This window comes from Osmerus mordax, chromosome 19 (genome assembly GCF_038355195.1).
Source record: "Osmerus mordax isolate fOsmMor3 chromosome 19, fOsmMor3.pri, whole genome shotgun sequence".
Classification (NCBI taxonomy): domain Eukaryota; kingdom Metazoa; phylum Chordata; class Actinopteri; order Osmeriformes; family Osmeridae; genus Osmerus; species Osmerus mordax.
In genome coordinates this window covers 12,301,023-12,370,765 of record NC_090068.1, presented here as the reverse complement: position 1 = coordinate 12,370,765, position 69,743 = coordinate 12,301,023, and the positions used below count along the sequence as shown (strand labels likewise).

Sequence of the window (69,743 nt, the reverse complement as noted above, 5' to 3'; positions counted from 1 at the left end):
TATTCACTTAGGAAGCTGCAGGGGAAAAAGACGAGAGTGAGATCTTTACTCAGAGTGCGACGGACACAGTCGAAGAACGAAAGAATGAGAGACTTTTAATTAGACAAGATCGACGGAGAGAGTGAGAGAGACAAGTCTAATTAGATCTGATGGACACCAAGAAAGAGTTTCCTTCTGAGGGAGATCACTCGAATGAGAGGAGAGAGGAATAGAAAGAGAGTGAGACTTAATAGGAGCAGAAAGTTAGAGAGAGAGAGAGAGAGAGAGAGAGAGAGAGAGACGAGAGAGAGAGAGAGAGAGAGAGAGAGAGAGAGAGAGAGAGAGAGAGAATTGGTGAGGGCGATGTAAAGAGGGAGGGAGAGCGATAGAGAGGAGGAAGGAACAGAAAAATGAATAATTTTTTGTGGTATTAAAACAGAATTTTTGGCTGGTTTTTCAACAGTGACAGTTGACTTTCGGGGATAGACCTGTCATTATATGATAAGCTGATGGTCTTATGCCGTTTTTTAGAAGCATGCGTTGGGACTTGTTTTGCCAGAAATACCCAAAATGTGCATTTCTTCCATGACACAATTTTTCTGAAAGTCTGTATTATCTTGGAAAATCGGGTCACCGTTTCCGACTTCACCAGCCGTTTAACATGGGAGACATCACAGGGAATCACATAATCAAACGAGTCACAGAATCACAGGGAAATAAAAAATGGATAACCATACCTCACACACATCTACTGCATGAAGTTTGATATCAAGTTACTAGTCCTTAACGCTGGTCTTCTAAGTGGAGCGCAGAAAATCAAACACCCAGTATCGAATGGTACACGCAGACCTGTGGAGATCCAGTAGTTTCTCCTAAAAGTGCCTGACAGCTCAGGTGTGTAGTTAATCAGAAGTGTCTCCCCTTTAGATTTCAAATGAGACCAGAGAGAGCGAGTCCTGTGGGACCCTTCCTGTCAGCATTCATCTTCTAAAGGAGCAAGCCTCCCCCCACTCCATCATGGAAACTGTCTATCCTGCTACAGGAGATGCCAATTCTGCTTCTACAGTCACTTACAGCATCCTTAAACTTCGCACGCCTCTCTCCATCTGTATAGACCAGCAAACGTCTTCACAAGCCCATCAACTCGGCACAGCTTTGCCGTTTCAGATACCCAGCTGCCTTCACACACCTGGAGCTCACACGTCCTATTACATCTCGTCTCTACAAACACGGCAACAAACCGCACTTCTGTCTAACTGTTCCCCTATCCATTTTCTCGAGCCCTACACACACCACTTAGCTACTACCACACTCCTGTCTATCCTCACACCTATCAACAAACACTCTCTGCCATCCGCAAACTCAAAGTACTTCCTGTTATCTCCCCCTCCCCCCCCCCATCCACCTGTTACTGCTTTTACAAAACTATAAATCTGCTGATTCTCCCACACTCTTGCCCCTATTCCTTCAACCTGTTATCTGCCTCCAGTGGAAACAGACTGTGCATCACACCCAACTCCTCCAAAATGATTGGCCTCCCCACCTCTCACTACTCAGACCTCAACAGCAAAGCCATTACACGCGGTGCACGTTCCGTTGTACATGACCCCAGGCACCCCCCTTCTACCCACTCTTCACCCTGCTTCCATCAGGTCACGAAGACTGAACCCCGCCCTGGAAACAGCCACCCTATTCAGGAGTTTAGTTCCCCTTGGTGGAGCATAATTAAAGAAAACACTCCAGAAACGAGTTTATGGGAAGGTGCCACTGTGTGTGTCATGTTGTGTCGTGTGTATATTGTGTCTGACAGGCTGTTGTGACCCATTTCCTTGGAAAAAGACAATGTAGAAGTCATCATCTTTCCTGTCTTTACAGTAACACAATTCAACTACTCGTATTTAGAAATATTGTTGCAGAATGTAGAGCTGTGCTTGAGAATATCAATGATGGTAGAATGAAGGAGTTCTTGGCTATAGAGCAGGTCAATAAAGGTACTCAACATACATATTCAGAATACCTACTCAACTTATCTCTGCTCTATAGAACTCCCTCTCTCTCTCTCTCTCTCTCTCTCTCTCTCTCTCTCTCTCTCTCTCTCTCTCTCTCTCTCTCTCTCTCTCTCTCTCTCCCTCCCTCCCTCCCTCCTCTCCTCTCTCTCTCTCTCTCCCTCCCTCTCCCTCTCCCTCTCTTTCTCTCTCTCTCTCTCTCTCTCTCTCTCTCTCCCCTCCCCTTCCCTACCTCCCACCCTCTTCCACCTCTTCTCATGCGCCACGCTCTCTATTTCTCTCTCTCCATCCCTCCCTCCACCTGGACTCTCTCTCTCTCTTTCATGTGCTCTCTCTCTCTCTTTCTCTCATGTGCACACACACTCTCTCTCTCTTTCTCTCATGTGCACACACACTCTCTCTCTTTCTCTCATGTGCACTCTCTCGCTCTCTTTCTCTCGTGCACACACTCTCTCTTTCTCTCATGATGTGCACACACTCTCTCTCTCTTTCTCTCGTGGTGCACTCTCTCTCTCTCTCTCTCTCTGCAAGCACCTGTTTTCTCCTACATGTACTGCATGGCTGATGCTTTTCAGTGTCTCTGGGGAGCTGCCTCTCACAGATACACAGTTTCCACAGCATTAAATAAGTCCCCTGCCGATGAATAAAAGCATGCAGGAAAGGGTTGACAAAGACCGACTATGGGAAACCACAGGTAACACAGTGTAACAATTCAAGACAGCACCAAGGTCTACAACAACAGAAATATACAATATACATCACTGACCGCGGAACTGGAAATAAATGACTGACCATGAGACCAGAGATAAACGATTGACCATAGAACCGGAAACCAACAAGCGGCCATGAGACCAGAAATAAATGATTGGTCACAGAGCTGGAACTAACCCGTTGACCACAGGAGAGGAGATAGATGACTGATAATCAAGTGAGGAGAAGGCCCTGCTTGAAGGTCTGGACTGCCACGGGCCCTGCACGCTCTCCTTCATCCTGCTACAGCCTCCTCCACTCCCTCTCTCCCTGTCCCCCTCTCTCTCTTTCACAACCCCCTTCACACTCTCTCTCTCTCTATCCTCCCTTTCTGCCCCCTTCTTTCTGTCTCTCTCTTTCTCTGTCTCTCTCTTTCTCTGTCTCTCTCTTTCTCTGTCCTCTCTCTGTCTCTCTCTTTCTCTTTCTCTCTCTTTCTCTGTCCTCTCTTTCTCTGTCCTCTCCCTTTCTCAACCCCCTCTCTCCTTCTCACTGTCCTTCTCCTCCCCCTCCCCCTCTCCCTCCCTGACTCGTTCTGTCTCTCTCTCTCTTTGAGTGAGGACATGATTACTCTGAACTCCCTGTCCAAGCAGCCAGTCCCTGCGGATATGGGTCAGTCACTCCTAAAGGTTAGAGCCTGTCACTCTGAACGAGACAGGGCAGCTGCTCACTGTAGGCCAAGGTACACTGACTGACTGTGGAGACTCCCCAGCAGAGTGTGTGTGTGTGTGTGTGTGATACGAAAAGCTGCTCTAAGAGGAAACAGCCTTGGATGTATAAATCCATTATAGGAGCTGAGCACACTTGTTGAGGAGAAACTGCATCTCAATATGAGATGGTTGAGAGAGAAGGAATGCCCACAGACAGGCCCTTCCTCCTGTTCTGCGTCTGCAGGGGGAGGTAAGTCAGAGGAACAGGAAGTAAGAGGGTGTGGATGAATCCTGGGGGGAGCTTGTGAGACGAAAGACTATTTCAGCAGCCTTTGTGTGTTGTTGCATACGGTATTAAGACATTGTGAGTGCGCAGTCTAAGCCTCTAACGGCAGGGAGGGGGTAAGGTTGGACAGACACGCTAATACAGCTTGACGACAGCGTTGAAGACATGTAAGAAAAAGGCAAACGGTGTTAATTCCATTTGGACTTGTACAGTGGTTGTGGCTAATTAGATTACAGCTTAGGTGTCATGTTTCTTAGGTTGAGCGACGCAAATGGAGCTCTTTAAGAACAGTCCTCTTGGATAGGTGTAGGGAAGTGGTACAAGTGGCAAGCTATTCCAGGAAACTCTGGAGATCCTGTGGTGTTAAACACGTACGGCTGACTTAATCCCGCAGTGATAGATACAGGGAATCACGGGAGGCCTTGAGCATTACATTTACAAGTGTGAGCGTTGATCAGAAAAAACATAGACAGGGAAAACACATCTTAGAAGGAGTCGTTAGGGGGTTTGAAGCCCACCCATCAGTCTGAATCCTGAGTTACACTCAGACTTTCATTAAAATTATCCATCATCCATCTGACTTGGATAGGAAAAATGAAAAATAAAATCCATCAAATACCTGTACAGAAATACAATATACAGAGAAAAATGTCACAGACATTTGCACATTTGAATTGTGCTTATTGGAAGGTGATTTGTCAAAATTGTGATAAGGGGAGGTGGACAAATACTCATTTAAAACTTAGGCTACATAAATGATGGACTGCAGCTGTTCCATCGATATTCTCTGCACTACTTTCCAAACCCTGAAACGATTAAGCGGTCCAGACAGGGGTTCAACTGAGTGACTACGAAGCAGAACGGAGAGGAGTGAGGACGTCATCCTGCCAAAGGATTGAGTAGGAACCTTGAATTAACATGGAGGCTGAAATGCTCTCCATATCCACTGAAATTGCCTCTATAACACTTGGAGCCGCACTCAATAAGCAATAGGGCTGTACACGGTATGTAAACATAACCCAGTCACCACTGAAAATTGTCATGTGGAGAGATGAGGGTGCAGGATTCGTTGATTGCGAAGGCCTAAGCATCTTTTTACTGTCAATTTGTGGACAACGCCTCTGAGAAAGTGGATTGATTGGGTGATTGATTGATCCTAACGAGCTAGGCTTCAGTGAGTTTGTTTCTGTACCGTGGGGTTTAGTATCGGTTAAGCAGGGGCATAGGTAGCCCCTGGTTTTAGGTAAAATCTAGTTCTGTCAGCGTGTCCTGTGTCTGCGCAGGGCTCTGGCACTGCTATGGACGGCTCACATGTTTAGCTCTGGAATCAGAGATGATTGGAAGATTGAGATCAGGTGGGAAGTAATAGACTGTTAAATGAGGACGTGAGGTCCTGAAAGACAACAGTGGAGCGCTAGCACTTTCACAATCAACTGAGAACAGTCGCTTACTTTTTTAGCTTTAATGTGCGTGTGTGTGTGTGCATGTGTGTCCTGTGCGCGTGTTTCATTTTGAAATAATGAAGGTGGTTTATGTAGGACATACAGCAAGGAGTCTTCTCAAGTGTAGCTATCGACTTTACACCAAAACTCCTGTAATGATGATGCTCTTTAAATTGCTCCATTGATTTTAATGCAGCAATTACGTCTTCAGTGTATGAAAGTCAATACACAAGGCAGTAGTAGCCTACAAACGTCTGGGTAACTATGTACCAGAGACTTTCGTTGGTTCTTTAAAGCTTATGAGCTCCATGCTCCCCTTGCTCAGACACTGTTTGCTAAGCATCATGCCCAGTCGTCTGTGCTTTGATGGCTATGAATGGCTAGATCTGTTTAAAGCACTCTACTGTGTGAAAGCTCACTGGTCAGGATGGTGATGTGCATGCGGATCACCCATAAACATGTTTTCTTACGTAGGGCTAAATATAGATAGGCCTAGTGTGACATGGTGTTTGGGGACATTTCCTTGTCTAACAGAGCATTCAGTATAGGTTTTTGATGTTAACGTGCCTGAAATCAAATCTGATCTTATCTGTACAGCCACGTGTCTAGTAGGCCTATTCACCGTTATTTGTAAGAAGCATTGCTTTTAGAGGTATTTGTCTTGCAAAACAAGAGTAGTTCATGCTTTTTAAACGCACACTGGCTCTTAGGCGTAGGCTATGGTTTATTATATAGAGTGCCTATGTGGCTTGAAGAAACATTGCTATTTGACAGTGTTTAATTGGTGGCTGCGTTTTGAAGGCAGCCACCCTTGCTACTGGATTCATTTCTAATTGCCAGCAGCAGATCGCTTAACGAAGCGAGCGGTGGAGAGCGTGGGTGATAGAGAAGGGAGAGAGAGCGGCCAGGTTTCCAAGGCAACAGCAGATCAACAGCGGCAATAGCCGAGGGGTAGTTTCATCTTGAGGAAACGGGTAAAGCAACGTAGAGCCTTCCTGCACAGGCTATACCGCCACACTCTAATGAATGCTCCGACGCCAAAGGCCGGTGTTGCATCACAAATAATCGTCTCATTGAATAGCCCTGCACTTTTATTTGTATATGGCCTGTGCGGAAGACGAATGTGAAGAAGTAAAGGAAAAATCGATGCAATATGCTGCAGTATGAAAGAGACAGTGGCTGGACTTCTTTACATGAACCTTTGTTGACTGTGTCATCCGTGTGTAGGCGGGAGGTGCTGTTAAGTACTTGTGAAACCAGCCTGTTAATTTTAACATCGGGCAAACACGTCTGAATGTGTTGAAAGGTTTTATCGGTTTATTTTATTCAGACTTGATCAAATTCAAAGTTTGGAACCGGAGTCTCTATGCATGCCGTCACTTTTTTTTTTTTATTCTTTTTTTTTCCTTCAGTGTAGTACCTGCAGCCTCCAGGAGGGGTCAGTTTGGTATTCCTCAACGGCTCAAGTTTTGGGTTTGCATTTGGTCATTTCCGCCAGTCAATAGCATACCTGTACAAAATAAACGGTCTTTAGTATTTAGTTCTAAACACATTCGATATACACACATTTCTTTAATCTTATCATCGGAATGCTCAGTAGGCCAGCCTACACACATAAATCTATCATGAATTGCAAACCATCAAACTAACTGGCTACACATGTCATATGGATTGCATATTGGCTAAACAGCCGTCTTTGCCGTTCTGGCTTTATTGTACTGTGTAATGTCGATTATCTACAGGTCTCTTCTGCAATAAACGCCAAGTGAATTTTCCGAATATCGATACAGACAGTTGCATGAGTCAACAACGAGGTATCCCTCAATACTGAGCCAGCACAAACGTCTAGTGTAGGGCTGTCCTTTGTATCCGTAGAGTGCACACGTATTAATAATTGATTGATAGACAGTCAGCACTAAAGCGTAAGTCTGAAAAGCTACGGGCTCAGTGATACATACGAGCTGGATTGTGGTTGGGCCGGATGTGACGGTTGAGTTTTATTCCACCGCCGAGCTGAGATGCAGAGACCATTAAGTCATCCAGAGATAACAGCCTAGAAGCCAATTAAATTTCACAATATTCAAAGCATACAATAGAGGCTGCTGTACCGTATGAATATGTAATACCAGCAAATTTGGGTATCTAAATGATCTCGTCCAATACATGAGACAATAGAAAACATGTGAATGAATAAAAAATTAAGAAAACCCCAAAGCTTTTTCTTTTCCTTTTTTTTTTCCGAAGTAATTTTATTACAAAGTTTTTAAGGACTTATTACAAGGGAACTTGTCAACATGCGAAAACAGAACAGAAACGAAACACATGGGCATTAAACAAACCGGTAGGATCAGACAATCCACTGTTCACAATAAACACAAATTCAGATAAAGCCCTGGTGATGGGTGAAAGACTAGGGTACAGGCATAGAGCGGCCACATTCACACTGACTCAGCAAAGATCAATCCAACCAAGGCAAGATGTGCACATCTCAATAAAACACATTACAATTTTTATATGCCATCGGCTTTTGTCATAACTTTTAGAAAGCTTCACTTGCATGTACATAAAACTGTACAAAGACATGGCATCACAAGCATTTTGTCCTATATAAATATAACCAACAATTAGGATAACAACTTGGTCCTCTCCTGCTGAAAGATATACTTTCAAGGCAGCTGTCTTGATTTTAGGTGAAATGTGCAGTGAATAATCAGTTCATTAAGGAGAGGGTTCTTGAACAGGAACCAGCACTAACATCTCAAAAAACAGTAAACAATTTCTACCAATTATCTTTGGAATTCATGCTAAACTCATAGCCTGCTTGACAGCACACATGGGTTTGTGGAGGTCTATGTACAGTATACCTTCTGGAGACGTTATTCACAACGAGAGTCGAAGTCTCCAAAGAAAAAGATTATTTGCCAATTCATCGCAATCTGGTCTATCTGTTCACAGCATCAATCACCTTACATGTACAGAGAGGCCAGGATTCTGAGGTGATCTCAACATGATACAGACACCAAAACACAAACAAAACATGATTGGACATTGTGTGTGTGTATCAAGGTGGCTCATGTTATTCTCTGTCCTGGAGAGAAGTCGACGAACAATTCAGCATGAGTTCAAAAGAGAGGCTAGACCCTGTGATTCGGAATTCAAAGAGAGTCTTACTGAGCGATTCAGGCTGGAGTATGATAGAGAGTCCGACACAGTCATTCACTCTGGGAATAGGAACGTTGATTCAAGAGCGCGGCTGGTGTCTGTGAGGATTTCAGTCCGGCCGTTGCTGTTCCATCTGGAGTGGAATCAAAACGAGAGGTTTGGGCACGCTGGATGAGAGTTCCACCTTGTCGTTTAAAGTGTGGTTAGCAAACGGGCAAACCTGGCAACCCTTACCAGATCCACTGAGGATAGGAGCTGTCACACGGACCCAGTTGAGTGGTCAAAGCCAGTGATTGGGACTGCAGTCAGTACCGGAGAGTGAGGGTGTGGAGTCAGAGAGGATACTGAACCAGTGGTTGGGAGCTGTGTGGCCGAGGTTTTATCACTCATTGCTATCTTTCACACTTAGCATTAATTCCAGGTCAGTGAACCCACTCGCTACTATGCCGCTGCAAAGCCGCTTTCAGCAGCATGGAGATGGGGGCCAGGAGGAGGGGGGCCATGAGGGGGCGGAGGGTAGGGCCGGCCAGTCTGGGGGGATGGGGAGGAGGGTGTTGCAGAGGGGGCAGGAGTAGAGCGGGGCTGGAGGTCCGGAGGGGGGGGGGTATAATCACAGTGTATCATGACTCGCTGGATTTTTATTCCACTTGCTAAATGGCTTTAAAAACAGAATAACTAGATTTTCCCCTACCTCAGGGCTGGATAATAACCTTCCTTATTTAATCACCGGCATGTCCAGTCATTTTCAAATGTTTGGACTTTAATTATTCGACACGTGCTGCTGGCGACTGGGCTGCGAGCTGCGTTCAGATAAAAATACACCCTTTTTAAATGATTGTAGTTTTGCGGATGGGTCTAGATCATGCGGCTGTCCTTGGGGTGTGTTCAGTAACTCCACAGCTCACCACTCATTACTCCCCCTAATTGGGGAAATATCCATCATTGGGCCTTCCATATTTCCTCTGACCCACTACAGATCCACTCTACAGACACGCGCAGAGGAGGAGGAGAAGCAGGAGGAGGAGAAGGAGGTGAAGCAGGAGGAGAAGCAGGAGGAGGAGAAGCAGGAGGAGGAGAAGCAGGAGGAGGAGAAGGAGGAGGCCAGAAAAGGGGTGAAGGTAGCAACAAATCGGATCAGATTGGTGTACAAATCAACAGGCCGTGAGTTATGTTACAGTGCTGCAAGGCAGGCTGGTCGCTTCACCGTCATCCAATTACCGGCTAATAGTCAGTGTCCTTCAGACAGCTGCTTCAGAATTACTTTGAAAATAAATCTTTGTCGTTGTCAAGATAGATAAAGCCCACAATGCCCTTGATTTTTCTGTGTGTTCCGAGGGAAGAGAGAGCAACAACAGCTTAATGAAGTAAACTTATGACGCCCTCAACACAAGGACAATAACAGCGTCTAGGAGTACAGGGCTTATCTACCATTTCCATTGTCTGACTGTGTTCAGAGGGATCCAGATTAACATACGTGTTTATGCTAACCATGCATTTAACGCTAGTGAAACAATAATTCCCAAACAAAACAGTGACCATAGGTTTCCTAAGGCATCGCCATCGATCGGGATGATCTGCCCGTTTGGCTCTCTCTAACAGAATGAATGCCATGCCCTTGTGAGCGGAGAGAAGACCAACAGCTGGGAACCTGATTTGAGAGGAATCAGCCGGTGAATGCGAAAACACTCGTCCAGACGAGGTCTGTGAGCGAGCGAGAGAGAGCTTCAGTCACCTCGTTTCCTGTCACTCCAGGAACACTCGGCTCTGAAGGGTCTGAAGCAGGAGCCGGCGTGAATACCTCCTTATGAATTCATCACAACTAGAGGAACTCAGACGCAGATCGTGAGGAGAAGCCCCAACGAGGCCGGGGAAGGGGGTTCACCTCGACGCTGACCTCGTCGAGGAGGGCAACGGAGTCGCTTTGCTTTGTTCGGTCTCGAGAGAGGGGGGGGGGGGGGAGGGAGGGAGGGAGGGGGAGGAATGGGGTAAGTAGGGTGGAAGGTTGTTTTTTCAAGTTAAACAGTGGGTGTAGTCATATCAATAGCGAAGGAGGGGGAAGAGGAGGGGGCTCAAAGCCAAGAGGATTCTAGAAGGCCCTTCTAGAGGGTTCTAGAGGGGTCCGGAAGCTCTAGAAGGGGGCCTGTTTCCATGACGAGGAGAGTTGGGTCACAGTGCTGAGTCTTCCGGAACACGCATGCTCCGTTAGAACGCTGTTGTCTCCCACGACTCCCTCTGTCTGTCGCTGGCGGCACAGCGGAGGGCACAGGTGTTGGTGTGAGGCTGAGGGGATGGGATTCTGAGTTCCACACACCTTCTAAGTACTGGCTTCTACAAACGGTTGGATCAAGTTTAAACAGCAGCAGCAAAGAAAAGCTTGATTGCTAAAATTCTGAGGCTAGTTTATCGGCTTGAGCCAGACAGAAATATATACAGTTTATACCGTTGCAATGTATTTACATCACTGTACATTTAGAAATGCCATTCCACTGATTGCGAATGAAAAGCTGAAAGCTTTCCTTCAGGGCCGTAGTGCTTATATGTTGACCATTATCTGGTTATGGTACTAAAGTACTTGCCATACCTTTGAAGTTCCACAGAACATTTCACTGACTTAAGTAATATGTTTCTGAAGAGAAATTGTGTGTTTTTCTATGATCTGTTCAGCCAATGCTCTCAAAGAGAATGTATGACTATAATGAAAATATTAAAAAAGTGGACTAACTGTTCAATAAATAAGTTAATAAATAAACAAAATAAATAAATAAATACATGAAAAGAAAGAAATGCTATTGCACATACCACTGATGAATAATTTTCTACAAAATGGGCATTTGTGTCAGTATATATATATATTTATAGTTTCTGATCCACTAAAGGATGTTTTACCTAAGTGGGTGTCTCTGTGGCTGGTCCCACCTTCTTGCACCAATCAGAAGTGAGAGATTTCTCACAGGTAGATTTCTCGCTTGGGGGTGTGGCTAGGAGGGGAAGTGGGCGGGAACTCGGAGGCCACGCTCAGGGGAACCTCCTCCATTGGGCAGTCCTGGCTGGGGGCGTGGCCGGCGTTGGAGTAGGCACTGCGTGAGGGCGGTAGGCGGGCCCTGTGCTCCTCACTACCCAACCTGGCGTTCCCATTGGCCAGGCGACCCAGGCTCCCTCTCTCCTGATAAGGCACGAACGTGGAGAGCTTGGGGGGGTTCCTGGCCTTACGGACCGGGGAGGGTTGACCGGGCATCCAGCAGGCGTCCGAGTGGCCCAGCTCGCTGCATTCCTGGGTGCAGTTCCCCGTCATCGCCACGTCCGGGATGGAGCGCATGTCTGTGGACGAGAGGTGGGGGTGGGGGTGGGGGGGGGTGACAGAAAAGACTTTAGCGCGTCAAACGAAGCGGGTTTCCAGCCTGAGCCTTTCAAGCGCCGCGGATAAGACCACCGGCTCGTGTGTGGCACATCCGCAACACCCTTCCTCCTAAGTTCCTCTTCCCTTTCGGCTGTTGCTAAGCACTGCGCAGCCGTTGCTATGTGCCGGTTGCTATGCGCCGTGTGTGGAGCTCCGCGGCGTGAGTCGCCCAGCGGTTTTGTGTGTGAGGCGCAGGGCTGTGCTGTGCAATCAGCAGTTGCATTCCGCAATCATTGCTAAGTACTCTGAAATAATTGCAGCGGCCCGGTGCTGCATGTCACGTCAAAGCTGAGCCCTTTGACCGTGGATCTGTGTGTTGTTGCTCTGCGCAGTCTAGCGATTTCTTTGTGCAGTAAGTAGGTTAGGGTACCACTGTGTTGGGTGCGAACTGTAACACAAATGGGTGTGTAGTAAAATAGGGGGGGGAACCACGACAAGAAAGAAAGTAAAATGTACAGACACACACGCATGACCACTCCAACACACACACACACACACACAGTACTACAGCACATTTTGCACCATGGGGACCCACATCACTCCAGGGTAAACCCATTGTTGTATGGCTTATTGATTGACAGGTCTGAAATTAGTCCATGCCCCTGATCTTCCATTCTACCGTTCCTAATTAATTAAATAGGTCCGCAACCCACTGCCCTCATTCTGGTGAGCCTGTATCCAAAGTCAATAACTGAATATAGACTCATGCCTGTTTTTCGGATCATCCCAATCACAAGGTGAGTTTGTTATCGCCTCGGGGTACTCCCTTTCTGCAGCAGTGACTCAGCCCCTCGAGTTAAAGAAGCACAGACAAACTTACTGTGTTTAAGACCTTTTTTTTTTCACCCAGAAAGAAAAGCACAGTGTTTGCCTCAACTGTGCAGCGGGCAGCTTGTGGGCGCAGTGGGAGGCCCAGGGGAGCTCTTCACATCAGCCTGGGCAGGATCCTACACTGCCTGCTCCTACGCAGTCATTAGGAGAGCCTCAGGAGCCTTTGTACCTGCACAACACTGAGCTTCCCTCGTACACAGAGAGATGGCTCTGACCCTTTTAGCTACCTACCACACACATCACACAAACCACACTCCTGCCAGCGGGGGGGAAAACAGGCCCCCGAACATGGGGCGCACAGGGATGACACATGAAAGGAGTCCACATCAGGTTACAGAAGAAGCCAAAGACAGTGAGGGCCAGAGGAAAGATTTCATATCTCTTTTTCTTCCCTCCTGCCTAAACCTTGTTCCTCCTGGAGCACTGCCTGGATGTGCTCGAGCTGTGGAACCAACACTTGAGAGTTCGCCGTCTCGTCTGTCCCGGGTGGAGAGCAGGGCTCCTGCAGGTTTCCAAACAGACGGACCAGAGAGACAGGAGAGAAGAGAGAGGAGAGGGAGAAGAGAGACAGGAGAGGAGAGGAGAGAGACAGGAGAGGAGAGAGAGGAGAGAGAGAGAGAGAGAGGGGAGAGGAGAGAGGGGAGAGAAGAGAGAGAGAGAGAGAGAAGAGAGAGGAGAGAAGAGAGAGTAGAGAGAGGAGAGAGGGGAGAGAGAAAGTAAGAGAGATAAATGAACTGATCTGTGAAAAGAGAGAGCGAGGAGGGAGATACAGGGAGAGAGAGAGGGGAGGGAGAGAGATACAAGAGGGAGAGAGGATAGAGAGGATGGCTAGAGAGCAGCACTGGCAGGCCACTGGCTTTAACAGGGAGGTGATTGGATTTAGAGAGCAGGTGATTGGGTTTTGAAGAGAGGTGACTGCGTTTTTCCTCCCTGCTCAGTCGAGGGACCTGGATCCTTGAAGCCAGAAGACACGCCCTGCTCTCGTCCTTCACATCACTCTCCAGTCTGCTTCCTGGCTGCTACTCGCGTCATATAACCCACTTCTTACAACAGTGTTCAACCAAGAACAATAGACCCCCTCCCACATGCAATATCCAAGCCCCCCCAAGGTAAAGAAACACACACACACTCCAGAGTGCTCCAGTGAGAAGGGGCTTCATGTAGAGCTTAACCCCCCAGCCGACAGCCTGATGTGGGGGTTAGGGTTTGCATGCAGCTTGCATCAGAGTACCAGTGGGAGGTGCAGGGTGTCTGAGAGACAGGCTTCCTCTCTGTATGGTCCCCTGCCCACAGGCATGGAGGGAAGCTGCTCTTCCTGAGATTTCACAGCGCTCCTCTCGGTCTGATTGCAAACGCGCCCCCCCCCCGCCCCCAGCGGCTGCTCTCCGCTGCGTGTCACCAAGGCCTGACGGATGGGAAGCTGGAGCTCACAGAGACGGGAGACGAACCAGACAGAGATGTCACGTTCGGAGATGGCAGAATACTTCCTGATGAGCAGTAATCGGGGTGCAGGCTTAATTAATAGCGATGCGTTTATTTTCGGGGACCCAGCGCCTAGCTTCTGAGTAGAAAGAGTTTGTGTACAGAGCTCCAGCCACGGTAAAAATAGAGCTGCAGTTAGATGTCAGAAGCTGAGTGTGAATATATTGTGACAGTCTCGAATACTGAGAACAAGAACAATGAACAGTATTCCTGGGTCCTGTTTGTTGGTTTGTTTGTTTGTTTTGCTGTGACACATTGAGCCTGTTTACTAAAGTATTCACAGCAGTTCCCTCCAGTGAGCACAGACTACCTGACACATTCCCCTACTGAAAACCCAGGGAAAGAGGAGTGGCTTACACACACACAAAACACTGTACACTAAACCACAGCATAGTGAGTCCTCAATGAACATAAGCACCGTAGAAATTAAATATACATGAGTCAATCGCTGGTGTGTGAAAGATGCCTTGTGACAAGTTGGAGTTGGGCTGTATTTGGGCCAAGAAATTAATTCTGCATACTGGCAGTGTTATATAACAGAGCACATTTCAATGGAAGTCCTAGAAATGCTTTTTGTGAGGTGAAACCCGGACCAGCATGTATTTTCAGTTCCCTCCGTCGGCTAGTCCTCAGCTTCACAGAGCAGGCTTTTGTTTGAGGGGATCTCTAAACATTGGAACACGGAGAAGGGAGATACATCAGATCATAGACAGCAGCTGGTGAATAATTGACCCCTTAACCTGCTCTATTTTGCTCATTGATGGTTGTAGACTTGCACGAAACAGAGCAACCTAGTTTCCGGCGATAACCTCCGCTGATTTCCTGTGAAGGTCAGCCTCCCTTTCCGCCTCCTTTCTCTCCGTGTCTGTGGACTGTTCATACTCATTCAGTTCCGCTTGTTTCTGTGTTTCTGTGTGAAGGAAGAGGGGTCTGCCCGCCGGTCTCTCGCTGAGTGCCTTGAAATACTTGAACAGAAATAATCATAAAGTCCGAGGAACACTGGCGCCCGGAGAAGTGCTTGCATGTGGCAGAAGTAGGCCAGGCAGGGGGGGGGGAGAGACGGTGATGCTCAGGTGGTGCTAGGAGGCCAAATGTTTTGGTTAAATGACCTTTCAGGAGTGTAGCGGAGGCGCCACCTGCCACCCGAGGGTGGGCTGTGTACGAGAAACGAACGCAGCGACGGGTTCTCTAGCTGTCGCACCACGCGCTCCGTAAAGGCGGGTTATTTCATCTGGTTCCGCACAGGCCATCAACGAGGTGTGCGGTTGCATACATTAACAACCTTGCCGGATAGCATCGTTGGCACAGTGGCATGAAATCTCCTTGAACTGAAGCACGTCTAGATTAGGCTCGGCGATGTACAAGAACGTGCTCTGTTTCTGGGTCGTGTCGTCAACAGACACCAGAGTTTCCTGCTCGTCCTGGGGTTTGTGTTCAGCCGAGTCGATGGGTACATTTTCAGAGTGACTTTAATGCGGGTGTGCTCCTTGTTGAGTATGCAGGGGCCGTGAACCAGAGTGAATTGTGGGATACCCTCCGCTGACTATGAGAGACTCTTAAAAAGCCAGCAGCGTGTCTCCTCTGTGATAGGCTGGAAATAAGGAAGTACATGTCAGACCCACACTGCTCCAGTCCCTCAAGTGCCATCCATCATCCGAGGGGCAGTGCACTAGTTAGAGAGCGCTTCAGCGGCGCTGGGTCCCAGTCGCCCGCTGATGGAGAGATGACCCCCAGGGCGCTGCTCTGATACCGAGGCTGAGCAGCCCAACTGGGGCGGAAGAGGATCCAGTCCCCCCCCCCCCCCCCCAGGCACAGGGCCCTCCCTGGGGCCTGGGTCTCCACCTGCTCTGGGGTGAGTCACACTGAGACCAACACCACAGAACTACCTCTCTCTCTCTCTCTCTCTTCCTCTGTCTCTCTCTTTCTCATTCAGTCTCTCTCCATCTTTATTTCACTCTCTCACTACTCCTCCACTCTCTCTCTCTGTAACTCTCTACTTACATTTACATTTATTCATTTAGCAGACACTCTTATCCAGAGCGACTTACAGTAAGTACAGGGACATTCTCCCCGAGGCAAGTAGGGTGAAGTGCCTTGACCAAGGACACAACGTCATTTTGCACAACCGGGAATCAAACCAACAATCTTCTGATTAATAGCCCGACTCCCTAACCGATCCCTAACCGCTCAGCCATCTGACGTATCCTCTCCATCTCTCTACCTCTCCTCTCTAACTCTCTCCTCTCCACCACTCCCTCCATCTTTGATCCTCTAACCAGCCTGGGCAGATCTGTCCCCAGGACCTCAAGGAGCTACGGAGGGAGGGTCCAGGAGTCCCACCAGACACTGGGAGCACCTCAAGGAGCTACGGAGGGAGGGTCCAGGAGTCCCACCAGACACTGGGAGCACCTCTGGGCTAATGGAGACATTATTCTCCATTTAAAAGTTGCCCTCTCCCCCAGTACCCCAGAATACACTTGTATCTCATCACCTTCAAATCTGCAGCTTCAGCTTTCTGGTCCACGCTGATACGAAAGCAACAGACCCAAGCCCACTCCAAGATCTTTCACTTTCCTGTGGAGACTGAGGGATCCAGTCCTACTAAAGTAATCCATGCACTTGTACAGAGCTTAGAGCTAGGCTGACCAGACACGCATGCTGATAGCATGGCATTAAATGCACTTATTAAATGCGGCGCATGTGTGTCCTCAGAGAGGGTGTTTAGAGGAGTTATTATGCACTCATATCTGGGTGCTTTTAGCCTCTCATTCATGGTCTATGTTTTACAGTACTGGCATCATTTAAAAGAGGCTTATTCATTCATATCATTCTAAATTAATGGTAAGAGGATTGGGGTTTTGTCAATAGAAATGTAGAATTTCGAGATGGAGAATGTGGGGATGCTAATAAGCCCCGTCTGACTTGATTTTGTCCCATCTGATTTCTGCTCATCATTTACCGAGAGCGTTGTGGCACAATCCCAGTAATGACTTTGACAAACAAAACAATAGGGCCGAGAACCACTGTTGTAAATTCAAAGCTGATTCCCTGAGATGAATTTCAACAACTCCTTGTTATATTTTTGGTAAAAAAACAACTCTTTGGGCTTTGTATAAAATTCAGTTCTGTTTTCAAATCCTTCCACAGCGAATGGAGTAGCTTCACACGATGATGAAACATTGAGGAAATCTGTTTCACGTCTAAGAAAAGATTGTACAAAATTGGTGTCAATGGACTGCTTTGTGGAAGCATTAACGACGGGGCGTAACTACGCGTCAAGCGAGGCTTCGTTCCGCGGCGGTTTACGCCAATCCACCATGAAGGACAATAGAACGATTTCATAGATGGCGATACGGTCAATGGTTTGCACTCTGATACCCTGTCCTCACGCGCTCCACCCTAATGGTCGGCCGGCCCAGTGGGGGGGGGGGGGGGGGGGTTCGGTTTACAGCCACTGCAGAGCGCAGGTCGATGTGTTGGGATGAGTGTGTGTGGGATGGGGGGGTCATGTTGCCAGGGGCCACTGAGGAGAGGGGAGGTGGGAGTGTAGGGGGAGTGTGTGTGTGAAGGGGGGAGAGGAGGGGGTGTGTGAGGGAGGGAGGGGGTGTGTGAGGGAGAGGGATGGAGACCATGTTGGGGGGGTGGAGGGGGCGGGAGTGTGTGTGTGTGTGGGAGGGAGGGGTTGTGTGAGGGAGAGGGAAGGAGACCATGGTGTGGGGGGTGGAGGGGGCGGGAGTGAGTGTGTGTGGGAGGGAGGGAGGGGAATGGGCGAAGGTGGTGTTGATCCTGACACATCCATAACTATGACACGCTGATACATCAACAGCCAGGCTGCTCAAATTCAGCTCGGTCGCACTACAGCCCCTCAGACAGGACGTGGTCATCCGCCACCCGTCTCTGCCGTATCATTCCGCCACGGCAAGGAGCTACCACCAATCAGCTTGCTCGACAATGAAGACCAAACAGAGAAATCAGAGCAACAAACTGCAGCAGCTGATTCTAGCAGGGCACAATGGCTGTGCTAGGATGTGCTCTGAATTAAGGCCAGGTTACCCCTGACAACACGCCCTCTGGGGGAGCCATCGCCCCGGCCCTCATTGTTCACTCATTTTCACCCGGCCCCAAAAAATCTGCCGGTCACATGACCCGTCCCCCGTAGGATGGTGGGGTCCCAGGATAGACTGGCACCGGCCGCTGTCCTGGGAGATCCTGGCACAGGCTTCTGCAATCAATTCTACTAACAGGCAGGGACTCTGACAAGGCCCAGTGCCATCTGTCTGAGCAAAAGCGTGCCCCCGCATCGCCACGCCACACTGGCACCTGGGCACAGGCCCAAGCTGGCACCCGCAAGACAAACAAGCCCCCTTAGACTCCCACTCTGTCTCTCAGTCTGTCGTCTTTCTCCGGGTCTCTTCCTCTCCTCGTTTCTCACCCGCTCTTCCACGGCCCGCGCGGCCTTTTTAGAAACACCCCTCCACACATCGATACGCTCAGAACACGGACAGACGGGGCGTGTACTGTACTGTACAGACTTGCAACTTGTGCGAGTGCACAAGCACAGGCGAGTGCACACACACACACACAAACACAGACAGACATATATACATAATACTGTATCCTGACCCAAGACGGTCAGATGGCTGAGCGGTTAGGGAGTCGGGCTATTAATCAGAAGGTTGTTGGTTCGAATCCTAGCTGTGCAAAATGACGTTGTGTCCTCGGGCAAGGCACTTCACGCTACTTGCCTCGGGGGGAATGTCCCTGTACTTACTGTAAGTCGCTCTGGATAAGAGCGTCTGCTAAATGTAAATGTATCCATAATCCATAATACTGTATGCATCACTGAGTTTATAGTTTGGGGAAGTGGAAGTGTCATTAATGAGAGGCATTCATGTCTGGGTTTTGGGCAGGATGTGGAGAGATTTAAATCAACCGGAGAGAAAAAATAAAAAAATAAAATCACCTGACATGAGTTCAAAAGAAAAGCTCCGTACATCATCTAAGAGAGAAATATCACACGGCATTACTAAAGATCCTTATTATTATGCAAATGTCATTTTATTCCATTTCATCTTTCCCTCTCTCTGGCCCATATGTGCAGTGAGTCCACACAAAGAGAGACACACTGAGACCCCATACTGGGCACCCAGCCACATGGAAATACATCCATCTGGGCCAACCTCAGTGTGTGTGCGCATGTGTGTGTGTGTATTCATGTGTGGTTGTGAGTGCGTGTGTATTCAGGTGTGTGTGTGAGTATTCATGTGTGGTTGTGTGTGTGTGTGTGTGTGTGTGTGAGTGAGTGAGTGAGTGTGTGTGTATTCATGTGTGGTTGTGTGTGTATTCATGTGTGTGTGTGTGTGAGTGTGTGCGTGTACCCCGGTACCTGTCTACAATCCACCAGAGCTCCTCTCCTCCACGGAATCGAGACCAAGAGGGCCGAGCTCCAATCCCAGAGGAGATGGCCCACCCTGGGGAAAGCACGGGCCCTGAAAGGGGCCTAGTGTGGATCTCCACTGACCCACACACTGTGAGGGCAGGAGGCCCACACTAGCTCCCCAGCGACCCGCACAGAGGGGCTTTGATGGGGCCACTGCGGTGTCAAACGCCCGAGGCCATGTTGTCATGTGGCCCACAGACTGTCGTGGCGCCAGTACCTCGTGGCTCCAGCATGACGAACACGAGAAAATAAAGATGGGATCGCTTCACTTAATCATGGCGTGAAGAAAATATGAGTCCGGAAACATTTGTGAAATCAGACTAAATGGAATCAAAACAACTCAATTAGGCACCGAAGTGAAATGTATGCTGTCATCTGAGAAATTTTATTCCACACATCATCTCTGATTCTGTTTGTGGAGTGTGGGACGTTTTGATTTGTGACAGGGGGATTTCGAGCAAAGTCAAAACATTTCTACGACTCCAGCGACAGAAACTAGTTCTCACAGGATCGAGGTTTTAAAAAATGAAAAACTGCAGCGGGACTTATGGGTTGTTGTGACCTACAGTAGATTAAATCTTACTAAAATCAGGAGTTGAGCAGTGTTCATAAAGCATGCAATGTTAATTTGAAAGGAAATTAGCAAGCTGAGAAATCATTATCAGTCCATCAAAATATGATCAAATTTTATAACTTGGCGGCCTCCATTGAAACGGGCCCAAACACCCACCCACCCACACATTCACCCACCCACCCACCCACCTACCCACCCACACACACACACACCCACACACACACACAGGCAGGCACTTCCACACACAGACACACACACAAACAGGCAAGCACCCACACACCCACAGGCATATACTGTACGCTCGCACACACATGCACACACACACACATACACCTCTCATACTACGTATTGTAGATGACTCTTTAGGTGAATTTCCGTAGACTAAATATGAATTATACAAGTGGATATATGGAAAGTATGAATAAATGATGAGTACAGAAGGTTCACCATGAAACAGAAGCACCAGCTGCCTTCGTACAAGTGTTCACATCACAGATTAAGAAGCACATGGGTAGAACTCAATGTAGATCGCTACCAAACCGCCTAAAGTCAAGAATAACAATCCAGTAGTGGCCTAATAGAGCAGCCAAGGCCAACTGAGTAAGGAACCAGAAAAATCGATAGCGTAGCTGCAGATCATGTAGCATACAAATCAAATACCAGAGCTGTTAAGAAAGCTCTCTGAACTCCGTGTCTCTGAAGGCAAAAGTCCAGCACCGGGAGAGTGAACGATCCTCCGTCTGTAGAGCAGAGCAGAGATGGAAGATGGAGGAGAGGCAGAGAGGGAGTCAAAGACCCCACAAGTCCACCCACACACCACACAGCCAGCTCTCCTCGCTGCGGGAGACATCCCATTATCACACCTGAACAGAACCAGCCCACAGCTGAGACAGGAAGTCTTACGCATCACTTGGACACACCCGCCAACGATTCTGTTTCCTGTTCCGTTTCCACTCTGAAGAAGACTGTTTCTGTAAGGTTGGCTTCAAGCAGACGTCTCTTCAAGATGTTACCTCTCATCATCACACAAGATGCGTCATTCATTCTTGCTAAGGAGAGAGAGATGGATTTTCGACATTTTAGAAGTCAACTTATAGATCGGAGCTCACCAGCCATGGTTACGGTTTTATTTTTATTATTCATTTTTTTTCTTCTTCAAACCAAACATGCTGCCAACCATCCAAAAGGAAAATGCTGCCACTAGTTCTGTGCTGAGTCATTTTGACTCACAGCACCAACTGCAGGCTGGATATCGGATACCCCCCCCCCCCCCCCACAACCAAAAGGCCAGCTCGCGCCAGGGAATCACATCTTCTCTGTCGCGGCTACCGGCCCAGGATGAAAACGCCAGGAGTCTGGGGTTCACATATTGCTTTTCATCCAGCTTAAATGGAGTGACACGCATGCCGCTCACCTTCCCGCTTTCCGCCTGCCAGTCATCCCAAAAACCACGGCGTGGAGCCTAGCTACAGCGCTGCCTGTCACCCTGTCACTCACCTTCACTCTAACAAAGGTATAACGGAAAAAAAACTCTCTCCTCCCCCCCCCCCCACACGAGAAAGATGTGAGAGAGGAGGGTCCCCTGCTGACTCTCCCCATCCTTCCTCATCTATCATTCTGTGTCTCTCAACAATCTCTCCAAAGTGAGAATTGCATTTTAATTATGTCTATCCTGGGTTAGCGGTTGGGTTCATCCGGTCTCCCTGGCCCAGGTTACCGTCGCTGAGGTTTTTTGCGTCCTCGTCAGAGCCCCCCCGCACCTCCCGCCCCCGCCCCCCCCCCGTCCCCCCCATTTAAGCCCCCCTGGCTCTCCCTGCCTCCTCCACCCAGCCAAACCCGGCTCTCCCTGCCTCCTCCACCCAGCCAAACCCGGCTCTCCCTGCCTCCTCCACCCAGCCAAACCTGGCTCTCCCTGCCTCCTCCACCCAGCCAAACCCGGCTCCAAAACCCCTTGATTTCTCAAAGGATGTTTTCAGTTTTTTTTCTCTCTGATTAATGATCATATAGGCCAGGGGTTGGAGGTGTGTGTGTTTGTGTGTGTGTTGTGTGTGTGAATGTGTGTGTGTAGGGGGTGTACAACACAACGCAACAACAGACAAGCAAAGGACCATGCATAATACATCATACTACACTCCATGTGAGGGTAGCGTTCAAACAGGAGGCTGGCTGCACCTGTGTTAGCAAATCGGCCGCTTTCTCAGTGAGCAGCCAGCGTAGCAAGGCGGGGGTGACATCACAGTCCCCAACAGTGTGTTCCCTCTCCCGCCCGCTGCTGAGCCCGACAGCCCCTCCCTGCGTTACACTAGAGCCTGGCTGGGAAACCGACAGGAAGCCGTGTTCTTAAGAAATAGGAAACTGTCTCATGTTGAAAAGACACAAAGATACTTTTTTGACTGCTCTTGAAATTGTAAAAAAAAATATAAATAAAAACAAAGAAGCAAATTCAGATGGATTAGAGTCATGTCAAGGTGATGTACGCATTGTTGCATGATGGGTCCTGAGAGTGTTGTTTTATTTCTCTGAAAGTGATGATTTCTGTGGTACAGAACTGAACTGTCAATGCATAATGTTGAATAGCAAGCGGACCCCATGTTCTCCTCATGGCGTATGAATGATGTTGATGGCCTCTGCTTTCAGCATGGGTAGAGATGCATATGTTCTCTACATGGAAATAAAGGCAGGTTGCACACGTGTTTACACAGTTTTGGCTGTGAAAGTGTGCAAGGCAGACTGCACAATGGACTGGAAGGCTATTACTCTCCAGCTCCTGTATAAGTTGGCTGGAGAGAGAGAGAGACCGAGAGAGAGAGAGAGAGAGAGAGAGAGAGAGAGAGAGAGAGAGAGAGAGAGAGAGAGAGAGAGAGAGAGAGAGACAGAGAGAGAGACAGAGAAAGAGAGAGACAGAGAGAGAGACAGAGAGAGAGACAGAGAGAGCAGACAGACAGAGACAGAGACAGAGACAGACGAGAGAGAGAGAGAGAGAGAGAGAGAGAGAGAGACAGAGAGACAGAGAGAGAGAAGAGAGAGAGAGCGAGAGAGAGAGAGAGAGAGAGAGAGACAGAGAGGACAGAGAGACAGAGAGACAGAGAGACAGAGAGACAGAGACAGAGAGAGAGAGAGAGGAGAGAGAGAGAGAGAGAGAGAGAGAGAGAGAGAGAGAGAGAGAGAGAGAGAGAGAGAGAGAGAGAGAGAGAGACAGGGGACGTGGATGGAAAACGCCCTGTGTTGTCTGCACAGATGTCACAGGGCAGATTTATTCACAGGCCAAATGCTCCATTAGTTGGGGTTTTTAATTAGCACACTTGTGAGAGACGGTCATTAAGAATGACTTAGAGTTCTGACTGAGAGTCTGCAGATGAAGAAGACCCTGACATACTGCTGACACACACACACCTACTTACACACAGACACACACACACACACACACATTGGCACACACGCATAGAAACAAGCACATGCATAAACACAAACACATGCATACACACACACACAAGTATAAACACGCGTATAAACATGCACAGACACACACGCACGCAAACAGGCAAACAAACACGCACACACACACTCCCAAACATACTGCGCCAGCCACAACAAACACAGCAGACGTGTCAACACGCCATCTGTAAACACGACAGACGTCACTGTCACCAGCCGCTGCCCCCGCTCGTGCCCTCCAAACACGGCCCCCCCTTCGTGTCACGACGTGCCCACATGCTGGCGCCGCCGCGGAACACGGACACACCGCCGATGACAGGAAGCTCACCGTTCTCCGGGTGCTCCATTTCCCCGATGCTGCCGTCGGGCGTGGTCCTCTCGTAGTGGTCCTCCGGCAGGCTGAGCGGGCCTCGATGCGAGGCCCGGACGACGACTTGGAGCTGGGCGTCTCTGACTCCTCCAGGCCGCTGTCGTAGTAGCTGTGCTGGGAGGCGTCCTGGGGGTCCTGCACGGGGTTGGTGGTGGAGAAGGTAACTCGCCGATGTGGGTGCTGGAAGCAGAAAGGAGTGCTGGTCAGCAGAGCTAGCGGAAACAGCTCCACGGAGACGAGAGATCAACAGACATTTTCTTTTGTGTGTGTTTGAACTGGGAGAAGACGTCTGGCGTTTACAGCGCAGACTGCTCTGGCGGTGTTTGAACTTAGAGAGGAGACTCCCCGTTCACAGATCAGTTTAGCAACGGCCGCCGGCGATCTCTCCGCCTGGCCGGCAAACGCAATCAAACGCTTCCCCCGGCTCTCCCCCTCCACCCCAACACCCCCACACAGCCCTCGTAAAACCGAGGAAACTACTGATACAGCAGAAAAGGACCCGGTTCTCTGTCCGCTGCCTGGGAGAGTGGACTCCAATCAATAATATGGGCCAGAGCTCCACCTTTCTCTCTCTGACATGCACATCCATTTCAGCCAGGATTGGTACCATTACCTCAGTGATGTTAGCACTGTGCCCACCAGCTATTCAAAGAGAGCTTTTAGAGCGTGCATTAGTGCTATCAACACAGTGTCATTAATCGGATCTATCGGAGCGCGAATGCCGTCGCGATGCGTGCATCATCCAGCCCTGATTGTTCTTTAACCCTGTTTGCTCTCGCTGGTTTTCATCGTTCTGTCATTTATTCGCTCGCAATCAATCAAAACCGTCAGGGTTCTGCACTGCATGCGATCAACACGACGCTCTCTACCTCTCTGTCTGTTTCTCCCTCCTCCCTCTCTTCCTCCCTCCCTCCCTCTCTTCCTCCCTCCCTCCCTCTCTTCCTCTCCCTCTCTATCGTCTTTCATTCTCTCACCCTCTCTCTGTCTCTCCCCTCTCTCCCTCCCTCTCTTCCTCTCCCTCTCTCCCTCTATCTCCCTCTCTATCATCTTTCATTCTCTCACCCTCCCTCTCTCCCTCCCTCTCTCTCCTCTCCCTCTCCACCTCTCTCCGTCTACCCACACGCCCCAGTGAAAATGGTCACGGCTATATGAATAGCTCATAGATAACATTTCAGGTGGAAAATTGAGTGAGCTTTATCCATCAAGTAAAAAATTTAAACCATCTTTGATTCTCGGTACATCTAAAAGCACTTGGACTCCCTTTTCCTCCTCGTTCCCTCTTTGTTTCCCTCTCCGTCTCACTTCCTCACTGTCCCTTCCCCTCTCCCAGCCTCTCCTTCATTCTCTCCACCTCTCTCTCCATGCCTCTCTCTCTCACAATCCATGTGTCTCAGAGGTAAATCTTTAATGTGTTCCCTCCCTTCATTAAACTCTTTGATATGTAATGAAGACCTACCCTCCGAGTGTCTAGTGAAACATAAATGTAAAATAGGAGTGACATTGTTTTATCTACTGTAAAATGCGCTCTCTAGCCTTTGTCTAGAACCCCAAGTGCAATTGCTCAATTTTCTGAGAGAGAGAATCCTGTGTTTTGCGTGGATAAAGAGAATGTTCGGCAATCTTTTGATCTCTGCAGGGTCCTGGAAACACTGGAACCTGTGAAGAAAATTTGAATTAAGGCCTTTTTATTTGCCCCATTTGTTGCTATTGTGATTTTTCAATCAGGACAATATGTCTGGTCAAGGCGGGTCCACAGGAAGGATGTTCTCCAGCAGAGCTCCAAGGATGTGATAAAAGGACATTCGCCAGGCAGCACATTACTATTGAAATGTAAAGGGGCATTTAGCTCCTTAAATATGATCCTTGCTTAAACTGTTCCTCCAGGCATGGCTCCAGAGAGTCAGCATTTTCCCTGAGTATAGAAGCAGAAGATGAGGAAGAGATTCTCCCCTTTAAGTTTGAACACAACTCCCCAACCAGGCCCTATGGGCTATGGAGGGCGGGGGTGAGGGAGGGGGGAGAGGGGCTGGGAGGGGGAGACGGAAGGAGAGTGATGGGAATGGAGCTCTGAGACTGGGTCAAGGCTGAGGGCCAGAGGGGGAGGATGATGCTGGGGTTGATAGATTCTGTAGCACTGGAGGCTGGAGATGAACTGGTCGGGGTTTAGGAGTTAGGGGGGTTGGGGGGGAGAACAACAACAAGGAGATCATTCCTGTACAGCAGCCTGAACTCCTGGCTTAGGGAATCTGATCGATGTCAGAAGTCACAGACGTCTTCATCCGGAGAACATGTGCTGCATGGATTTTTTCATGCGCACATATGGACCACCCGGGACTGAACGGGAGCTGGCTCAGTGTGACGGCGAGGCAGCGAGAGCCAACCTCCAACTCGACACGCCAGCCCTATCTGCCTGGCTGCCCGCTCTCCCCACATCATCTACAAAGTGTACAAGCAGGTGGAGGAGGAGATATAAGTTTGGGAGGGAGAGAGAGGGTGGGAGGGAGGGAGGGAGGAGGGAGGGAGGGAGGGAGGGAGGGAGGGAGGGAGGGAGGGAGGGAGGAGGGAGGGAGGGAGGGAGGGAGGGAGGGAGGGAGGGAGGGAGGGAGAAGCCAGGCATGGTTCTTTTCCATCCTCCAGCCAGTGGCTCATATCTCTGGCCACTCAGCTTGACTGTCTCACTCGAGGTGTGGTTCCGGGCCGACAACGACCCCCCCCCCCCCCTCTCTCTCTCTCTGGGACGGAGAGCAGAGCGAGGTGTAACTTCAGACTGGAGAGGCAGAGGAGAAAGTGATTCATTCACACCATCGCTCCCGCTTCCTGTCATATGAAATGCTGTGAACAGTGACATTCGTCATTAAATGTGGCAGCTACATCCACACCTTGTGGACCTCGCCGCAGTAATGCATGGTTTTGCTGTGACAACATTATGGCATTTCAAGGCCACTGCACCCAGTTCTAAGTGCAGCGTTCCCCCTGTAATAAAACACCACTTCCAAAAAAAAGGCCAGAAACATAAAAGCAGGGAGCCACTGTTGTGTGCGAGAGCCTGACATAATTGCGTTGCTAATGTAGGCATTTCTCACTTCTCTCTCCTTCGCTCTGTCGCTTTCAGTCCATCTCCTCTTTCTCCTTTTGCTGTCTCTCCTTCACGCTCCTCCCTTCATCCTCGAACCAAACCCATGCTGACCCCCAGTACACTGAAGACCCTGTCTGTCTCTCCCCCCCCCCCCTCCACCCTCCCTTCATCCCTCGCTCCCCCTCGACCCCCCACCCCCCGCCTCCGCCCTCCTGTCCTCCAGTTTTCTGGTGGCTGTGTCTCTTTGATAAGCCAAGACTCTTTGAAGACTCTCGTTCCACACTGCTTTGCCTCCAAGCTATTGCACCTACAAAAAAACAACTGTATGGGGGAAAGGGAAAGGGAGGGCGACAGAGAGCGAGAGGAAGGGAGAGAGTAAGAGAGATGGAGAGGGGGCTGTGGGGGGTGGAGAATGGGTCGAGGGTGGGGGGAGGAGACAAGGGGGGCTGTGGGCAGGGGAGCGAAGGAGGATATGGGAGTGAAACGGAAAAATAAAAACAGATCCACACGCAATTCTTTTGCCTCAGCTTCACTTTCTATGATTTTATGCTTGCTGCTTCTCCGCAGAGGAGCACTTCCTCATTGTCATGTTTGTTGCAACGGCTCATTTTTCCTCTGCTCTCCACTCCTTCGGAGACGGCGGCTCATTGATCCTCGCGTGCCCGCCCCGCGTGCCGGCGCCAGGCTCTCCTCACGGCAGCAACCGAGAGAGAACACCCGAGTTTACACACCGCATCGCCGTGCCGACACCACGTCGGGGCAAGAGTTGACGAGCTCAGCCTCAAACTATCTGAGGAGTTTAAGACAACAAAACTAGGATGCGTGCTTGACTTCACACAGTAACCCGAACCTGGTGTTCAACTGCCTCTATTCAGTCAGATGGCTGAGCGGTGAGGGAGTCGGGCTAGTAATCTGAAGGTTGCCAGTTCGATTCCCAGCCGTGCAAAATGACGTTGTGTCCTTGGGCAAGGCACTTCACCCTACTTGCTTCGGGGGGAATGTCCCTGTACTTACTGTAAGTCGCTCTGGATAAGAGTGTCTGCTAAATGACTAAATGTTAATGTATTTCTGCCTAGTATTTATATATGTGTGTACATTTGTGGATCTCTCTAAGATGTTTTCATGATGCTCCACTCGAGCTTAAGGAAATACCAAACAAGTATGGGCTCAGACTTCTTGTATATGATCTCAGAAGCTCTTCCAATGAATGATACAGCAGATGATATATAGATGTCTAGAACAGCACTCCCGTTTTCACCCCTTGCTGCCAGCCCATCCTCTCTCTGGCTCTCTGGCTCTCTCTCTCGCCCATGCTTCTTGACACACTCACTGTACTGTACCTCTGAGAGGGAAAAAAAGGGAAACCTATCTGCTTGGTCTCAATCTCTCTGCACTGCTCTGTGTCCTCCATCTTGCTTTCTCTCCCTCCCTCTCTGTCTCTCTGTCACTCTCCCATCTCTTGGCAGAGTCGCTTGCCATTGGGATTTAGAGGAAATTGAATTGAATTATGAAAGAATTTCTCGGCAGCGCGATTGGCATCATTTCCCCCTCACAATAGAACATCATTCTCATATCTCTCGTGTGGGGGAATGAATATAGGCCGCGCACCACTCTTTCTCTCATCCTTTTAAATTGAATTTTTCATATCACAGGGCCACGGAGACATCTGCCGTTTCCTTTACCATGGGTAGAAAAACCCATTTCATGACATTGGAAAGAGCCCATAACTGAGATTCAATGGTAAAAGTCTGCCTTCCAGCTCCAGAGCATGTATACCTTTGACTGTGAATGATGAAATGGATCAATGACAGTTCCCTGCAACAGGGAAAAGGTGAGGGCATTCCAATACAAAACACTGTATGTGTTTGGCTACACAACCCATTTATAGAAGTCTCTTGTAATCGTTACTCAATAGAACTGTCTCACTTCTGACCTTTTTTTATTTCTTTTTTTACTCCAGTCACCTAGTTTTTTTCCCGCTAGGAATATAAGTCTATCTGTGTTCTTGGCCTGTGGAGCTGAGTGGAAATAAACAGACCCCTTTTCCAGGCATACCCCTTCCTCTCTGGAACACATTCAGTTCACAAGCCAGGCTGGCTTTTACAGCGCAGTATAATAGAAATAAATCTGCATAATGGACATGGCCTTAAAAGATCAACATTAACAGTAATTTACAGCACTGTACACTGGGGCATGTCAACCACAGGCACATGAACCAATCACATAACATGGCCCCCAACGTCATCATCAAGGCTGTCGATCTAGAAAGCCTGAATTTGGGCTGGAAGGTGAGTGACAGACTGAGAGACAGGTAGGAGGTTGAGAGAGAGAGAGAGAGAGAGAGAGACAGGTAGGAGGTTGAGAGAGAGAGAGAGAGAGAGAGAGAGAGAGAGAGAGAGAGAGAGAGAGAGAGAGAGAGAGAGAGAGAGAGAGAGAGAGAGAGAGAGAGAGAGAGAGAGAGAGAGAGGAGAGAGAGAGAGGAGAGAGAGAGAGAAAAGATAGAAAAGGACAGAGAGACAGTCCAGAGAGTGACAGGATATGGGGGAGGTGTGTGGCACTGTGAGGAGCCAGTGAAAATGAGCAGCCAGACACCAGAGAAATTAATCCTCAATATCCCACTTCCTTATTCCATCTCAAAGTTCTCTTTCCTCAGAGTTAATATCTCTGTTTGTGCGGCATCTGGCTGCGAGGCGGGCACACTCCTCTGACGAGAGATGGAGGAACGTAATGGGATTGGAGAGAGAGATGACAAAGCCCTTCAAGCACGCTTAAGACTTTCTAGGCCTACTCGAGTCTCGTGTTCTGTCGTTGTCCCTTTCTCTCGCGCTTCCCTCTTGTTGTCTCCCAAAATAGCTCCTTGCGGTCCCGACTCATCTGGAATGGTTCGCCTCCGTCCAAGACGCCCTGAGTGAAGAGTCACTCCAGGGAGTTAGAGGATCTAGGAAACGCATCTGCATCTCATTTCTAAGTAATCCTCTCCGCGCAGCTTGCCGGGCATCCTGTATGTCCCCTTCATCTTATCAAATCAAGGGAAACTGATGACATTAAAAAATCATGCTTAATTAGATTCGGAGCTGCCTATTTCATCTCTGCCTACGAGCGCACTGCCACTGTGAAAGCCCTGGGACCAGTTCCCTTCATTGATCTCCGCCTGACAACCGAAAGGATTCAGCGGGGCCCTAACACGGGCCAACGAGGCAGAAAAACGACACACCAAAAACCATCAGATCAAGAGATGAGGCTATCTGAGCAGGCTGCTCTGTGGGTCTCCAGACCTTCAATCACATGGTTGGGCAGCCCACAATCTACTTGGGGAGTATCAAAAGTATATCAAAGGCTTTTTTTTGTACCATCAAAAGGTGGTGGGCGCTGGGGAACCAGGAACAAGGAATCAGAGAGAAAAAAAAAGAAGTCCTGATTGTCCACATTCTACTACTATTTACCCCGTAAGGAGTCTGTGGGAGGAGAGGGAGGGAGAGGGGAGGGCGGTTTGGGGATGGGTTCCTCACTGATGAATCTGCAGGTCTCTCGCTGTCTTAATGAATTAAAAGCTGATTAGTGATCCCTAGTGACAGGGGTGACCAGGGAGGGATGATCATGAAAGAAGAGGTTCTGGAACGAAAAACACACAGGCCCACGGTGGAGAGCAGCGTCGTAAGCGAGAAACAAACCGTAGCGTGAAGCCCAGTAATCACAACACATTGATCCGCTTTTTCCAATTAAGTGAGAATGCATGTCGGGGTGAAAAGTTTGAACGAGTGTTTCACTCTCGTTTCCTTTCGCTGTCTTCTTCTCGAGCGCTCGAGTGTCTAGTGGGCATTAAACCTATTTAGACAGGGGCCCTGTAATTACCGGAGGACTGAAAAACAAACAAATAAAACAAAACATGCTGTCTCCTTGATAAACTGTAATCACAAAAGGCTTTCCCTCAAAGTGATGTAATATCCCACCGGGGCTGTTAATCCCTCGTGAGTTACACATCGATGTCAGCTATTTCATCCCAATGGACAAAATAATACTGTTTATGTGTTTTTATACAGCAAAGCTCACCAACTATTACGAGTAACGTTTTGGTGCTGCAGGATAATAATTTTTTTTAAATACAGAGAAACATAAAAAAAATAAAAATGAGATTGATGACAGATTTGATTAAATTGCATTTCAAGTCATAATATGGGGAAACTCAGAGCTGGGATTCTGCTAAAAGTCCCCAAGCTCTCTAGCTGGCATCAATATTCCATCCCTTCCCAGCTCATTTGAGTCATATCTGACATCTTCATGGCCCATCATGTCAATTCTTGGTCATCAGAGAACAAGCACCATGAACCTTGTAAGTACTGTGGGCAATGCTGTCACATCCTGTTACACAAACATGTCTGACACTTAAAGAGCACAAGGGAGGACTTGACTCTTTGACACAACTATGGGTCAGTTTCTGAGGAACCCTTTGGTGTGCTGAGGTGCAGAGCGTCGGGGTACGGGGTGTAGATGACGTAAAGGAGGGAAGCGGTGAGGACATTAGAGCGCGGCGTGGTGACTAAGATTTTGTTCTATCTGGGACAGACATTGGGATGGGATTGAACCTGTCAATGGTAAAAGAGCATTCATCCAGTTCTTTGTGAGAGTTGCTTGGCAACAACCAAAGTAGAATAATTCTCTGGTGAATTAAAGTGTCAAACCAAGCACATTCATGTAACCCCGAGGCTACAATAATTAAATTTACACAGTGGGAGACCCTATAACAGTGGAGGTTTTAAATTGGTTCTAAGGTAGGGGGGGTTAAATGATTTCAAGAACTGTTTATTGCATGTTAATTACAATCTTTTACAATCTATAAGTCTTTGCTAGCGTTGTTTGGTAGAAGCAACTATACAAAACAAGTCATAGTCATTTGTTCCCGGTAATTAGCCTGGTGCAGACATTGGATTTATACATTGACGCCTTCAGGGGGTGTCTGTCATCTGTGGTTACTGTAGGAGACGGCACACATCCTATGGAGGAAGACCACTCTGAAACATAACGCCACATGCATGATGCCTTACATTCTGCATTATTGATCAGATGATCTTTATCATGAGCAAGTTATTGTAAGTGGGTGACCACTAATATCTTGTGGATGAATTTCACGTCCGGGCACCTGAAAGAAAAAGCTTCTGGCGAGATCTGCTAACAGTTGTGTCCACGAGGTCTGAGGGAACAAGGACACGAAAAGATAAATCTACCGTATTTTCCGCACTATAAGGCGCACTGGATTATAAGGCGCACTGTCAATGAATGGTCTATTTTCGATCTTTTTTCATATATAAAGCGCACCGGACTATAAGGCGCATTAAGCGAAACAAATCATATTATGGTGAAGCACAGTATGTATTACTCCGCGACGCTCCTGACTACGGTAGCCGTAATGGTGCAAGCGGTGCGGCTTTGTAGTTTACCAAAGTCGTACTAAAACATTTTGACAGAGTGCGTGTACCACACAAAATCGCTTCGAGGTCAGTAAGCACAACCAGAATTAATCCATATATAAGGCGCTCCGGATTATAAGACGCACTGTCGCTTTTTGAGAAAATTAAAGGCTTTTAAGTGCGCCTTATAGTCCGGAAAATACGGTATAGAGAAAAAAGTCACAAGTGTCAATCAGAACAAACAAACATACCTTCCCAGATTGCCAATAGATCTATCTTACGCTCATCACAATCACAGCTACACTTTGTTTCTCGCTGAACACTGCAGTGTGTCTGTTCAGAGGGACCCTAAGATATACTGATTGAAGATTCAGTGCTCAAACCAACCCAACACAGAGAGCCTCTCAATCACACAAACACATCATTAATACATCAAAACACATCAACGTCACTTACACACACACAGGCACAAAACAGTACACAACACCAAGTGCACACACACCATTCTTTCACACACGTACACACAATGCACGTGCACATTGCAGACACACACACGTGCACACACACTACACACACTCACAGGCATGAACAGGAACACACACCTACACTTCCCCCATCTTCATGGTTAATGCATCAAACAGCATTAGTTCCTGCCTGTGTTCCTGAATCTTGTAGCAGCACAGCTCTGACAGCCTGTGTTCCCTCACCAGAACCTCTCCAGCTTCCTTCACCCCTACGAAGTCTGTTTGGGTGGTTACCCAACGCGCTGCCAAAGTAACGCTCAGTTACACAATGCCATGGCTTTTGTACGCTTGTGTGGTGCCGTGTCAGAAAGCCCCTCCTCCACAGCCTGTATCCAGAGGAGAGGGGGATTATCTAGAGGAAACATCAGGAGACATGCGAATCAATCAACACCAGCATTGATCAACCGGACCTTATCAGTTAGGAATAGGCTTGGTTTCTGAATGCTGGCTATTTATAACTAAATTAATCTCTGGGGGTTGTGGGCTACCTCCAGTTCTTGGAAATGAAATGCAACAAGCCCTCTTCACAAAACACATTCATACCAGCCAATGAGTTTAAATCAGCCACACACAATTAGAGGGCTGTTTTTTTTTCCGCTGTTTTTTTTCGATCTCTATTTCCCGGTCATTATTTATGAGGTGAATGAATGAGGACCGGTCTCAACACAGGCCAAGGATTGAAAGGAGCAGGTGGTCTATTGGATCCCCTCTAATAAAATGGACACTCATTAGTTTATCAACAGCATAAAATGCTTCATAATTACCGCAGGCTCTCTGCGGCCTGTTTACCCTGTAAACACAAGCCTGAGTAGCCTCCCATTCCATTCTACAATGCTTTCATTGGGCTATTGATTTGAACTATGTGCCATGTGCGCCAGCCAACAGAGTGACGTTGTCTTCAGCTTTCACTTGGAAGAATATCAACCACACAGGAACTCTAATCTTGTCTCCGCTAGTACTGTTCACAAATCATCAACGTCGACGAGCTGTTCCCCACATCAAATGGACGAATAAAAGACTTCTTCTCTGTCTCCATCTGGCTCCATTTTCCCATGGGTATTAAAAAGAGAACTTGATTTCTGTGAAGGTCTAAATGTGCCTTGACAATCTGAAGCCCAATATTATGCCAACTTAATATGAGCATTGACATGCTACTATCTGGAGACTGGAGTGGCGTTATCTTCAATTACCTGATCATTTCCAGAGTGAGCAGGTAATCCGTGAAATAGCCTGTTAGGCTGCCAGGACGGAGCTGCTGGATTTGGTTCCCCTCTCAAACACTAAGGACATCTCATTAACTTAAACCAGCAGTTCAGGAGTCTCCTTTGGTAAGACACTTAGAAGGTGGATTTGTGTGTTTTAGAGGTACGCCGAGAGTGGACCACGGTTGTAGACGATGTCAGAGGCAGTGAGGGAGGGCTGGCGGCCTCAACCAAACACGGCGGTCTCCACATAGCGTAGCGTAGCCACACTCAAACGAATGTGATCCGCTGCACAGCAAATCCTTCAGAAAGAGGATAGAGCAGCTTTAAAAATCACATTTACAGCACTGGAGCTACTGGCATCCGCTGCTGAGGAGTCACGTAAACACAGACCCCGGTGTTAGACCCTGTCCATCACTGGACACGGCTGCCAGATGCCCCACAGCCATGCGGGGAAAGGGTTCTGCCGTGAGACCTCGCTCACACACCAGTCTGTGTCGCTGAGTCGTTTCAGAAAGGTCTGTAGTGCAATTTTAGTTTAACAGGAAGGTTTTCTGACAAGCTAGGAACAAATGGGAACAATTTTTCGGAACTTTATCCGCTGAAATGTCCCCATAAATGTCCTAAGTAATTGACTCTGCTATTGGATCTTTGTAGGATGGATATAAAGGGTATGATATTGCTCTGGGACTGTGGAATCCAGTGAACTACTGTAATACTCAGGTTCCTTTAAGTGTGCAAAAGTTGTGTGTGTGTGAGAGAGAGCATTAGTGTGTGTGTGTTGCGTGTCGAGAACGAGACGATAGAGAGAGAGAGAGAGAGAGAGAGAGAGAGAGAGAGAGAGAGAGAGAGAGAGAGAGAGAGAGAGAGAGAGAGAGAGAGAGAGAGAGAGGAGAGAGAGATAGGGATGGAGAGAAAGGAAGGAAGACAGAAAATGAAAGAGAGAGAGACAAAGACAGAGGGAGGAAGAGAAAATAAAAGAGAGAGAGATAACTTTGTTACATCAAGAGTTGCTTGGTTTTATTGACTACCACTTATTATTTAATTAAACCTAGAAACCTAGTTTGAGGCAAAAAAAAACCCACATCATTTTCCCCAAGAGGCCTCCTACTAGGGGAAATACACTGTGACATATTTAGAGCTGCCTTTTTCCAATCATCCTGACATCAGCTTTCCCCATAAACATGTACGGCAGACAAGCCTGAAAACACGCACCCTAACATACTGCTGGAGTTCAAATCAAAGAGCCCCGTATTAACTTGTCAGAGGGAAAATAAATAATCAAACTGAGGGATTCATGTACATCCCACGTCAGCCTGCGTAGCGTTCACTTTGATCCACTTCATCAAATATACAGAATGTTGTTCTCGCTATTGAAATAAAAACTTTGAGTCAACTCCATTATATGGAAAATAATTCGGAAAGCCACACACAACCAACTGTTTTGAATCATTTCTTGCTAATCTAAATTTGATTTACTGCCGACATAATTCAAACATTTTAAGCGGATGAGTGCTCATACTCGGGAGGAGAGCTGTGATATTTGATGGAGATAATGACGAACCACTCGAGGAATCCTGCCAATTTTTCCCCTCATATTGGTAGAGTCAGTGAAAAACGCCTCTATTTCCCTGCTGGCATTTTAGTGGCCTTTTGATGTGAGGGTGTCTGGAGAGTCCTGAGACGAGAGCAGAAATCCAATCTAGACATTACGGATAACGATTTCCTGCATTAGATAGCCACCCCATCCCTAATGTTCCCGATCAATAAGAAAACCAAATCCAGGTGACCATCTTGAATCAATGGCTAGAAATTAAATGTATGTGCTTTACCAACATCTCCCTGCACCTTTCCACAAACAGACGTAGCGTTACTCTGCTAACAGCGGCCGGAGAGAGAGAGAGAGAGAGAGAGAGAAAGAGGGGGGGGGGGGGTAGAGAGAGAGAGAGGTAGGGAGAGGGAGAGAGAGAGAGGGGGGGCTTAGAGGGAGAGGGAGAGAGAGAGAGGGAGGGAAAGGGAGGGGAAGAGAGGGAGGGAAAGGGAGAGGAAGAGAGGGAGAGAGAGGGAGAGGGAGAGGGAGAGAGAGAGAGAGAGAGGGAGAGAGGGAGAGAGAGGGAGGGAGAGAGATGGAGAGAGAGGGAGAGGGAGAGAGAGGGAGAGGGAGAGAGGGAGAGAGAGAGGGTGAGAGAGAAGGGTTCCTGGGTGGACTCTGTTCTCCAGCTAGTCTCTGGTCCTCTGCGGTAGGTTTGCAGGGTCTATGTTTTCTTCCTCCCTCTCCTCGTTGCGTAACACCGAGGGAGTGGAGCTGGGTGAGTCAGTGGCAGATGCTCGCTGGTTCCTGCTTTATTTATGAGTCCTGGTGCTTTCCTACAGTGTCTACCCCAGTCATGGTGATTCATGAATGGACAGGAAGGGCCATGCCTGCATCGCTATGTGCTGGGGAGGGGTGGACGGTATTAGCTTCCTGCCATCTCTTTCATCACTCTCCGAATCCGACAGGCATTATTTCCCAGTCGGTCCCAGTTCACCATCAAACCGTACGATATTAGTTATTGTATAGAAGGTTACTGCAGGTCGGGAAATCAAATCAAGTTTTATCTTAAAAGCTCTTTTTACAAGCAATGTCACAGAGAGCTTCACGGACGGTCATAGAAAGAGATCTTTGTTCAGCAAACCCTCGCTGGAGAAGCCCATCCAGGGCTTTATTACAATGGGTTTGAGCAGTGCTATTCCCCAGGTGGTGGCTAAGAGGATGGGAGGATGAAACAGTAGACCTAATGGTGCTGTGTGTTGCAGCCAGGGGAGGTGGGATGAGCCAAAAGCACTCTGCCTTTTCCTGAGCTTTTAACCGTGCATCATTAAGATTAATACTGAGGAAAAGAGGTGGAACAAGCCTGAAGAGGTAGAGAGCAGAGCAACATGACCCAGCACCGTCTCCTCATGACATCTTCATCTCCACAGCCCGGAGAATAATAAAGGCTACATTTCCACACCTCTCCCCCGCTCCCGCCCCGTCTCCCTCACTCTCCCTGATTCGCTGTCACTCACTGTCGGCTGGGTGGAAGACCATGTCCGACACGCTTCCATTAGAGGGGAGACTGTTCAATTACCTCAGCTCTAGATGTTTAAACCCTGCCAATTACCGATACATCTCCCCTTTAAATTATGCATACACAGAGCTGCTAAGGTTGTGTGTAATGATTTTCTCCTTTCGACACCAGGCTGTGTGTTCCACAGTGTCGGCTTCAAGTCGTCTGTGAGAGAGAAAGCTTGTGGATGCTTTCCCTCTTCCTGGACTTACCGACAGTATTCTCCAGGCCCCTGGACTTTGTGGGCATATTTGACACGCGATCTCGGCCTTAAGCACCTAGCAATCACTGCCAATGGTTTGCTTGACATCAGAATCCAGTACGCACACATCCACTGTGTGCTCTGAGAAAGCACCCCAATCTCTTTTTCCCTTGTATCCTAGCAACTCCCTCCATTTCAGACACCACAGAGGCATCTGTGTTCCTTCCTGTTCAGCCCTCCCAGCCTCGTGTGCACGCCCGCGCTCCCATTACCTGACCCCGGACCCCCAGGTGGTGTTGGGTCTACCGCGCGGCACGTCAAAACCTCTGTCCGCAACCTCCACCCACCAGCGCCGGTCTCTCACACATCATCTGCACGAAAACCCATCCTCCATGAAAAGGGAATTCTAAGGCTATCCATCTACTGTACTTTACCTCAGATCAATAGAACAGCCGAGAGTCTCTTTCATGTTTCCCTGTGCGTTGTAAATAAAAAATATAGAAAATGTTAATCAGAGTGTTAGCAACACAGCAAAGGTTATCTCTCCGTATCTATCCGAGCAGCCATAACCCACTACTATCTGGTGAGCATTAATACCAGTGAACTCAAGGAAAATTAATTGAATTATGTTCAAGTCATCAAGGTCCCCCAAAGGTAATTGTTTCTGAGTCACTGACCGTGGCCAACAGCAAAGCACACAAGGCTTCAAGACACAAACAATCCCTGAGCTGGAAAAATAAATGCACAAAGTCACAGAGCCGTAATCAGGCAATGCACAAATAGCTATAATCAAAATACGCCGACTGTTTGAAACACACACACAGAGCGACAGATACGCGATCAGATACACTGATTTTTATCAAGAATCTAATGAAATAAACCAAAGCCATTATCAGATACGGGCCTTGTGCACTCATATAACCAGACTACAATTTGGCTTTGTCAAATACAAATAAACACAGAAACCTCACAGAGCTAACAGACAGTCGACACACAAGCCATTGAATGATAACAGCCAAGGCTACCTTCACTGCAGACAACAGCATGCCTTGATACGTTAGTTTTAAGATATTTACACAGAGCGAATTTCAAATACTGTTGTGTTTAAACACGTTCACAGAGAACATTGATCAAAGACACAGGCTTTATGAAGAGCAATAATCAAACACCCGAGCTTATCTCGCACTCACAGAGACGTGATTAAGGACACAGGCTTATCAAACACATACAGAAACCTCATCAAATGCACAGACTCAGACTGAGCTGAAGTTAAACTCGCAGGCGCTCTCAAACCAAAACACAAGTGTGTTTCGATGAGTCTACTATACTTAATAAGCAGTGGACAACCTGTATTAATTTGATTCCTGTCTTTGCCTGAACGGCTTTGACAACACTATCATTGCTGCTAGCCCAAGTAAGCAGTCATTGTTTGCACTGTCAGTTTGCCTAAAGAGGGAAACTACAGGAAAATGACTTTGCTGAGTAGAATTTTGGGGAAACTGGATGCTATGTACATAGAACTGTGTGCTGTGGCCAAGGACCTGTCTGCTGTCAAACACTGGAACAGTGGAGATGAAATAAATAAATTTTACACGAACTCTGATTCAGACGCTGTCGAGGGATTTGTTTGAAGTCCTCTGATAACTAGGCCTATACCTGCTCCATCGATCAACGCCTCTACTCTATTTTTTATTTTTTAAATATGAATGTTGGACAAGATCGCTTGTTAAGACAGACATATAGCCTATAATATCTTCTGGAAGGATGAGAAACTGGGGAATGCGCACATTTTAAAAGTCTGCACGTGGCTTGGGGGAATATTCCAGGTCAGTGGGTCAGGAGCACTGATAAAGTCTTATCGCCCTCTGGGTTCGACGCCCAGGGGCAGCAGACAGGACATGAGATTGAGATGTTGATACACATTTGGAAAACGCTTCAACAACCCTATGAGGTAAAACAATGCTGCAGCTGTGCTGAAACCAGAGAAGAAGAACCAAGACGGCGTCCTAGCGGAAGACGCCTCGGAGGCTAAAGGCCGCGTAGCCGTGGAGACGGAGGAGCGATGGGCAGGAGGTTTCAGCTGGCCGTCTCCAGCTGTGCTGCTGAACATCAGAGCCACGGGAACCCGGACACGGGCTGGGCCACGCGATCCGACGCCCAGCTGTGATGCCATAGCAATGCAAGGGAAAGAGCACATGCAGTTGGTCCCCAGCTGTGCTACCATGACGATGTCGGAACAAATAGAGGGGAGTGCAGGTTCGTTTTCCAACCCCCTCCCCCCCAGCTGGGACTCTTTGTTAATAATTGTAGAGAATAATCGAGAAAACGCTTTAATCACTTCCAAACTGAAGCGCGCAAGCACTCAAGTTGCGTTGGGGGCATTTTGCGTGCGTGCTGGCAGATGTTAAATAAAGGACGATGATGGCTTTGATGTTCTAATGCTGCCTGAGTCCCACACTTTCTTTTTCAAGGTAACCGAAACGCGTTCCCCATGTTCGCCAGGTCCAAAACGTGTCCCAGCGAGTTCAGCTTAGCTTTGATATCAAAAGAAAAGAACGAACGAAAGGGGAAAAAAACATTAAATTCTCTTTCTGCCGTGTCAACACGATACACCAAGTACAAACACAATCACTAGTGAGTAAATAGTCAGGAAATTCCTCTTAACATGTGACAGAATTTTAGATGAGGGGAGAACGTGACATTGTAAAGAACAACTAAACTGTCGATGTGAGAAAGTGATGTTATCTCCGCCACCGTGTCACACATCATCTCAACCAGTGTCTAAACAGGGTAATGAGGCCTTCAGTCCCTTATCAACAGGCACTGACAATCATCTCCCTAGCTAATAATTAGCTTCATCATGCAATGACACAGGTCACCTGGAAGGCCACTTCTCTTTCTGGAGAAGAATGGCAAACAATACATCTGTCTGTGCTCACAATAGCTCCGAAGGGGATTGGCTGTTTTATATAATACTTGTCAAATCCCAGGTGACATTTCATACGGCTGCGAATCAGAAAGAGGCCTTTCCAGGATGGACTCCCGCTGCTTTTGATAATCACAGTGTTGAGAGCTGAAATCCCACAGAGCCACAGCTCAGTGTTCTCCGTGAGTGCTTTGTTTACCCTGACATTTATCAAGAAGGGCTAGAAGAGAGATACAAATCTGAATCCGATTTCTGAACCACCGTTTAAAATCGCAGTATGATTATATTGCGGTGTGCCTAGAGCTGGAGCTGCTTGAGAAATCGGTGGACAAGCTTGGTGATATAGGCTGTTTTTCAGGTAACACACAAAGGTAATGTTGTTGGCTGTTTACTCTAGAGGTATGAGGTAAAACATTTGTCCTCACCGTAATTGGACAGTTGTTCCTTGCAAAATTGCTTGAGAATTGATGAGCAATATCCGCGCTTTATTTGGACTATTTGTCACAGCTCTCATTACCAGTAGTTCCTGTCTCCAGCACTACATATCGCACAGAAACGAAACGTTAACACAAACACACACGTTCGACCAGATTCATCACTCCAGTATTGACCACATGCTAACTTATCAACAAAACCACTTAATTTGCTATTCCATGTTCATAAAAATGCACTCTATTTTTGTGGATTGCATCTGTGTAAAGTGTGCTGAATAGAATAACTGTTAGCCTCACAATTTGTCGTGCAGAAAATGGATGGTGTCCCTTGCATTGTTTGCCTTCATGAACAAGACGATGGGTATTGTGACACCGTACGGCTCAACTCCTGCATGCAATTACTGTGTTGCTACTATTGAAAATTGAGTTTTGCCAGCCTTGTGCTATTATATAATAAATATTTGGTGGTGTTTAGCATAATGGGCTTCTGTATTGGCTGAGGCCTGGAGAGCCTAGGATGACTGTGATAGGCTGAGCTGATCTTTCCTTCCTTATCAGGGTTGAGGGAGAAATAAAATATGGAACAACAGCAGAGGAAGCCAAGCAGGTAATTGTCTTTTTTACCTGGTTTCCCACTGCAACACCCACAAGTGGAGAGAGTCTGTTAAGAGCTGCAGGGTAATCTTTCCACCTCAACAATAATCAGAGATGATCGCTCTCCTCTCTCCTCAACCCCCAAACGCACACACACACATGCCTACACACACAAACACACGCACACACACACACCGAAACACACATAACCCCCCCCCACACACACACACACGCAAACACATACACACACAAACAATCCCTGTACCCCTGTTCAATCCCACCAGACTGTGACCATACTATTGAGAGAATGATAGAATTCTTGAAACCTGCAAAGCCTTTTATACAATTGAAAGGTTTATGGGTGGCTGTGATACTGAGCTGAGCAAGCAGGAATCAGGAGTTCGTCGTATGCTGAAATCAGTGTCTCCTAAATATCATCATGAACGGAGACCTCGTATCCCAGGGAAACGGCTCTCGTGCTTCGACAGCAAGGCGTGGAACAGAGAATGAGAGCAGGAGAGGAAGGAGGATTCGGGGTGGGTGGGGTGATGGGGGTTGATGGGAGGGGGGGGGGGGGGGGGGGGCTGGTGGATGTAGGACAGAGGAAAAGTAGGGAGGCAGAAAGAGAGCTGGGGAGGTGTGAAAATGAGGAAGACGGGGGCCGAGGGTGGTGGAGAGGGGGGGAGGGGGGAGGAGGGGTGAGAGGCGAGTGTGAGGGGGAGACAGAGGAGTGTGAGAAGGATGAAGCAGGCAGTTGGGGGGGAGAGGAGATGGTTCATTTGTCATTGTCAGAATGGTTTGCTTCTCCTTCATAACCACGAGGACAGGCTCTGACCCCTCCCTCCCTCCCTCCTTCCCCCTACCCCTCCTCACTTGTTCAGCCAACCACAAGCCCATCACCACCATGCGACCCCCCCGCACCCCCTCCCCACTAACTGCCTGCCCACTCCCTTCAGAACAGAGATGAGAATGAACCCAGAACGACTGTAAACCATGCACACACACATGCCTACACACACGAAAGCTCACATGAGCACACACAAACATCCACAGGCCTACACACAAAAACTCTCACACGCACGATTGTATCTGCCTGCATGGATACATAGTTTGGAATCTGTGGAGGACACGCATCTGCTGTGTAGTTCCATGTAGACACCCCTCCTGAACCGGATGCCTCAGTATTCACAAACTATAATTATAACATTGCACTGTGTTGCGTGTGCGATCAGAAAATACAGTAATACAGTATAATAATCTACAAAGCCCACTTTTCAAGGTGATGAAAAGTTGACAGGTGCTGTGTGATGGGGTGTGTTAGAAACACAGCTGGGTTAGAGTGTTCCAGATCAACTCCTGGCCCTTTCCCTGCCCTCCTCGCTGCCTCTCTCCGTATCCCCCCCTCCATTTCTGCCTCCATCCCCCTGCCCATATCACTGCCCTCCCTGTCCCCTTCCCTGCCTCTCTCCCTCCCCCCTATCCCTATCCCTGCCGCTTCCTTATCATTCTCTCCCCGCCCCCTCCCAGCCATCCTCCCTGGCCCATCCTCACCCCCCTCCCTACCTCCTCCCTGACCCCCTCTCCCAACCCAGCCCTTCCCCTGTCCAGCAACGGAGTGTACGCTGATGTAGCACTCCTGGATGCATCGCAGGCAGAATTGGACAAACTCGTTTATTGGCTGCGTGTTCAGAGCAGCTCTCGTCTTTGTAACGAATGGTGTGGGCACTGCTTCCTCTGTGAAAAGCTCTCAGTCCAAACAGAATAAAATAACTGTGTTTGGCTCAGGAAACGAGGCCTAGTGGCAAGCAGACTTATGACCTGAAGACTGCAGGTTCAATCCCCAGCTGGGCATTGTACTGTGCAGCCGTGGAAGTGGGTAATTAAGCTGAATGCTGGGAGCATGCGACTGTGTAATAGAGATATCTCAGCCGCTGAGATTTTACTTGAGCAATTTAACAGCTCCATCATCATCACCACCAACGCCTTCCTCATCTTCATCATCACCACCACCAACGCCTTCATCATCTTCATCATCAGCAACAACATCTGTATTGTAATTGTTAGTATCACTATCGCCACCATAATCATCTTCATCACCATCATCTTTGTCATTGTCACCACCATAATCTTGGTCATTATGACCATCATCATCATCATCAAGGGCCTAATATTCGACTGGTGTCTGCAGCCATTCCTCAGAGAACACTAAACGCTCTTATTGAGCTAGTCCATCTCTCCGCTAGTCCGAGAGCTAGTCCCACTATCGCCCCCTTCTAGAGCTAGTCCATCTCTCTCCCAATCCTAGAGCTAGTCCCACTATCTCCCTGTTCTAGAGCTAGTCCAACTCTCTCCCTCTTCTAGAGCTAGTCTATTTCTCTCCCATTCGTAGAGCTAGTCCATCTCTCTCCCTCTTCTAGAGCTAGTCCATCTCTCTCCCAGTCCTAGAGTTAGTCCCAGTATCTCCCTGTTCTAGAGCTAGTCCATCTCTCTCCCTCTGCTAGAGCTAGTCCATCTCTCTCCCAGTCCTAGAGTTAGTCCCAGTATCTTCCTGTTCTAGAGCTAGTCCATCTCGCTCCCTCTGCTAGAGCTAGTCCATCTCTCTCCTAGAGCTAGTCCACCTCTCTCCCTGTCCTAGAGCTAGTCCCACTATCTCCCTGTTCTAGAGCTAGTCCATCCATTCCAGTCCCGCTATGACAGAGTAGGTGAGATTTCCCCACCTATCCGAGACAAATCACCCATCAAATAAGGGCTCTATTTTTTTCTCTCCAGACTCCTATCTCCTCACATACTATTTAGTCCATTTCCACCCCTTGTTTTGAAGCACTTTAATTGGATTTCATCATCCAGACAAGTGCTTTCAGACAGATAATTATCACTGATGCTCAGTCCATCTCCCTCGTCCTCTCTCCGTCTCCTCTCCGTTTCTCGGCCCTCTGTCTCTTACCCTCCATTGTCTCCCGTGTGTTTCTTAAACACCCCTACAGTCACAGATAAAAGCGTAAAAACACCGTGAAAATAATAATCTTTCCAAGGGCCCCGGTCTGCTGACCCACGAATCTCATCTGAGGAGCATCGGGAGCACCGCTCTCGAAAGAGAAGCTATCGTTTTGCTTCATTGGCTCAGTCAATATGGTGAGAAAGTTCCATTTGGTGAAGGTGAGGTGTATTAATAACGTAGAGATGATGTGCATGAAGCTTCATTTAGATTGGTGTCATCAAAAAATAACAACATAGCATTGATTGATAAAGTTGTCTTCGATTACAAGGATCTAATGATCTTCAGTGTGTAGCTACATTTCATGACCGGAGGATAGAAGCGCGGTAAATTTCTTACGAGGCGATAACTACGTAAAATGATGAGTCCAGTCAAAAGAGAAATGAAGCATGATCAAAAAAATCTATCATGAAGGTTACCTTAGCTCAAACCTACTTGTAGAACTACATGAATAGGCTCTTGAGCAATCAAAACGAATTTCTTGCCTGAGAAATGAGAGATGAGAAACAGCCCCCTGACTGGCTGTATTTCTGACGCCGCTTTTAGATACGTTTCTCGATATGATATGGCACTCAAATAACACCTTTTAAAGCGACTTTGGAGCGCTTTGGACCAATTTTGGTCCAAAGCAATGGTGAGTTGTATGGACACGGGAAGATAATCAAGTAAAAAAATAACTTTCAATTGCACCTATTAGGCTGCTGTTTCGTGCGAATGAAATTAAATCCGATCACAAACAAGATTCTGTGGCCTGCTAAAAAATAATGATAGAAATTTGATGATAAAAATGATGAATCAATCCTGTAGTAGCAAAGAACCTCCCAAATAAACTGTTTGTTTTTTATCTAAAATCTTAATGATTAAATTATGGATATCTCGTGTAGACCACATGCATTAGAAAAGGATGGTGCTGTTGATTTCAGTTGGTGTGACTCAACCCTACGTATAGCAAAAAACTTGGTGCTTTGGACATTACTTTGGCAAACACATTAGGTTATCCTACTGGCTTGTTAGCTGCTAAATAGCAGCAGTGGTTTGTAGCTGCAGTGTTTTGAAAACCGACCTGGACTTCAAGGTTAACCGAAGAGACCCAAGACAGATATCTTCAAAGGATCTCTGGATTACTCATATCTCACTTCCAAGAACACCTCTCTGGATGTGTGTGTGTGTGTGTGTGTGTGTGTGTGGGGGGGGGGGACTGATCAGGTAACCTGCATGCCAAGACTGAGGAATAGGCCAGTTCAAATTCACAGACGTGATCGTTAGATTTTGCCGCAGGCTAAAGCAATAACCGCATTCAAAATCACACTCACGCGTCGTAAACCTGGAAAGATTGAAGTAGATTAATATGCCTCGGAGCACCAGTGAACATGCACAATAAACTCCCCTTCATCCCAAGAAATACAATTAAAAGCCTGGTCACACAGGCCGTTAAAGATCTGAATCCACTGCTTTTGTCTTTCTCCATATTCCGAGAATTCTTTTTATCTGTCAAGCTAGTTCAACAAAGCCTGGCATGACACTGGTTCAGGGCGAGCCATCAGAACAATTCCCATTGTCATAGATGCCGAGTTCTGACTCTCATCCCAGTTTCAGATTTATGCAATTAAGCCATGTTCTTCCTCAGTGCCAACATGAAACAGCAGCGAACATTTTTTTCCTCCTCCGCTCAGCCCAGGAGCCAGCAGAGTTCAATATTCATGAAATATTCTAATATCCCCGGTCCCTGGAGCAGAGGAGGCACAGACAGAAATAATGATCACTTTTGGTGTCAGCCAGCATTGGTCAGCAGGGGATACGGAATTACGCAATAACTTATTTCAGAAGGATTTTTTTCCATGGCTTTTTGGAGGGATTTTGTAAAGTGGATTATTATACACATCAATGCACCAGGAAACAATCGTTTACGGCCAAGTCAGGGAATCAGCTGTGACTTTATTTAGGGTTTAAAAATTCCCAATCACCGCCTAAAAAACGTCTGTCTCTCGAAGATTTGGGTCAAACTCATCAAACGTAATTAGCAAGGCTCTAATCACATGAGGCGGTGTGTGGAACTCTGCAGAGCTGCACGCGCAAACTCTGCTCAGAAACGAGGCTAGGAGAAGCGGGCTGAATGCGGCCGAACACTTACTGCGACAAGGGTGAAATCAAACCCATTCTGCTTAGACCAGTTTTAGGTCAAACGTTACATTATTAATATCATTCATCTTTAATGCTGGTAAAATCTTCCGGGTAATTTGATGTTTTGTTGGGGTTTGGAAACATGCAAAGCAAAGTGTTAGCTGTAGTTCACAGCCCTGCAGAAAAAAATGTACGTTGTACACGTGTATAATTACAATCAACAGCAATCGGTTACAATCAACATTGACAAAGTTACATTGAAAGCATGTGAAACAAGGCTAAGAAGAGGTCCCTTCGGAACAGCAATTACACCAGTGTTCTGTCTTTTTAATAAACAATAAATGACAGCTTGACTCATGCCTAGAGACAACCGAATGCAGACGTTATCCAGCCGACTACGGTTAGAGCTAAACAAAAAGAAGAGATCGGTCTCATCAGAGAATACACCTGACAAAACGTACATGTTTAAAGATCTCTAATGCCCTGGGCTATCTCAAGCATTATGCAAAACATGACATTTTAATCTGCAATTTAATAAATGAGCTTGATTCGATCGGAAACCTAGCGCCACTGTGGCAGACTGGCCTTAAAGGTGTCTATGTGACTATATACTTTCCTAATGGACCTTAATGGATTTCATGGTGCTCTGCATGGCCTCTAATGGTGTTACATGTCTGATGGGAAGGTTTTCCTGGCCTCTCTTGGGCTCTGTCTGGGTTCCTAATCTGACCTGTAGACAAGTACATACCCCCCACTCACCTTCCCTCTCTCACACACTCCCTCCCTCTCTTTCTCAATGTCTCTATCTCAATGTCTCTTGCTCTCTCTCTCTCCATCTATCTCAATATCTCTCTCTCTCTCCCTGTATATCTCAATGTCTCTCACTCTCTATCTCAAAGTCTCTCTTACACATTCTTTCTCTCAGTGTCTCTCTATGTGTGCCTAACAATCTCGATGGTTCTCTCTCTCTCCATTTTTCCTCTCTCTGTAATGAGAAGTCACCTCTGCATTGCTAAACATAGTCCAGCCTCTGTTGTAAATGTTCATGCTTGGTTAGTTACAGGTACATCTGAGATGCTTTTCCTGCCTCCCTTAATGAGGATGTGTGGATGGTCTCTCAGACTGGATCAATATGATAGTTGTCTGGACCAAAAGGAAAAAAACAAGCTCACTTCATTATCAGCACTGGGCCTTGTTAGATATATTTGACTTTGCTTTGGGTTACAGAGGAGTGGGTGATAACAATACACATAGTTGAAGAAAGTGTGGAATATGAGAGTTCAAGAAAGAGAGGGAGAGAGAGTCAGAGAGGGAGAGAGAGTCAGAGATAGAGAGAGTCAGAGATAGAGAGTCAGAGAGGGAGAGAGAGTCAGAGATAGAGAGAGTCAGAGATAGAGAGAGTCAGAGAGGGAGAGTCAGAGAGGGAGAGAAAGTGAGGAATATGAGAGTACAAGAAAGAGAGTGAGAGACAGAAAGACAGGGAGAGTCAGAGAGGGAGTCAGAGAGGGAGAGAGTCAGAGAGGGAGAGTCAGAGAGAGCGAGTCAGAGATAGAGAAAATGTGAGAGAAAGTGGAGCCTAGGAGTTAAAGCAGCAGGAGAGAGAATGCCGTGGCACATTATTGAGGGACGCTTTGGCGCTAAGCTGCTTATTGATAAAAGCACTAATCTGGCTGGCAGAAGGTAAGGAGGCTGGGATGTGTGGTGATAAAATATCGGAGCTAAAGGGAATGCCATCAGGGGGCTGAGCCTCCACAGAGCTTTACCTAAAGGAGCTTCTCATTTTATTTTTACATAAAAGTGGGAATCTGACCACGGGGCAGCTAGCAGAAGCAACTGTGCCTGCATAGGAAGGAGAACAGGACTCTGAAGACCAACAGCTTAGCTTTTCATCAGCGCTCATAGAGTAGGCTAGATGGTGAAAGAGTCCGTTTCTAATACACAGCCTTTTTTTAAAATAAAATTCAAATAAATCGAATGGAAAGGGATAAAAGGACTGATAAAGCAAACCTTTGAGAGAAAGCTCCACAGTTATATTTTTGGGAGCTATACATTTGGCACCGAGATAGCCGCGATTGTAATCATCATTCCTCCCTCAGACAGGTGACGCGTATTTGTTACCATGGCTACCTGTCTCGCGGTGTCTCCGGAGAGCTGGAGGAGGTGAAGGGATGCCCCGGGGTCTCCAGCTGAAAACCCCTCTTAACGGATAATCAGGGCAAAGTTAGCTCTAAACGGCATTCTTCAACACAGCGGCGATGCATGAAGAACACTGACGTTCTGATTAGATACCTGAGGCTTCATTCCCACGTACAATCTACCTCAGCAGGCCCGACGAGACGACCCCAGAGAAGCACCTGTCATCCCTTTAACGCAAGGCCAAGCCAGTCAATCTCAGAAGGCCGAGCCGAATCGTTCAGTGTCGAAACCCCTGCCAATGAAATCAATCTTTTTTTGCGCAGAGGTGCAAAGACCCCCCTTTATCATTAAAACAGGCACGCTAATTGAAGTCACTTGCCTCTGCGCTGTCTCGCCGGCCTTTACTGTGTTGACTACCCCCCCCCCCCCCACCACAGGGAGGAGTTCTGTAGCTCCAGGTGGATTAGAATGACTCATTAACAAGAACATTTTCCTCTGTGGGACATTTCACACTAGTTCCTACTAACAAAATATTTGCTGATAATTGCGCTGTCGTCTTCCTTCAGGGTCTGAAACAGGGTTGGTCTTTTCTCGCCACTTTGTCATTTCTTTTTTATGCGGCGCCGAATGTGATACTGACATGTCTGCCGGAGTGAATGAATTGGGAGATTTACATTTAGTCATTTAGCAGACGCGCCTTACAGTAAGTACAGGGACACTCCCCCGAGGCAAGTAGGGTGAAGTCCCTTGCCCAAGGACACAACGTCATTTTGGCACGGCCGGGGATCGAACCAGCCACCTTCTGATTACTACCCAGATTCCCTAACCACTCAGCCACCTGACTCCATGAGATCTTCAGGGGGTCTCAGTCAGTGTTGTGTGTTTGAAATGGTGTATGTTTGTGTGTGTGTGTGCGCAGCGTGTGTGTTTGTGTACGTGTGTTTGTGGACTGCATCCAAGACTGGTGCAATCCTGCCAGATGGATAGACCAGATGAAAACTTGAGTCAACTGCAGCTTGTGTTTCCCCTGCATCCCATTCTGGGTGATGAATGTATCCTGATCAGGGAGTTTTTTCACATGTCTCAGAGAGAGCCAGGGAAAGAGAAGGAGATGGAGCATTGTATGTCGCAGTGTTGTACAACATCTCAAGAGATGAAATCGAGATTTTGCTTTTGGCCTCTCCCCTCAAATACACCTCTGCACAGTTCAGATAGCACACCCAAACTGGGCTAATCCTAGCTCTGGGGGATGCCTAACGTTCACCCTGCATATGGCCAGTTTAACAATGAAGCTGGGTAATTAAGACTAGCCCTGACTCTCATCCTCTCATCTGCTCTTGGAACCCTTCAGGTTGGCTGGAGCCAGTGAGCTGTGGCCCAGAGATGAAGGCGAGGCCCACAGGGGGACAACACTGCACTATCTCTGACTAATAAGGCATTTTAATTGTGTGGATTTAATTTAAGTACAGATTTACAGCTTCACAAGCACTCATCACGCCCACTTAGAAATGAACTGGGAAGGCCGTGCCTTCATCTCACTCTGTGCTAATATCTTTCATCGGTTTTTTTTTCCTTGTCTTTCCTAAGGAGGAGGGACACGTCATTAAAATGCTATGTGAAAAAAGGTGTCAGATCTTTGGCACGACCGGGCTAATTATCAACACTCCGGGCTCAATGTAAGCTAGTGGTCTCCCGGGCAACCATCATGCAATATCACACATTTGGAATGAGAGAGGTAGGGTGCCTAGGGAAAACACACAGATATCCCTGAACCCTAAACCTCAACCTGGCCTTAGAATGATAAAAATAAATGAGCTAGGCTCAATGCTCTCTGACTCACTTGTACACTCATACATATTCACACCGAATCAGACACGCATGGACAAACACAAGAGTCGGCACACACACACATACACAAACCCATCATACCGCAAGCTTCAGCTAGAAACTTAGAGTTAGACATCGATTGTTTATTTCAGCAACAGATCCATCCTCTCACCCAAACTCCCTTCAATTAGAGAGGGAGCCGCTCTCAGACAGGGAAGATATGAATAAACCTGGGGCAGCAAATGGGAGAAGCTGCGTGTTTACATTCAACACTGCCAAGAAAACCTTGAGAAGCACAGTTTTAGTCACAGATACCTGAACACATCCCCGGCGAAAATGTGAGTCATTGTTGAGAGCAGCATGGCTGACTGGTGTAAGCTCTCCACTCCACATCTGTCACTCCGCTCGGCAGAGACTTCATTATTTATTTTGGTCAATCTGTTCTTCCCGATGTGAGAGAGGATGCTATACATGAGGCAACATCTGCTGAGGTGTGTCACGCGCGCCGTTCCAACATCTGTCCCTGTTTTTTGCATCGCCCATCAATCAGTTTACACGTCTAACACGCCTTAAAGTATACATTTACAAGCTCACGGCGACAAACGCTAGCGTGGGAACAGAGGGCGGAGGGTTAGCGGGGCGCGCGGGTGAGCGCCACGCGCCGCTAGAGTATTTACAAGCGACCTTGAATATCTGCAGACGTGCTCCTTACACGCATGGAGACTAAAACACACAGATGTACTCCAGGGCCCATTGTCACTATTCTCCCATATGCTGTCTATCACAGGGACATTGGTGACTGTGGGTGACAGAGCTCTCCGCTGACTTCACCCACAGGGCCCTGCGATAGCACAAGCTGTCAGCCAACATCTGCTGAAATTACCCACCAGCCAACTGGTGGTGACTGACTGGATTTTCAAGCATATTTACAAAGTGTGGTACACGCTTGGCGAAGGGTCAACATTCGTTATGCCTGAAGGAGTGGTTGTATTACGGGCTACACCCTACAGATCGGGTGTTGGTACACAACACATACAGAGAGGAGTCACACATGAAGGTGTGCCCAACCCCACACACACACACACACACACACACACACACACACACACACACACACACACACACACACACACACACACACACACACACACACACACACTTAAGCCAAACAAAGACTGACAACGACGCAGACACATAAGAGACGTTCTGGACTCCTCAAACATTTTCGCATCCCTAATCCTCGCCGAGACTATTCACGTTTCAGTTTCCATGGCGATGGAAGGAGCGTTCCCAAGTCGGCGGCGTGTAGTGAGGAGATAAGAGTAAGTGACCTGTGAGGCCCGCAGGGCTGGAGGTTAGACAGAGGAGGGAAAGTGAGTCAGTCAGACCGCAGAAAACTCCTCTCTCTCCCCGCAACTCCGTGGCCAACCAGCTGGATTAATGAACCCAGAGGAATAAAAAGTGTGGGGGGGAGGGAGGGGAGGGGGTGGTGTGGACGGTGGGGGGGGGGGGGGGAGGGGAGGGGGTGGTGTGGGGGGGGGGGGGGAGATTCGTTTTAACCCTCCCGCCAGTGGAGACCAAAAGCTATTTTTCAGCTGTCTCACATGCCCTTTTCCCCTCCAATAGGATGTAAGTTATCCTAATTACTGAAGCTTTTTTTTAATTACCAACTGTGTGTCTTTGTGTGTGTGAGAGTGTGTGAGAACCAGGCAGCAAAAAAAAAACAGGCTGCCAAGAGCGTTACAAAACGGCTTATTATTTCCTCTGTGGCATTTTACAACTTTAATAGCTTCCATCCCCAGACTTAAAGATCACAACTGCATCATGAACAACACCTCCTCCTCCCCCTTGTCACAGGCTATTTGGAGAGAAAAAGAAAAGAAAAAGAAAAAAACAGGAATTGAAAAGCGGCCAGCCTACCTGTTTGCTGTTGTACTTTGTCTGGCTTGCCTTGTAGCTATAATCCGAGTACTGGTCAGAGCCCGTGGAATTGTCATCTCCACCGGTTCCCACGAAGGTGTTGGTGGCGGGGAGATCTTGGACGGCCTGGTGCTTCTGGGAGGCGGAGGGGGACTGAGCCTGGAGCTGGATGGAGGGCAGGGGGGAGTTGGAGCGGTAGTGCCTGCCCAGGTCAGGGCTGCCTGGGGGGTACGTCAGGGGCAGGTGGATCCTGGGGCTGTCGTTGACCCCGTCCAGGTTGAACTTGAGGCTCTTCTGAAGGCTGACCTCCTCCTCCTCGCCAAGAGGTTTGGGCGACTTGGGAGGTTTTCCCTTCCTGCCTCTCTTGCTCTTGCCGTTTTTCGGGCCCTGCTTGGGGGCGTAGAGGTCGTTGGACTCCTTCTTGCCCGCCTGGTAGCCGCTCTTCGTCTCCCTCTGGACGCGATGCCGGATGAACACCACCACCAGGATCACCATGACGACCCCCGCCACCCCGGCCATGCTTCCGTACAGGATGTTGCTGCGCTGGGCCGCGAGGCCGTTGTCGGGGTCGCCAGCGATGTCAGTGTCCAGCGGGGTGTACAGGCTGTGGCCCACCAGCGCCTCCACCAGGCTGACGTTGGCGATGGTCTCATTGACGTAGATGTGAACCAGGGCGGTGGCGTGGCGGGCGGGCTTGCCCCTGTCGCTCACCCTCACCACCAGGCGGTGGAGCCCTCCGTGCTTCCTGGTCAGCTCCTTGGCCAGCGTGATCTCGCCGTCGGATGGAGAGATCCGGAACAGCTGATAGGGGTTGCCGCCGGCGATGCTGAAGACCAGCTCTGCGTTGGGGCCCGTGTCGAGGTCTTCCGCCTTCACCGTCTCCACCCGGCTGTCCGGGGCGGCCAGGGGGGACAGGAGGCGGAAGGAGGAGTTGGAGGGCTTGGTGACCACAGGATCGTTGTCGTTCTCATCCAGGACGTTGATGGTGACGCCCACGTAGGAGTATCTGGGTGGTTCTCCCCCATCCACAGCCTTCAGCCTGAAGGTGTAGCTGCTCTCTTTCTCCCGGTCGAAGGAGATGCTGGACAGGATGGTGCCAGTGCCGTTCTGCACCACAAACTTCCCCCCGTCCGGCTCCACCGAGAGCCGAACACGCGCGTTCTCGCCCTTGTCCATGTCCAGCACGGTCACCATGCCGACGGGGCTTAGCGGCGGCATGTTCTCCAGGACGGAGAAGCTGTAGCCGCTGAGCATGAACTTGGGGTCGTTGTCGTTGCGGTCCAGAACCTTGACCACGACCGTGGCCGTTCCCCTGTGACTGGGCGAGCCTTTGTCGGCTGCGGTCACCCGAAACTCGTAGCGCTCCTTGTGTTCCCGGTCCAGCGGGCTGCGGGCTCGGACCTCCCCGGTGTCCGGGTCGATCTCAAACAGGCCCTTGGTGGTGGAGTCTGCCACGAGGCTGTAGACGAGCTCCGCGTTCGTCCCGCTGTCGGCATCCGTGGCCACTACCTCCACAACCCTGTCGCCCGGCTGGTTCTCCTCCGCGAAATCAACCTCGAAAAGGGTTGGGGAGAAGACCGGGGAGTTGTCGTTCACGTCCGTGACCTGGACCTTCAGAGAGTTGGTGCTGGAGAGCGCAGGGTTGCCCGAGTCGACAGCCACGATCTCCACGCGGTACTCCTTCACCCTCTCGTAATCCAGAGGCGTGGTGGTCTGCAGGAAGTACTTCCTCTTGTTGTCGGTGGAGGAGTCACTGGCGGGGCGGAGCTGGAAGGGCACGTCCCCCGCCACCACGCAGGTAACCACGGCGTTCTCCCCCTCGTCCCGGTCAGACACCTGGACCAGGGCCACGGCCGTTCCCACTGGCATGTCCTCCGAGATGTTGGCCACGCCGTCGCTGTGCGTCACCAGGCCGATCCCTCGGATCTCCACCGAGGGAGCGTTGTCGTTCTGGTCCGTCACCTGGATGGTCACTAGGGCCTTGGAGCTCTTGGGTTGGGGACCCTTATCCCTCGCCACCACGTAGAACGACAAACTGTCGATTTCTTCGCGATCCAGTGGCCCTTTGACGTAGATGACGCCGGTGGAGCGATCGATTCGCAGGAGTTTGGGCACTGGGTCTAAAGCCTGGTGAAGGGTGTATTCGATTTCCCCGTTGGGGCCCATGTCAGAGTCATTTGCTTTCACCTGCAATTCAAGAAAGGGGATTCGGTTAGAGGTTGGGATTTGAGTTACAACTCAGGGATTAGGTTAGCATAAGAAGCTATCGCTATAGGGCTTTATACAAGCCCTGCATGTCATAGAAGATAGCTTACAGCAACTGAAAATATTAAAGAGGGTATAAATGTGCATATTAAAATATGTTCTATGCATAATTTGAAAACACCCTCCAAAAGTCAAAAGTGGGTGTAATGAATTTCAAGTGGAGGGGGTTTGTTGACTGTAACGGTATATAAGAGAAGACACAGAGGTGAGCAAGCTAATCGTTTAAAAAACGTTTCCTATTAATTAGGAACGATTTGTTGCATTTGGCAGGCACTCAATAGATTGTTCTGTCCATTGAAAAAATCTACAACATTGCATAATCAAGATACCATGAGCACTTCACAGAGGGTTTTCCACTGGTAGAGCTATTGAGCCTAAAAGGCTCACTCAAATATTATCCTCTATGTCATTAGATAGAGGCTATTGGGCTGAGAATATTGGGTTTTAAAGAGATATCAGGAGAACGGCAAATACTTCTGTGTATGTGCATGTAAACTCTTTAATCCAGTGTTACAACTTGACCCTCAAATAAGTATTCTTGGTATGAAGGACTTTTCCTTAAGAGAAATGAAACAGATACACGCTGTACAGGATATCATGGATATCTGGCATGAGTATAGTTCCGTGGTAGAGCATTTAACTGCAGATCAAGAGGTCCCTGACTTTGGATAAAAGAGTCTGCTAAACGAACATATTCCATGATACAACATATCCCATAGTATCCCTTGCACTACCTGTATTCCTTGCATTTTCTGTTGTCCTATTTGCACTATAACTTTCACTACTTGTTGCACTTTTCATTCTGTTGCACTATTGTCGTCTTGATGCACTGCCTTCCTATGTTGCACATGTTTGCACGTGCACTTTGTGTAGTGATGTGAAAGTCTCGCTTAGTCCTATGTAGTGTTTGGTTATACATAGTGTTTGGTTCTACGTAGTGTTTGGTTCTAGTGTTTGGTTCTACCTAGTGTTTGGTTCTACTTAGTGATTGGTTCTACGTAGCGTTTGGTTCTACGTAGTGTTTGGTTCTACGGAGTGTTTGTTTCTACATAGTGTTTGGTTCTACGTGGCGTTTGGTTCTTCGTAGCGTTTGGTTCTACATAGCGTTTGGTTCTATGTAGTGTTTGGTTCTACGTAGCGTTTGGTTCTACATAGCTGTGTAGTTGTGTAAGTGTTTCATGTAGCTCCATTCTCCTGGGGAAATGTTGTTTCATCCATCATGTCGTGTACCAGTATCAGAATGGGCTTCATTCACGTATATTTTTGAATTACAATACAAGCTACTACTGCTACTGCTACTGCTACTACATGACACATCCGACATGGGAGCAACAACTGACCTGCAACACAGAGTATCCCACAGGGCTGTTCTCCGACACCTCCGCCTCGTAGCTGGACTTCTCAAACTTGGGAGCGTTGTCATTGGCGTCCGCCACCACTACCCTCAGCAAGGCGCTGCTGTAGCGCTGCGGGTTCCCCCCGTCCACCGCCTTGATGGTGAGGTCGTACGAGTCCTTCAGCTCCCTGTCCAGACTCCCCAGGACGATGAGCTGGGGCAGCTTCTCCCCGCGGTCCTCGGCCACCTGCAGGCCGAACAGCGTGGCGGCGTCCGGCCCGGCCGTGAGGGCGTAGTCGGCCACGCCGTTCCTCTCCGAGTCGCGGTCGGTGGCGAGCGGGATGGAGAACAGAGCCCCCATGTGGGTGTTCTCCGGGACAGAGATGGTTAGGACGGGAGAGGGGAACTGTGGCGTGTTGTCGTTGATGTCCTGGACCTCGATGCGGCCCTCGATCAGCCGGGGGCTCTGATTCTGGATCAGGTCCGTGACGGACACCTCGAACTCCAGGAAGCAAGGCTTGCCCCGGATCAGGGTGCGACAGTCCCGTAGGGTCTCCCTGTCTATGGGGATCTCTGTGGTGAAGATGTCTCCAGTCTTCCCATCCACCCGGAGGTACGGGGCTCCTACCTCCAGCTTGTAGAGGTGTCCGGAGTCTGGGAGACCTTGGTCTGATGCCAGGCTTCCTATCAAGGTGCTCGGAGGTTGCTCCTCCTGGACTCGGTACAGAATACCTCCTCGGGTCCTGCCACAGGAGTCCAACACAAGGACACACAGTAGAACCGCTCCCAGTCGCAGTTCCATGAGGTCACCCAATTATTGACCTGCCAAAGAAAGAAAGGTCTTATTTAGAAACTGTGGGCCTCATTTACTAACAGGATTGCGCCCATTTCAGGCGTATAATAGCGGGTAAAGACATAACACCGTATTTACAAAGGCAGTGCACTTGAGTAAAAACGCAGATTACCGCTGCTGGGAGGGTATAAGGGAAAGTGGACGTGTGCCGCAAAAGATGGGAGGAGAGGTGTATTTCTTCCTTGTAACATGTTTATGTTAGCTGTAACTTCGTGAACCAATATTGCTATCTCCTGTTCGCTGAACCTTCTTTTTCTTTTCCTCGAATCACCCATGGTGGCAGTAACATGCAGGCGATTTCTCCCGTCTTTTAACGGCTCGCTAATTAACACTAAAGGGCGGAGTAAGGCGCTGATTTCCCGACGAGGATCTGGTTTGATAAATACCACGCAAAATGCGGAAATACACTGTGCGCTATTTGCATTTGGGCAAAGGCGCAGATTAAGCTGCGGTCGCAATGTTAGTAAATCCATTTTCTCGTCCATTTGTATTTTAGTATTTTGATATTGTAATTTACGGCAACTTATATTTTATTTTATTGTATATTTAATTATATTCTAATCCCACTTAGTACTGCTAGTTTATGTACCCTTAGTATAGTTAGTCCACATATTTAAATTTTAGGTATATGTTTATTGTATGCACCTTCCTGCCAAAGCAAATTCCTTGCCTGTGCAAACTTTCATGGCGAATAAATCCCATTCTGATTCTGATTCTGAAATGAGGCCCTGTGTGTATCTATTAGCACCAGCAAGGTCCATTTCATATGTAGTATAGCATGGTTTATAAATGTAACGTTTGAAAATGGCAGGGCAGTTCAAACACATACTGAGTCATCCATTTTATAATAATTGTATGTTCGGGCCTTGGAACTGATGTTGCTGGCGTCACTGGAGACATCCTAGTTTCCTGTTAGTGAAACATACTCTCTAACATGAATAACACTCTAGCTATTTCAGTGAAGTCGTCTATTCATCAGCGGTGCAATCATATGATGCTTGCACTGACCTACAGACAATATATTCCAATGGATCCTTGTTAGCAGATGAGCAGAAGGGCTGTGGTCATGCTTCTTCATAGAGAACTGTCACAGTTTATGACTCTGAATTCATAAACAGATCATTTTCTCCCTGCTTCAAATGCTTGCTATCTTTTTCCCAGACACCAAAGCTCTGACTCTAATAGACTCAATCAGCCCCATTCTTAGAAAACTCTTTATTTTTCCTACCACAGTAATTAAGCATGGTAAGCAAAATGTAGCTGTTGTATCATTTTGATGCTGTTTTCTTTCAGTGTAATGATTACAGTTTGGAGCGTAGCTTACACCATAACACGAGCAGCAACATGTCAAACGTTTTAAATTAACGTCTCTTTTGTAGAAGATTCTTCAAAGACATAACTTAACATAAAGCAGCGTGGCCGTATGCCAGCGTATGGAAGCAGTGTGACAAAAAAAATCTGACTACAGCGATAGCACTGCACATGCCCAGTGATAAGTACCCTCCAGACATCATTAAATAGGCAAAGAACTTTGCAGACTCCTCTGAGAATCCCCAACAAAACTGAGCACATCCCGCCAGACACCTCACACAGAAAACCTCCAAGATATCTTCTGAGACCAGACCCACAACTTGTGAATCTCACTGATCTAGTACCAGAAGTGTATGTTGCTAACGCCCACGGCTCCTGCACCTAGAGTTTCCCACAGGGCTCTACAACAACTACTCTTCATGTGGAACATGCTGCATCTTGGGGCCTAGGCCTTATCACTAAACACAGCTTCGCCCTGACTCAGATGAGATCTTCTCTCCTTCTCGGCTGGTACAGGCCGTATCACACACTGTAACGCTCATGTTTGATTGCCAACCTGCTATGCTTCCTCATTAATCACTAGCCTCTATTTTAGATTCGGCTTTGATCCATATTCCCCGAGCTAAAGAATCCAGTCTTTTTTCTTAGCGCAAATGATTTCTGACTTTAATTATTTCCTGCGTGAGGAGGGCTCTAGATGTTACTTGAAAGGGAGACAGAGAGTTCATTGAGGTGAAATATCAAGCTCTAGTTTCAGAGTTTTGGTTAACCTTCATATGTGGGACTTGTATCTGTGTGTGTGTGTGCGTTTGTTTGTATGCATGCATGCATGCATTCAAAAAGATCTACAAAAGATCTGTGAAAAAGTTGGGCCTCTAAACAAAATCTATATTTTTCTGTTCCTCCTCGTGTGAAACAAGGTTTCTTATGCAAGGCCAAGAAAATACATGCCGGGTTAAATAGCGCAACACAAGCATGTATAGAAATCCAATTAGAAATCCAATCCCATGAATCTGTTAAGATTGGAAGTGCAGCTTATTGATGCACTAATTGCTTGGCTATTGACGTGTCCCTTTTTGCATTTGCAAGGCAGTCTCCAGTCGATGTGGCTTGAATGATAGTGTGAGATAGAACCATGATCAGTGACTACAAAGAAAAACTGTTTCTGAAACCCACAAGTACAACTGAGCACACACAAATGAACAATATGCTAGCTGTCATTGAGACTAAAAACAAGGAAATAATTAGCTTGATCTGTTCACATGATATCATATCACGATAGACATGAAAGTCACAGTAGCTAGTCCCATGACATAAAGATCATAGAAAGTAAAATAAGGTAATTTGTAATCATCAGATGTAATAGTGAGGTACTGGATGACGATGTCAAGTAATAGTTAGGAAATAGGTGATTATGTGAGATAATATTAAGGTAATAGGTAATTATTTATGGTGAAAGGGACGTATTACTCAGATAAAAGGTAATAATAATACAGAATAGTAAGATAATATGTAATATTGTAATGTAATAGTAAGGTAGTGTGTACTCATGTAAGCTAGTAACAGGTAACAGGTATATGAGGTAACACTGAGGTCATGGGTGATATTGTAAGGTAACAAATAGGTGATTATGATAGATAATAGTAAGGTAATAGATAATGTGAGGAAGTAATTAAACATGTAAGATAATAGTGAATGAGTGGCATGTAAGAGATGAAGACTGAGCCGTAACCACATGCTTTTTTACATTTATATTTACATTTATTCATTTAGCGGGGCAACTTACAGTAAGTACAGGGACATTCCCCCGAGGCAAGTAGGGTGAAGTGCCTTGCCCAAGGACACAACGTTATTTTGTACCGCCAGGAATCGAACCGGCAACCTTCTGATTAATATCCCGATTCCCTAATCACTCAGCCATCTGACCCCCCCTTTTTACTATTAAAACCCTGATCAGAACAGACCAAACAGCGATCTCTCCGAGATTCCTGACTCTGAACCCGGTCTAAACATGTCTCCCCCTCAGTTTGGTCAATCGTATTCTACACTCAGTCAGGCAGAACTTTTCATCCCTTGAGAAAACGACTGGCTCGGAGGTTTATTTAAATGTCTCCTCAAAACAAAAGCCCAAACTGCACTACCCTTGAGATAAGAGATACTCCAAATGCTCATTCCAAGTGATCACATCACACTGAACTCAGCTTCAATGAGATAATTATTGACTACATCCATCAAAGAGATCCTTCTCCACATCAGGTATGAAGAGCAGGTCTCTCTTTGCTTTCTTTAAAAGACTGTGACCTCTGTCCTTAGAAGGACTATGTAAACACTTTCTATGTCAGATAAGAGTCGCTGGAAACCTCAACTTTAGATTACAAGAAATAGTCCTACTTCAGGGATGTAACAGAATCCTGTGCTGTCTATGAAGGAACTCTACTCCAGTGAAGAGCATGAGCTTAGTATCTGTTAAGATAAGAGTGTGTATTCTTTTGCATTAGAGTACATACACAACACCTGCTACACACAGACAACAATGAAAAGCACCCATCCGACGAGGCATAAGCACTACATAACATGAGTATCTCCTTTGAAAAGGTTCAACAGCACTGGAGCTTGGCAAAGTCATGGTGTATAACAATGGCCATGACTAGCATTTATGCTAGTTCATCTGATGAAAAATGAACAGTACTGAATGTAAATGCCATGCCAGTGGATTGGTTGATTTTATCAAGTTATTTACAAGCAAACATTACATTCTGTCCAAGTAAGCCTACATAACCAGCATTACAAACTCAATGGAAATATCATCCAACCTACTGAACAGGTACCCCTCACGTAAGATCAGTTTTCAACTGATTTCAACAAAGGATTTTAACTTAGTTGTCCACAATTGCTGGGTTTAAAACCGAAATCCATCAAATGAGAATTGTCTTCTTGCCCTACCATGGATGTGTATTTATCAAAATGCTACAGAGAACATAACCTTTGGCATGCTTGGGAAAATGACAGACGCGCAAATGATCAGATCGTGATTCGCGTTCGGCCATTTTCATTATCAGGGTTTGGCGTGAGCAGGTTTTATCAACGGCTTTTACGAGCCGTCCTGTTTGTATCTGTCTTCTGTGAGACTGTGACCTTTCTGTTTCCTCCACACCCTGATGTCTGACGGATCGAGATCATCAGCACAGCCTCAGGTTCTGACAGGAGCGGAGGAATCTAGACATCATTAGCGAGATTAATCTCTTCTGGCTTTCTGATAAACACACATTTTCGTTGGTGTGTGAAACTGTAAGCAACAACTTCTCGTTCTTTGATGTTCATACTTCAACAGTTGACGGATGTTTCTTGGAATCAGTCGAGCTACTTGAGATAAATTGGTCTCAGAGTCACAGTGAGGGATTCTGATTTGGAGACGTTCGCTTTTTTTGAGAAAAGTAAATGTGTAAAGAAGCTGGGCATTGGGGTCCTTGAGATGGGATATTCAATCAATGGAATCAACTCTAGGGTGGTTCCACCCTGTTCCTGGGAATCTACCTTCCTTTATGGATTTTACGCCATCCCTTTACAACCTCGTCTGATTTGAATGAGGTTAGGATGCAGATTAGGTTAGTCAAAACTGGCGTTGGAGTGAAAATTTACAGGAAGGAGGGTCACTCCCCATGAGTTAGACAGCCTTTATAGCGCAGAAGAAATTCCAAATTTTAATTTGATATTCCATTATATAAAATCAAAACCATAGGAGTTCACATCGTGGAATAATTGAAATAGCAGATTGGCTGATGATAAACTAAACACAACACACACACACAAAATAGCTTCACAATAGCTTAAGCTCTAGATCACAAGGTTTGGAATCTGGCCTGTTTACAGTGTGTTTCTGAGCACCCAGCTTGACAGGAAGCATCTTTTTCCAGGAATAATTCACCTGCAAAAATCGCACCTGCCAACAGGAGAATTGTGGATCTGATTATCGGTCTGTGTATCTATATATTCATCAGTCTGTCTGAGAAGGAGTGCTTGGACACACTGGTGTATATCTCCAACTGAACTGTCTCTATAACAGCTCTAGATTCAGCTTTTCTCTAATAGGATTTCAGCTCAAGCTAAGGCGAATATTAAGTAGGTTGTGTTGTTTGTTTAACACTGTCACAATGTTTCTGCCCCCCTTGAAACAGCTGCAGAAAATTTGAACATTTCAACAGTTTAAATCATTTGCCCCAAAGGTACAGTTGAAAAGAAACATGTCTTAAACATCCGTATCCGTGTAGTCCCCATTAAATACATAGTGGTAAAACAAATGGAATGGAAAGTGAAGATAATGTGAGATGTATGGTCAGCCCACAATCGTGACTGATTTTAATAAGTTGGAGCGTTGGGTAAAATTGATAGATGACGGTCGTAGACAGCATATTCTTATTTGACTGGTCAGAAGCCTTTTCAGAGAAACCGTCCATAGAGGCATCTCCCCATTTCACCACAATGCGGGGAGACCGGGTATTGACTCCAATCGTTTAAAGGCTAACGTCAAACAAGTGTCCGATTGAAGTACTTGCACCTGCTCAATCAGATTCTCACATAACGAAACAAAAAGACTACAGTTTTTGCATTACCTCTATAGGGTATCTCAAACTCAAAACATAACGTTCTTAAAACCTTCCTAAAATCTGATTATCACCCGAGATCGCCGTTGATTAATTATGTCGCAGATAGCCTACGTTTAAAACGCTATAATCATGGTCTTTGGAAACGTTAATGATAGGCTATGTTTATTGAAACATTAGTCGACTGATATCACTGTTCAGTTTGTTCTAGGCATTCTAACATACCTTCACACACACATAGACATATAACACGCACACACTTAAAGATCAAAACTAATATTCACCATACAGTGAGAGAATACCTTTGCCAGAGACTTCTTGCGCGCCTGTCGCGTGGCTTGTGATCCCCTTGCAGAGACAGAATTCTTCCTCGGTATTTAGAGACGATGCTTCTCCCCTAGCGATGCAGAGGCAGGTATCCAAATCTCAAACCACAGTCTCAGTGCAAATATCCTAACATATTTTCCTTAATTGAGGGCAAATCCATTGATGCTGTCAATAACTTTCCCCTGAAATTGATGGAATCCATGCCCGAGTCGTTCTGCAGTCATCCATATTACGATAGAAACAATAAATTGTCTGAAACTGTATGAATTTGTCTGTATTTGATTTTACGCAAGTATCGGCATTCCTTAACTCTAAAAGCTTCTGATTTTGTCAGTCGGTCATTTTATAACTTACGTTGTAACTGCATCATTGCTGAAGATATGTAGCCTATATGCGCATCCCTATAGTCCAAGTTTCTCAAGCCGAGTGTATGAAAGGAATTTTGTTTTTCGATTTAAAACGTCGGAAAATGTATCCCTTTCTTCCAAGAAAACGCGAGATGGAGCCTAACTGTACGACAGGTTCAGCTGAAACACGTATTTGCTGTGAGAAAGCAAGAGATAAGAAATTGTTGGACTCGGGTCCGCTCGAGACGGCGAAGGAGGAGGTGGGGCGCCACTAAATTGCGCTTCCATTCTCAGCTATAGCTGCAACTTCCAAATCATGCTATGTGGGCAGAGTAAACTACTGGTCAGTGGTTAAAACTGCACCAAGCTGAAGACCTGGTTTAAAACCCTTGATCTTTTAATCTTGAGATAGGCTAAATATCATGGATATTAATCCTCTATAACAGACATCTACAGATGGGCATCAATGTGCCAAATTATAGTGTAAATAGTAATCTAGTGTTCCTAAAAGCAAATGAAAATGGTGCAAACGAGACCATATAGGCCTACGTATATTATGAATCAGTTAATTAACTGTCTGTTTAAAGAAAATGAAACTCGTGTTTGCTTTACTTGTTGATATGCGTTCTTTTTCTCGAAATTTGGCCTGGGTAGGCTGTAAGTGGAGTAGAGTGGAATCTTGACTGCGGTCGGGATCTATTTGTACATTTGGCGCCACCTTCAGGCGACTATACAGTTTTAGGAAGAGAATAGTTATGTCATGCAGAAATTCTTGGGTGTAGCCTCGAGGAAGACATCTCCGTAAGAAGACTCCTGCAATAATTTATTGTAGCTGAACTGGCCAACAGATGTGAAGCATGAGGAAGTAGGCTAAGACAGTGGTCACAGTGAACTAACGTTTAACGACAAGTTCTAGACCAGCGAAGTGTCTACTCTTTTCCTATGAATATGTAAAGTAGGCTAATCTGTGTCATCAGATAAAAGCAATGCTAAACGAGTGAAGTGAAAATGCATAGCCTCAGGTCATGAATCAATATTGCTCATCGGGGAACAATATGTACCGTCCCACGCCTTGGTCTCGCCTCCCACTGAAACTAGCGATCATGACTGATGAAAATAGGCAGTGACCCTGGGGCAGTGAGTCAAACACACTGTTCTGTCACAAAGGAGATGAACATTCTTCCTCCGGAGGAAATATTATTTCCCCATATTTCCAGTCATTCTAAAGGCACCCTTTGTCTGAGAGTTCCAGCGTATGATCCTTACTCCTCCTCCAGTCTTCTCATTAAATGCAAACAAACAGCTGTCGGGTTACCTCTCCAGGGTCCTCATTAAGGGCTGTCACTCAAACTCAGACCGGCTCCGAGCCAATAGCGGTGGAGCTCCCGCCCACACAATCCAGGGAGGTCAGAATTTAGTGACACGTCACTGAGATGCAGGTTATCAGCGGTCTCGCACCGAATGTTTCAGGAGAAATGTGCATACCTGACTCAAGATTCCACACCTTAACTGACGAAAGAGAGCACCTGTGGAGGAATGGAGACCTGGCCACTTGTAAAGGGGGATTTAACAGCAATGACAGGGAATACCTAAAGAGGTATCCTGCACAGGCCAAGAACTTCCGGTGAAGTTAGAAACGTGACTTAATAACTAAAACAGGTTATATAACGCTTAACTATTGCTCTCTTGTTAACGCCTATACTCGGCTTCTTGTTTTTTTTTCATAACGACCGATTTCTTTCATAACGACCGACAACAGGTTGCCCTCACCGTTTCCATATTTTAATTATAAACTGAGAAAGACATGTTACATTACATTATCCATAGGGAAGAAATATGAGAGACAAATTATTTATGTGAGTTACATTCACATTTAGTCATTTAGCAGACACTCTTATCCAGAGCAACTTACAGTAAGTACAGGGACATTCCCCCGACGCAAGTCGGGTGAAGTGCCTTGCACTTCGTCATTTTTCACGGAAAAACTAGCTAGAGCTGGCCTAGCTAGTTACTTTTACTGTGTGAGTTAGATATCTTTGGAATTGTCGATGTAGTCTGAAACATACAATTTGTTTAGAAGACCTACACATTCCTATATAAAGTGCAAGTACATTACAGAAGACAGGACAATGTAGTGCAAAAAGATAACGCACACACATGGTAACATGGCTGGTGTGTGTAAACACTATTCAGAGGGATCTTGAAACAAATTCGTTTTGAATCTAAGATCATCCCTTTTGCCAACTGCTGGGTAGTGACCAGGTGCAGCATCTTCCAGCCAAGACCACAAGAGACATCCTGGTGAGCATAATGTCTTGTCAGATAGACCTTGGCCGTGATAGGGTCCTAAAATTACCTGCTCTGATGCAAAACGATACTCCCTTAGAATCACTAATCTTTTGTATCCTGATTGTGAAACAGTGGTGACTCACTTGCAGCACAATGCATGTTAATGACGTTGAATATCTCTGTCAATCACCTGTAATCATGTAATGGCCAGAAATTTCAGAATTCTTTGTCGAACAATATGTATATGTGTGTGCGTGTGAGGTTGATTGTGTGGTGGATGAGGGGGTGTGTTTGAGAGAGAGAGAAAGAGAGGGAGAGAGCGAGAGTAACATTCATTGTAGAGCTTTCTGTTTCAGACAAAAGAGCTTGATTATTCTTTTGTTCATAGGGAAGCGATGGATTTGACATTTCAACATTCATCTACATTACCACTACGAACTGAATAGAGTAATGCATTAAGGAATCCAAGATCTATCTGCAACATGTTTTTCTAACAAATAATCACATTCACTTGTATGTAACTTAAAAAAAAACGTAACTAACCTAACTTGCAGTTTTGCACTGTCGATAAATCTTGGTCTGAAATTGGCATTGTTTCGAAAATCTTATTGAGCTATCATGCGGTTGTGATGGGCTGGGCAGAATTGGGTCTGACAGGACACATGCTTAGATACGGGCAGGTTTGATCTCTTGATTAGTCAGTTGAAAGCGCACAGTGCTGTTTGATTCTGCACACGTCTCTGCTGAAGAGCTGATCTGCGTGGCACTGCAGGCGATGAGGACGACATGTCGGAACAGAAGCTGAAGAGAGACTGCCTCCAGTGTCTCGTTGCACTTAAATAACAGAAATGGAGATTCTGTTAAATGTGACTTCCCCAAGCTCGCAGACACAACTCCCTCTCCTCTGGTATGCCGTTAATACAGAACCTCTCTAAAGTCAAGAAAACACTTAAGAAGTCTCAGAGAAAAGTCAGACAGCCAGAATTCAAGGGCTCTTTCAACTGGCTTTGCAACTAGGGTAGTGTTTGTTCAAATATGTTCTAATATGCTTATGTACTTTGGCTGTTGCAGTGTTGCAAAATACTCACGCTGTCTTTCAGTGCTCCAAACCATAAGCCATGATATTTAGCTCAAACCAGCAGGAATGTAGAGGTACGAGATGGGGACCCGATTGATTATGGCCGTGAATGAGGAGGGTCATACTGGGCACGTCAGCTTGTAATACACGATCGATTCTGGCAAAGACACACAGATATCCGACACCTACTATTTTTCAATCTTCTCGTGGTCTGTTTGGATTACTGAGAGCTTTGTTGTCTACACTGCGAAGTCTCAGTAGTGCACTAGGAAGCCCTCTATTAGGCAATGTACTTATCAGAGCCGTTCAGCCAAAATCAGAGAGGGCTTAGATATAGAGTATGTGATGATTACACACCCTCCATATTTGTGCAAATGAAGAACATGATTAACAAGTGATGGCACTAGATCAAGTCCCATTGTTACGGTCTGACCACCCGTCTATAGAAATCAATAACATCATTGGAGAGCTTTCAACAATGCTTATTAGATGTATTGCGAGCCAATCAAACGCATGAATCAACTAGGGATGTGGTCCTGCACCAACACATGAAATTAGTGAATGTGCTATTGATTTCCTTTCTTATAAAGCATATTATTATTTGATTTAGTGTAAGGATTATGTGGTTTGATTAACCTATTGAGCAGTGTGTGTGTGTGCCTGTGTGTCTATATTACTGACAGATGTGTATGTTGAACAATTTAGCTACTAATATGTTGCGTCTCAGTTATTATCTTGCTTCGTACAAACTTCTCCCTTCTCCAAACACCCCACATTGCTGTTTGCTGAGAAGCCTGACAGGGAAACAGGCAGAACGATAAGAAACGAAGGAAAGAATGGAGCAGAAGGGCAGACAGGAGGACGAGAGGAGGGGGGAGGAGAGGGTGAAAGAGAGGAGGACAGGGAGAGGGAGAGGAGGGGAGGGGGAGGAGGTAGGGAGTATCAGTGAGTGTGTTAGTTCACAGCAGGCAGACAGGTAGAGGAAAGGAGGAGGGGGAGGAGAGGAGGAGGAGTGGAAGAGGAAAGGAGGAGGAGGAGGAGAGGAGGAGTGGAGGAGGAGAGGAGGAGGAGTGGAGGAGGAGAGGAGGAGGAGGAGTGGAGGAGGAGGAGAGGAAGAGGAGGAGTGGAGGAGGAGGAGGAGAGGAGGAGGAGGAGAGGAGGAGGATTGTGTTGGTTCATACCAGGCAAACGTGTGAGGAAGGGGCCTTTTCCCTGTTATTCCATGAAACAGGTTTTCCTGTTCCAGGACGATACCTCTCCCCTCAGGCAGTCGTTCTGCACCACACCATCACTCCTGCTGAGAAACGTCATGTCAGTGAACCCAGATGAGGTTTTAAATGACTGTCACTTCCTCCTCTATTTCATATAGCCTCGTGTTATGGCATCCTATAGGCATTTGTTTTATTTACGGCCTGTGCTTCCGGCAGCCTTCATCTATGGAGCCAGAATATAAACTTGACAAAAGCAGAGGGGGAGGCGTGGTGCAGTGAAGGTTGTTGGGGTGCGGACAAGCCTGTACAAACGAGCGCACAGCCAAGGAAATACCTCACACCTTTCCAGCGTTGAAAAACGTACATTGCTTCATGCCTCAGTCAACAGCTCTGCCAGGACAGGATTACGAAGAAGAAAAGAAATAGTAATAAAAATGGTGTTGTATGTGTTGAGTTACTGTGTTATTTGTAAAATGCCTCAGAGTAAAAATGAATTTCAAAAAAACAGACTCTTAACTCTGCCTACAGTATGTGCTGTACGAGCCAAGTTTTTCCTTCATGGACCTTGACACCAACTGTAGCCATGTTTTTCTTCTGGGCTTCATTCAAAACGCACTTCGAGCTGGGGTAGTTGATTCAAACCCTTGAAAATTTTGTGTGGAAAGAACTTAGCTAGTTTAAACTGCAATGCCACAGAATCACATGCTTGAGGTGTGTGGAGTTTGGACTGGATTAAATAAGGGTTAAGAAACACTAATGATCAAACACTCAGAGGTACAAAGAATGGGTGTTGAGTTGAAGTATTTCCTAAATGTGTGGTTATATCAAATAAGAGCATGTTTCTGAAAGGGTGGTTGTATCTTGAGCATGTTTCTGACTGTGTGGTTGTATCTTGAGCATGTTTCTGAATGTGTAGTTATATCTTAAGCATGTTTCTGAATGTGTATTTGTATCTAGAGAATGTTTCTGACTGTGTGGTTATATCTTGAGCATGTTTCTGACTGTGTGGTTATATCTTGAGCATGTTTCTGACTGTGTGGTTGTATCTTGAGCATGTTTCTGACTGTGTGGTTGTATCTTGAGAATGTTTCTGACTGTGTGGTTGTATCTTGAGCATGTTTCTGACTGTGTGGTTGTATCTTGAGAATGTTTCTGACTGTGTGGTTGTATCTTGAGCATGTTTCTGACTGGGTGGTTGTATCTTGAGAATGTTTCTGACTGTGTGGTTGTATCGGTGCTTGAGGATGTTTTTACGAGATGCTGTCAGCCACAGGTCCCCTGCATCCCCAATGTATTACTTTAATAAGATAGGCTGTGTGGTTACTGTTATACATTATGCATTCAAGCACCACTTTTTCAGGGTTAGTTTGAGTAATATTCCGTTATGTGTGTATGTGCGTGTGCGAACACGCCACAAGCTAGTTTTCCTAACCTTTTTTTAGATCTTTGTTTACTCGTCTCACCGACATTTGCTGTTTAGCTACCGGGCTATCTGCCACTGGGCTGTTTAGTGGGATTATATCTGCATGATCCCGACAGCTAGGAAAACACAGCGGAGAGAGGCACATGACTGATAGGGAACCAGTGACGCTTCATTGTCTCCTAACTCTAATTTACTCTCCTACCAAACACAGAGCAAAAAGCTGGGGGGGGGAAAGAAACCAGCAAATTAAGCCGCTTAAAGATTTGGTCTTCTTTTCAAATGGTTTGCCAGCAAAAAGTCTTAAATCAATTGCGCAGATTTGAATGGATTAGTAAATGCAATGTCTTTCATAACGTTATTCTATAGTTCTGGCATCATTAGTCTTATTAAGCCCTTTCTGTTTTGGATTATTTCTGCCCCTTGGAAACCCAATTAATTTATTCATCTTGT

At 47.0% G+C, this 69,743-nt stretch overlaps 1 protein-coding gene across 1 annotated transcript; it reads right to left on the bottom strand.

Moving 5' to 3' along the window:
• Positions 1-11,219: 11,219 nt before the first annotated feature.
• On the bottom strand, positions 11,220-56,655 carry LOC136962869 (protocadherin-1-like). The gene is given in 5 exon segments (XM_067256766.1): positions 11,220-11,590; positions 23,760-23,841; positions 23,844-23,981; positions 52,253-54,439; positions 55,858-56,655. Coding segments are annotated over 5 exon segments (3,576 nt in total).
• Positions 56,656-69,743: the final 13,088 nt, after the last annotated feature.